This window comes from Poecilia latipinna, unplaced genomic scaffold (assembly GCF_001443285.1).
Source record: "Poecilia latipinna isolate Pla-1442-1.1 unplaced genomic scaffold, P_latipinna-1.0 Scaffold2598, whole genome shotgun sequence".
In the NCBI taxonomy this organism is placed as follows: domain Eukaryota; kingdom Metazoa; phylum Chordata; class Actinopteri; order Cyprinodontiformes; family Poeciliidae; genus Poecilia; species Poecilia latipinna.
Genome location: NW_015115214.1, coordinates 20,172 through 80,699, shown reverse-complemented (window position 1 = coordinate 80,699; position 60,528 = coordinate 20,172). Strand labels below are relative to the sequence as shown.

At 38.6% G+C, this 60,528-nt stretch overlaps 1 protein-coding gene and 1 long non-coding RNA gene across 2 annotated transcripts; both read right to left on the bottom strand.

Annotated features, from left to right (window-relative positions):
- Nucleotides 1-10,101: 10,101 nt before the first annotated feature.
- On the bottom strand, nucleotides 10,102-18,774 carry LOC106938458 (uncharacterized). The gene is made up of 2 exons (XR_001422630.1): nucleotides 18,326-18,774; nucleotides 10,102-10,803 (listed from the first exon to the last, which is right to left on the bottom strand). It is a non-coding gene; the product is annotated as an uncharacterized LOC106938458 (long non-coding RNA).
- Nucleotides 18,775-22,167: 3,393 nt separating this feature from the next.
- On the bottom strand, nucleotides 22,168-30,654 carry LOC106938459 (pituitary tumor-transforming gene 1 protein-interacting protein). The gene is made up of 7 exons (XM_015020516.1): nucleotides 30,402-30,654; nucleotides 29,468-29,514; nucleotides 28,673-28,781; nucleotides 27,336-27,441; nucleotides 26,092-26,157; nucleotides 23,824-23,870; nucleotides 22,168-22,442 (listed from the first exon to the last, which is right to left on the bottom strand). The coding sequence occupies exons 1-7, from the start codon at nucleotides 30,520-30,522 to the stop codon at nucleotides 22,393-22,395; spliced, it is 546 nt and encodes a 181-aa protein (XP_014876002.1). The 5' UTR covers nucleotides 30,523-30,654; the 3' UTR covers nucleotides 22,168-22,392.
- Nucleotides 30,655-60,528: the final 29,874 nt, after the last annotated feature.

Below are 60,528 nucleotides of genomic sequence, written 5' to 3'. Positions count from 1 at the left end.
TCTTCTAAGAGAGGAGATCATCTTTGTGGCGATATGGAGCAATTTTTAAGAGATTATAAGATTAAACTTTTAAAGTCTGATAAAACTGCTTGACTCTGTAGTTTTTATGTCCGTTAAAAGGTTTGGAATTACCTTGTCACACAGTTACAAAAGTTCATTTAAAAGCCCAGGATGAACACCGTAGCTTATCTGTAGAATATTTTTGTCTCCCTGTCAGTTACAGTCTGCAGTCAATAAATCCAATTCAATGTTCCCATGCGCTTATTCCATTTGTGGCCATCTAAAAACATCATGCTTCCTCTAAAGACCTCCTCAGTCTGTGGCTGGGGAGAAACTGCTCCAGCAAATCTTTCACAAACACAAAAAGGTACGCACAAACACACACACCATGACCAAGCCATGAACCCTTTCTGTAATAGCTATGGTGAAAGCAGCATCAAAACTATTCAGACAATATTCAGACAAGGAGACGAGTTATGTCTCTCCAAAGGTTAAAAATTAGGTCTTTATTCCTTTTTTCTCTCACATAAAGACCATTTTTTAAAGGTAACATTTAGCCTGGCATTTAACGTTGACATCAATTCTCATGGTCCAGCACAAGTCTGGCAAGAATGGGAGTATAATGACCAAAGCTGACCCAAACTAATCAATACTGATCTTTTTACCTGTGTTCACTGTATGATGGGTTTTATTAGACAGCAATAAATTATGGGGTGACATCATATTCATCAAAGTTTGAATTGGTAGAGAAACATGAAATTATGAACATAAATTGTAAACAAAATCCTGTATTTTCTCAATTTGACGATAATGGCAGAAAACTGAAACCTTTAGAAGTCGGTTGCTCCCTGACAAAGAAAGACAAGTTTCCAGTTCAAAGCCAACATGAATCTGATGGTGTCAGTAAGCTTTACAAGTAATCAAAAAAAAAAAAAGTCACACATAGATGTTTTAAACAACCACTGTGACCTTTTGTATCACTGTACGTGACTGGAACCAGTGCAGTAGTTCAGCCTGTTGGGAGTTACAGACAGCCGCTTCCTGCTGGAAATGATAAAACATGGATTAGTAACTGCAACAGCTTTAAACTGGACATGTTTAGTTTTTGTGACGTACTGTAACTGCTCAAAAATACTATATCTGAAAAGGAAATTAAATGTTGTCGTAACTCATGTCATCCAAGTCGTTGTGGAGGGGGATGTGGGTGGGAATGATCTCTGGTACCACTCAGAATATGAAGAGACCTCTGACTAAATGCTGTTGCTGTATGTCTGTCATGACTGTCATGGCATGCTAACTGTTCAATTTCCAGCAGCAGACACGATATTCTGGATGACACCGTGGAAGCTCTGCTAATCCACCTCAGTTGCTTTTGTTGCTCCACTTTAAATCTATGTCTGGTTGTTTGAATAGAGAGGCGGGCAGAGAGATGTTGGAGGAGGGGATATGATTCGTGCCTGTTACAATCAGTGGAAGAGATGGTTTGAACTTCCTTCTTCTCTCTCTGCTGAAACTGAAGATATTTCTGAAAAGACTGAATCAAACAGAAAATGCAGTTCATGGAATGTACATATTTAAAGTTCAATCTTATCTCACAGAGGATACCTCCTACTAGGTATGTATGCCATTATTCTACTACCCCCAAAGTGAGTTAACTTTACTTCACAACCCTTAGTGCTCTTAAGACTATGTCCCTCATATTCATCATGAGGGACAACCTATAAGCCTGCATGAGAGCAGATAATATATTCAACTGTAATTCTCCCTCTAATGCTGGAGACACCATTAATATAATCTATTCCCTTTGTGAAATGAAAAACACGTGCCTGAAGGAAAACAATAGGATTTTATGACTTATCAGGAGATACAGGCATGAATTTAAAGCCACAGGATTCTCCAACAAAAAAAAATCATTGTGTCAATTTATCAAAGACTACAGTATGAAAGCATGATAATACTGCACTTGCTTATTTAAAGCTGTCAAGTTCCTTGGGTGTGTAGAGCATTCCTCTATCTTAGTGCCAGCAGGAGTTTAGATGGTTAGTCTTACTTCACCTGAAATCTGCAAGGGTAATGAGCAATCTGCATGACTGCCAGCCGAGCCTCCAAAAACCCACGACACAACTGCCAGGCTGCTTAACAGCTATACCCTGTTCCATTAACCGTCACATGACTGTCTCCAGAAATCATCTCCTGCCATCATTATTTTGTGTGCCGCCCAGTCAGGGTCCATTTCCTGCCTGCACACATTAACAACATTGAACCTGGGAGCATATGGAGGAGCACTACAGCCTTCAACATGATGGATGCCAGATCACATCCATAGCCATCGTCCCTGCATGCTTTGCGACGGACGCCTACCAGGCTGGTTCCTCATCTTTATTTCCATTTTAATACCTCAGCAGTATTTAACCCATTAGGTTTCCTTCGGGGACGATTAGTGGAGGGTTAATTAAAGATGTGATTAGTCGTCTAGCAATGTATAATGGGAAGCTATCCCTGCTCCAGTGCTAACCCATGGGTCTTCATATTGACCGTAAAGACTGAAAGAAGTATTTCTAATATACACAGATACGCTAATCCTCACATTGCAGGGAATGGGAGGATGAAACTAAAGCCAAAATTAAATTAGTTGTCAATATGAACTCTACTCCATCGGAAAGGTGAGAGCCGAATGAGTGCATTTAAGGATAAAGGTCGTCCAGCTCTGCTGTCATCCTCAGACAGAGAAATCCTCTGAGCCAGCCCTCGAAGGCCAGCGCTCACAGATAAGCCAGCAGCTGTCACAAATCAGACTGACGGAGCCAAATAAACATGGCCAACGGCAACAACTTGAACTGTGACAGTCAGTCAGGCTTAGCCACTATGGTGGGAGTCATATGGAGACGCACACATGTGCAGCACTCACAGTTAATGAGTTCACTGAAGCTAAAAGGCTTTTAGCTAAGTTTGGGTCCATGGCACAGATAGCAGTTTGTCATATTTATACTAATCCCAGCATCCCAAAACATTCCAGTCCTCGGTGATTGGCTGTAGAAGAGAATGGTTTCTCAGCCATCGATGGACATCTCAGGGTTTTGATTTAACAGAAAATTTTATTTGGTTAAAAAACCCCAACAAGACTCAAATTAGCTCAGATGGACGAAAGTCTGACACAAGATGTGAGGGGACAAAAGGCCCCAAACTCCATGACTTTCTGTGATATAAGATATGTCAAGCATGTAAACATGGTACCAAGAGAGGCACTCTAACCATAGCTGTCAAGCACTCTTGTCACTTCTAAACAGTATTTTTGTAAAAATGAACCCAAAAAGGCAGTGGTGTCCAATTATGCGGTGGTTTTTAAGTGAACCTCTGACTCTTGTCACGTCTGGCTGAGAACATTTCTGCAAATATGAATGCAGAAGTTAGACAAAAACATAGTGGGTACGCATACAGTGATGAAAAAAAATACTAGAATTGGTGAATCTGATGTAATTTTATTATAAAGATTCAATAGCCAGTGTGTTTGCACTGCAATATCCTTATGTATGATTAAGCATGTTGAAAATTCACATTGAGGAGAAAAATCACTGAACTGACAGAAACAACAAACACCAGACAAAGTAAAGAACTCCACTAGCAAGTTTTAAGCAATCTGAAATTGATTTTAAATAATCCATATTTTATTTTGTTGATACAATAAAATATTTGAAAATTAAATTGAGTTTAATTTATTATCGGCTAATCTCTAATAGGTTCAGACTCTAATGTTGCTCAATTTTGCTATGCTGTTGTCTGTTTTGTTGCAATGTGACTTTCCAAAAGATTACTAAGCAGCTCTTGAAAACCCAAAGCTACAGTGACTAACAACAAAGCTAAGATTGCTTGCTCAGTAAATTTATGAATTATATCTCAAAATAGCCCATATGACACATGCTAAATCAACAGTTTTATTATGAAACCTCCTAACTTTAGGCCATTTGAGCATTTCTACTGTGCACACTGTGTGTTGACCAAGATAACCTGACTAAACATAAAAAGAGCTTTTAGATCACCACATTAATTAAACATTAAACACCCATCTAAACCAGCCTGGCCATTAATATAATCCATTGTTTTGTTTTTCTACTCTCCAGCTATCCATCACATACAGTCACTCATAACATTAACAATCTTTTACTTGTCCTCACTTGGCCTGGCTGTGAGACCTTCCTGGGTAAAGTCCAGTAACTTTATGTTATTTTCTATAGATAACCTAAGGTTATCGGCCCTGTCTTCAATGTTTGACCCTGTTTGACCCCCCCTCTCTCCTAAACCAAGCGTGTGTGCATTTTTATCCTATGCTTTCTCATGATTCAACCATGAGAATAATTGATGGCAATAATGGTCTCCTTAAGGGAGTTCCAAGGCCAAAGCCACTGCTGACCAAACAGGACATGAACACCAGTCTCATATTTACCAAAAACACATGATGATGATCCCTAAGACTTTTGGGAAAATATTCTGTGGACTGATGAGACAAAAGTGGGACATTTTGTGTTTCATTGTGTGCATCCTGTTACATCTGAACAAACAAAATTTCAGAACAAGAGCATGATACCAACATCCTAATATGGTGGTGTGATAAATTATGAACACCATTCATTCCATCTGTCAGACACTGACTTTCTCACCACAGGCCTGATTGAAGGCATCCAGCCTTCTATCAGGTGAATGATGAAAAAGTATCATGTTTGACACAGGGTCAAACATGCAGCTTAGACAGTTGTTTATTTACAATAAGATGAAGACTGTAAAGCAAACCAGCAGAAAAAAAAAAAAGCTTCTTCCTGTTTTTAATCAAAGTTGGGTATCACCTGACGGCTATAGCTAACTTGTGTTATCATGGAGGCAGACAATGAAACATGGTGTAAAGAAATTAGACCCTGCTTGCTGTGATTACTGTCACACACTCCATGTTTGCTTGTAACCTATAAAACTTCCCAGGACTGTAATAGAGAAGTCAGTCTCTGTTGCTTAGCAGACTGACGTCAAACAGCCGATAGAAATATTTCCATCTCAGAGAAACAGTCAAGTTTTGATAACAGCTTTGGATCAAACCTAAAGTGACAACACAGCAGACTGTAGAGGCTCCCTGTCATTCAGTACTGTGGGGACCCAACAATACCATCACATCAAAGGGCCCAGTCAGAGAGATGTCCCTGAGCCATCACTGTCAGCATGCAACCCAGATAAAAAAAAAAAAATAATAATAATAAAAAACAGGCCTATGTTAATTTCTTGAGGCTGCACAGTGGTGTAATTGATAGAACTGTTGTCTTGCAGCAAGAAGGTCCTGGGTTCAAAACCCAGACTGGGTGCTTTCTTTGCATGGGCTCATCCCTGGTTCCAAAAACACAAAAGATAGGTTAACAGGGGTTTTGAAACTGCGTATTAGTGTGTGTGTGTGTGTGTAAAGCTGATTGTCGTGTGTGTTTCTGTTCCTCTGTGATGCAATGGCAACCTGCTGTACCCCGTACCCCTGGGCCCCTGCATTAACCTGTGAGGATAAGCAGGTTCGGTGTTCAATGGTGGATGAATTTTCATTTTTTGACAGAACAAGTGACATATTCAAATTAGTCTCATATTAAAATGCAAGTGTTTAAAGTAGAGTGATCAGTGATCATTTTAGTGAAAGGTGAGGTGATGATCAGCTATGGAAACTCTTGTTCTCATTCCTGCTGTCGCTGTTTGGCTGTACTGCCTATCTAAATAAGAGAGATTCTTGGTAATGTGGATTCCACTGTGGGTAATAATGCAAAATAAGGTATATTTGGTGACTGAACTATTTTAATTCACCATATTGGACTTTCTAAGTATTTCAGAGGCGTCTGAAGTATTTATGGGCCAGCTATTTTCCAAATAGGCTCCACTGCAGTGACTTTATTTTTGAAATGGCTTCACATTGAGCTTTCTCGCCACATTCAGGCCCACAGAGTGGGACACACTGACCTCCCTTTGTCTCAAAGTCATCCTTAAACTCTTCCCTTTCAATAGTAATCACAATCCTCTTAGCCCATCTGATCTCTCACTATCATTCTAGATGACCTCAGAACCCCGCTTGATGAAACTCAAAAACCTGAGCTGCAGGGCTGATAAAAACCGGACCCCAAATGTTTACAACAGGGCGAGCAGCACAGGACCGTAATGTTCCACAGCAAGGTGAGCGGCTCCTGGGTGGGGGTCACAAACACTGTTATCACGACTGAGGGGGAAGCTCTAATCAACACCACAAAGTGTTGAGCGCTGCAGGTTAAACTGCCTCCAAACCACCTCCACCCCTCTCACACTTTGATCAAAGCGCTTTTATCTCTGTTGATTCAAGGGCTGATAAGTTGGAGAGCTTCCTCTCTGTTGATTCCCCTCTCTCACCCAATACCTTATTGGATTCATGTCAAGGATTCCATCCATACAGCACATTAAAGCTTGCGGATCTTCTGAACATGAAGCAGATAGTGCTTTAATCAACAGCCTTTTCTTTGTCATTTCAGAGGCCCCTACCAGCACTCTGCAATTATTGCTATTTTCAAAGCTGTCAAACTAAACAACTGAAGTTGATCCAGAAAGGAATAAATTAAATGTCCATCTATGTATGCATATGTTCTGATGGGAAATACTGCAGGCAGGAATTTGCAGGGATTTCTAACATATGGAGCTTCTTTCCTATTATATCAATATAAATGCTGCTTTTGTCAAACAACTTTATTGAACAAACAGCGTCATAAAGACTTAAGCATTTCAGTTTCAGTGGAATGTTTTAGATCGCTGGATATAATGTTCTAGAATGTCCTAGTCAAGCTGCAGAGCCAAATCTTTTTATAAATCCATGGCAAGACTGAAAATCTATTTTTACAGATGCTCTGTGTCTAATCTGACTGAGATTGAGCTGATTTACCGCAGAAAATCAGAGATGTGCCGTTTGTCTCCACATCATACAGTAGCAGCATCTCTGTCACTTAGTTGCCCAAAACATAGAGATTAATACTCACCTAAAGTCAAGTTTTAAGACCAAACTTAAAAGTCTTGTGCTAAGATACCATTGAATAAATGGTTGTTTAAATAATGTTTATCTACATTTGTATGGGAAATGATGAAAAAGTCTGGTTTTATATAACCCTAATGCAAATGCAGAAGGAACATTAGGATTCCACACTCATGCAGGGACACAAACAAATAAGAGCAGCAAGAATCTTGATGCAGAAGAGCTGGTTTTTAGTTTTATTTGTTTGTTTTTTTTAGTAGAACACTCTCCAGAATTCATAGGAACAGATGATACAGTTTTGATTCTAATGGATTCTCTGAGAACCTGAGGTAATTAAAGAACAAAAATTGCTACATCAATTTTTGATAATGACAGTACACAAGAAATTATGTAGCTCCCTTTAGAATGAGAATCTAATTGGAGCAAGACAAAGGCAGAATGGAGAGGGACGTCAGAGAAACAGAGACACAAAGGAAAAAGGTCCAAAGATGACTGGTGAGAAAATCATTTACCGTAAAATATTCTGTAAGCTAACAAGAAAACTGCCAATGTGAAATTATTTGCATACACTTAGTGACAGGTCATAAAAACAGACATCTAGAGGGGGAACCTGGCCCAGCACGGGTTTTTATTCCCTTCAGTCGGTTTTTGATGAGCGTAGCACTTTCCAGCTTTCTAAGAAATCTTTGCATTTCAGTAAAATAGAGACAGAACTTTTGCTTCAGGAAAATCTCTTTAGTGATAGAGACTCAAGATGCAGACTGGTGTAGTTACCAAGGAGTTGCACAGATTAGTTACTGTTCCTCAGGAATGAGGAGAAACAGTGGGTTCTGCTCAGCTATCAGGACTTGGTTGATCTGAAGGAAGTCACTACTTCATCAATATCCTCCAGATAAATGTTTTATTACATATTTTTTATACATATAAAATTAGAAATGTATTTTTCACTTGTTCTACAAGGACATCTACTGAATAGAAATTGTAGTAGGTTGTGTTTGTTCTGTCTGTTAAATGTGGATGACCTGCAGTCAGATCGAATGATCATGAGTCCAACAGGAAGTGGAGGTAAACCAGAGCTGCTGTCCGTCTGGCTCCCATGCCATTAAATCCAAACATCTTCATGTATTGTGGCTGTGGTCTGTCATATTACAGAACAGGAAGACAGCTTTCCCCCCTTGGATTCTTCACATTCTTCTTCAGCAGCGAGTCCCATTTATGGCAAATGGTCAAGCTAATTCCCATGCTACCAACTTCTACAAAAGGTCTGTTTCACTGCAGAAGTGCCTTCATGACCAGCAACACAGAATGCACAGTCCAAATCATTTTGGGGAATTGTCCAATAATATGTGAATATTCATGTCTGCCAAGAAATATAAAGACATCGGTGGGAAGGGAAGAAATTAGGAAGCAGCATGGTCCAATCACTCGTTCCAGTTTGAGTTCATTTCACTCAAGTTTTTAATTCAGCTTATCCGAAGTAATTCCACCAACATTTAAAGAATTGGACTCATATTTCAGTAATCCAGATTTACTGTGATTCAGATTGGAAAAAATAAATAAATACATCTCTTTGACCTTAATGTAAATGTAACAGTTACTGGTGATGACAAGGTTCAGCAGTCCTCCTCCACTTCCTTCCTATTCATTTTCCACCCATGCAGACATTTTGTATTCATGTTATTAAGCCATGTTGTCAGCTTTTGTTAGAAGTTCAGCATGTTCATGAACTGTGGACATAAACTGTAATAACGATGCTGTTATCCAAAGTGTTTAAATTGTGTCATTGTCTAAAAACTTCGTGCTGCTCTCAGTCTGAGTTCACAGAGCGATGGTGAATCATGTTGAGCAGATTTTAACCAGCATCCGATGGAGATTTTTTTGCATGTGTGAGGTCTGTTTACATAACAAACACAACAAGAAAACGATATAAATTTGTTATTTGTAAATGCAGCCCAGCATGCAAGTACATACAATGATATTCATAAAATCAGCTAATTATCAAAAAAAAATATATCTATTCCAGTAACTCCATCAATTGGTGAAGCATTATGTAGGTTAATTACAGACAGGCTGGTGTTTTCAAGTCTTTTTTTGTTGGTTATGAGGATTTTCTGATTATGGCTAATAAAACCTGGGATATAAAAAAATTATATCAAACCAAAAAAATATGTATAGGGATATGTGAACTTACTGAAAAATATGATTCATGTCTGATTAAAGATTATTTTCGAAAAGGTATTTTTAATCTGTCTCACCGTGTGATCATGTTTCTTTTAGGGGAAAAAATATAGTAACTCATGCAGATGTAATAACCGTCTCAAATTCAGATGAAACAAAATGCATAATCAGTCCAAGTCAGGCAAAGAGTAAAAACACAAAGGAAGGCAAAACTAGAAAGAGTTCCTGAGGATGAAACCCCGAAGCAGTTCTGTGTCAGTTTGTTGCTCGATGGCTCCAGGTTTCAGCTGAATAGTTTTACATCTGCATGTAAAACTTTATTTGTTCTGCCTAACAGAACAAATAAAGCAACCACACAGCAGCAACACAATGCATGCAACCTCAACACAAAGACTGCTGCCGTCTTATCACTTATTCATCAGGCAGCGTCCCTGCAGACCATGAACTGGAAGAGTTCCAAAGTGGAGAAGCCATGTGTCTGCTGAGGAGCAGGGGCAGCGCTTCAGGAAGCCGTCTGCAGCAACGCAGCAATGCTGCGCTGCACCTAAACCCAAGCCAGGCATGATTACCTTGGAAGCACAAACATGGCGTCCCAGCAGTCTGAGAGCCATTGACTGCCTCATCAAGCAGCTGACTATCACACTGGAGCTGAGGCAGAAATGGGAGAAATCAATTCAGGTCTGCAATGTCAGACCAGCTCAGGCCTGCTGGCTCGATAAGAATCAGGGAAAACTGAGACTGACGCGATTTTCCTTATTTTCACACAAAATAGAAGAATTGAACTGTATTATTATAAAACAACACACACACCAAGCAGCTTTTAGATTTGTTTTACCATCAGGAAAAATGAAAACGCAGCAAAAAAAAAAAAAAATGTTTATTAAATGTTTATAAAAAGTTTTGCCATTAGGATGAGGTGATTTTTTTTTTTTTTTTGGCCATATCAATATTGGTTTGATCAACTAGATGTTTCCACTGGCGCAAACCATGAAAAGTAGTAGGAGGATTATGGCACAGCATGTTTGTTAATGACTCATGACAAATTTTTTCATGTGTGATTTTAATTGTGTTAATTGTATTTAACGGAAACAACACAATTGCTAAATTGTGTTTGCATTTTAGTTTAGCGGAATAATGACAAAGTTTTGTGCACATTTGTAAAGGAAATACAGCTAATATGAACAAGAGAGAAGATCCTGAGCTAATTGAATTGTTTGAAACACAACAAGCAGGGAAAACTCAGGCGTTCCCATGAAGGAAAATAATACAATACATTTCCATCTGAGTCCTGAGAGCAGAGCCAGTCTGGTTTGGTGTCTCACTTGGCAGGCCAAAGCAGTCCTGTGATGGTGACTGACCCAGGGGGATGTCTCTGAGATGAGAGCTGAATATATTACACACCATATGCACCAAGTTCCCACAGGATCCACAGGAAACTGAAAAAAATCAACCGCACTGCAGTCCTTCATGACAACATCTGGCCAACGAGACCTTGAAAAATCATTTCAGGCAAACACATCGCTACAGCCCAGCCCTGAAACGGGGCCAGGGATGGCACTCGCTCCCCAAAATCCTACGATTTCAACCTACCTCATCAAAGCCGCTGTCTTCCTTCTTGAAAGCTGCAAGGAGAAACAGAAAACACAAATTAAATGCTAACTGGACTGACAGCAGAATCAGCTTAAAAAGCATAAAAAGGGTATAAACACACATTAGCAAAACATCACATTCCCATGTGTCGTTCCTAACAACAAAACTGACTGCTATATCACAAGTGTGTTATATCTGAAACTTGTAATCTACATTCAGGGTAAGAAATTACACAAAAGCTTTGTTCCCTCTATGTGACATTAAATCAGACAAAACATTTCCTGTTTTAGGTCAGTTAGAAATACTAACATTGCTTCTATTTCTGACTGCTGGAATAATGATTTTTATGTAATGAACAGGTTCATGTTTTATTTTAGAAGTTGATATACATTTCCTTGTGTTGATTTGAGCGAGTTGCGAAGAGATTTTGATAAATGAAGACAATACCAGTATGCCAAACATATTCCACCTCTTTCATTCCACCAGTTCAAGCCTGAATAAAGCCGAAGTTTGCCGTGTTAACAAATGACCCAACATTTCAACACAAGAACATGTGATTTTTGTTTCTAGTAATCTTTATTTGTTAGTAGCTGGACAAGAAAGGGAAGATGTCCAGAAAACAGGGGACAGGATTCTAACCTAGGATTAGGTTAGAATCTGTGTTGAGGACTCCAGCTTCTGAACATGCTGAACCGCTGATCCACAAGACACCCATAACCGACATCTTTTGTATGAATATGCATCGCGTCTTATCAACTCCAGAAGACCCCAAAGAGTTTCACACTACATTCAGTCATTCATCCATTCACACGTTGATGGTGGTAAGCTACTGGATAGTAGCCACAGCTGCCCTGGGGGAGTCTGACAGAAGTGAGGCTACCATGCTCCAGACCCACCAGGCCCTCTGACCAACACCAGCAGGCAGAGCGGGTGACGTGTCTTTCTTCCCCAAAGACACAACGACAGAGGTGGATGGAATTGAACCTGCAACCCACTGATTATTTAGCTGCTGGCTGAAGAACACCTGCTAGTGTTTCTGCTGTCCTCATGAGAAGTCAGCATATGAGTTGTATCTTCTGACTTCTATCCTCTTCATTTTAATTCTGTTGAATTAGAAGTCTCAAATCATATGCTAACTTCAGTGTGGTGATTTCCATCTGAAGCAGATGTGAGGTGATGCTACAGCAGCTTTAGATGAGTTTACCTGATTTCCATCAGCTCTGTAAGACGTGAATGTAAATTAACATCTTTAGCAAGATCTTTGATGAAGATTATTGTTTGGCTTCTTTGAACCATTCACATAGACTACCAATCATGGAAAAGGAAACATAATGAATTAGTTTTCTATAGAAGCTTCTATCTCTAAAATCTTTTAGACCAAATTTTCAATAAAAGCACAATTAAAAATGGTCATTACCGTTTGGTCACTGGGAAAATATGAGTTTCCTTAAAAATGCAATAGCTGATGATACATGAATTTGTCTGATGCTGATAGGAGACAGAATGTGGTGAAGCTGCAGTTTGAGTAATCTGGTCCTGATCAATCCAGCTGTCTACAGCATTGGAACAATGGCTCCCATGGTGATATGTTTCCCTCTATCCTACAGAAACAGGACAGAGTAGTGACTGACTGCTCACTGAAACCAAACCTCTCTTTAACTTTGAACAACTCTTTTTGTTGCAGCCACCACAGCACTGGCTCCAGGCAACAGACTGGATCTGAAGTTGCACCATCTCTTCCAGGCAAACCCTCAAAGCTTCCAGGATTCACACAGTGTGTGCCCATCTTTGGAATTTTACTCACAATACCCTCAATGCAAAACTTAAATATGATCTCCTGCCACAGAACCAGCAGCTACAGAAGGCAGAAAATGATACAGGACAATATTTCTTCACAAAGCACGATGGCAGTTCTGGTACCAAATCATCAGGTCAGAATCGAGTTTCAATCAATCAATCAAGTTTATTTACTTTTTAAATGGTTTACTCAAATATAAAAAAACTCAAATGTGTCCAATGCCTTAATTACTGAATGACATTTATAAAATTATGTTCTGTAATAATTAGTCATATACTGTAAGGATAAAATAGAACAGTTTGTGTTTCTTGATACTGTTGGACTCCAGTGATCATTATGCAGAGAATCACTGAGGTGGTTTTTCTTCAGATCCCCAGTTTGCCAGTTTAGCAGAAGCATGAGAGTTTGTACATCCTTATTCACATCTCAGCATCCTGAAGGTGGAGCCTCACTCTGATCCTGTGGTCACTGAGCAGCTGCTGGGGTTAATAGCCTTGCTCAAGGACACAATGCCGGCAGTAAAGAGGGAAGAAAAAACAACTCTGTTAAATCTTCAATGTTCTGACTGATTACAGTGTGTTGGTTTAATCTTCATCAAAGCTTTATTATTTATGTTTCCCAGCCAGATAGCTGAGTATCATAATCCATTAAATAAGGCCAGTGAATAAATGAGGTGTTGCTCTGAAACACAATCTGATTCAGTCTGTGAGTTTATTAGCAGTGCTAACAGTACCAGGTAGGTCTGAATAGATTTTTTTTAAATAAATAAAATCTTCATTTAAAATTAATCTTTGCTTTATAATAAAAGCTGTTTGATTATCTGAATCATTTAAGAATAAGTAATGGTGCATTCACACCGCTTTCATTGAACTCCAGTCCGTTTGGCTAGAAAGTCTGATTTGTTTGGGGAGGAGTGAATGTGGACCAGAGAAAGTGAACTCTGGTCCACCTACCAACCTCGGTCTCGGCTTGGACGAGTCAAACTCTGGTAAGGTTTGAATGCTTATGTGAATGCCAAGAAGACTGGAGACTGCTTCAAAGGCAGGAAGCTGACTACAGGACAAGGCATTCTGGGTAAATACAACTAAAACAAACTTGCAAGTCTAGCGCTAGCAGGAGAAGTGACTTCAGGTTTTCTGCTAAAGACAAAAGAGAATTCCTGCAAACTCTAAAATCTGACTCCATTACATTTTTGTTTACATTTCCTGAAGAAAGAAGTTGTGTTCAGTGCCTTCTTCGCAGATTTGTATGTTGTTTTCTTCAGCTTTTTCAAAGCATTTTGTTCATTTGACACAGTGAAGTGTGAAAGAGAACCACAGCAGCTGAATATGAACAAATGCTGTAAATTAGATCCACAACCGACCCGAATCTGCTGGACTATCAGGGATGAAAAAACACCCCGAAAATCAAAAACAGAAGAAATCTGAAAATGCTTTTCCTCGACACTGCAACTCAAACACCTAAACTCTGTACACAACACCTCTCCTGGTGACCCAAAGTGGCAGAACCGGACACTCAGAGGACATTCAGCTGTTCCTGTGAGGGCCAGGGAGACTGATGCTCCCTGCCGGGAGAACAAGTACAATCAGCACTGGAGAGAATCAGAGAAACTGGTTTTATTTGTTAACTAAAGGCAAAGATGCAATAACACAGAAAAAAACTGCACCAGCTGATATATTATTAATATTAATGTGTGCTATTTAGTCTATTACTATAGATGGGCTGGACTGCAGCTGGCCCAGAACCTCCTTTTGCCAGGATTCCAGCTGACAGCTCAGAAAGTGAGATAAAATCATCTCCCTGTCAGGGAACCTCCAAACATCCTTGATGCTTAAAACAACATTCTCCCCTTTCCCTTCATTAAGTAGATGTGAGGCTGCTGCAGTTAAAACATCCACCTCGTATTTTGCTGTACGGAGCTTTGGTTCAGTGATCTGTACCGGCCGGTCCACTGGGACCAGTCGGATCAGCCATGCAACAAAGACATAAACAATACGGCTCGCATTCTTTGTTAAAGCATCCGTGGAGAGGAGGAACCGGCCGATCGATGCTCAGATGTGTTGATCTAGATGGGAGGAAAGATAGCCAATAAGAGCCGTGCATCAGCACACAGGAAAAGTCAATGCCAATCTTTCTTTCTCTCGCAACATTGACCCCGACTCACTCCTGTTCATTTCTGATCTTAGAGGCTGTATATGTCCTCTAGGAAGACAGTCTTATCTTTGTAAGGAAATATCAGATCTGATGCTCCTTCTTTCAGGATCCTTCAGGCTGCAGCGTTGATATTAAATGACCTCCAAGTTTGTCTCTGTCCTCCTCCCAGTTTAAGGAGAATGACTGCTTTCAGAGAGGAAAGACGAGTATGAGGGCCCAGTGTGTGACTGCTTAACAAAACACACAACAGACCAAGAACAAACAAATTAAGAGCAAACCCTCATAAATATTGTACCAGCTCCTCCGTCAACTCAGCAAAATCAAGGAGAGGAGAAAAATAAAAACATTTGCTGCTCTTAATCTGCAGCATGTTCCGATTTATCCACAGAAACACCAGCCTTGTCCCAGTCACCAGACAAACTGATTCAGTCCTGATCCATGGTAGTGGAGTCCTTTTGTTTCTGCCCCCCGTCTCCTTGTGCTTTACTGCCCAGCTTCCTCTCAGGGGCAGTTTTCTCTCACATGAAGTAGTGACCTTTGCCCTTTTGGGCCCCTGTGATTTGTTGAAGATCTGTTCCCTGCGGGCAAGACTTCTGCTATTTGCACATATGTCAATGAACAATGCTGTATTATTTCAATCAATAAAACCCTGTGGGTATGATTATTACCTACTTAAAGGTTATGTTCAAAAGTTACTTTAAATCTGATAAAAAAGCCTCAGCATAATGGATATTCTAAATTATTTAATATTTAAAAAAAAAAAAAAATCCTCCTTATTACATCATCGTTTCCAGAAAAAAAAAAGTCTTCAGTCATACAAACAAAAACACAAAAAATGCTGAAGTAACTATGTTAGCCCTGTCTGGAGTGATGTAAGGAAGTTACAGAAAAATGCTAAAGACAAAGAAGAAAGACTGATGCATACACAAAAAATATGGCTGGAATATCGAACTTGTTTTTGTTCATAATCTTTGGTTATCTACAGAAAATTCCATCAAATTAAAACCGATCACAGAGAGATGGGTTGGGTTCATTTACTGTGGAAACTTTGCAAAGCAGCCATTCAAAAAAACAGAAAAACTGTAACAGGGTTGACAGCAAAACTCCAAATGTTCACCAACATTAACATTTTGGCCAATGTCGGTATCTGATACTAATGATGTTGTTATGACTGATAACCCATATTATGTATGGTGATATAGTATAAATATTTTACTGCCCTTTTGACACATTGAAAAAAAACAACCATTGCTGGCTTCATCACTGCTTCTCTGCTTCACTAGACTCCCAACAATCCTTTGCTGCATCACTATCAAAGTCACATAACCAAACAAACAGCAACAAGATGGAAATAAATATCGGTTATTAATATCGGCTCAGTTTTATTTATCGAGCCAATACCAATATATCATGCATTCCCACTTCTTACATTACTGCATTGCTGTGTTTTCTTTGACTATGGTCAGTGCCACCTGGTAATGATCAGTTATGGGCATTCACTAACTGGAAAATTATTGGGTTTTTGAGTTTCCGACCAGCCGGTTATTCTGAGGTACCAAGCAAGCTGAAAATGATCCATTTTCAGACACCAGAAGGAGAGAAACCTTACTTCTTTTGTTTTTAGTGCATAAAAATGCTGAACAAAGCAAACAGCTTTTACTGCATTTAGTAAAAGCGAGGTTGTAGAACACTAGATTCAACATATTTTTACTCTATTAAAAATATCTGATTTTAATAATCTCGTAGTTTTCTGATCATGCAAGGTATATTACAGTAAATCAGAACATTGTTACATTAAATACACACAGCAGCTGTTTCTATTTGGATCTGTGAAAGAGTATATCTTTGAGGAGACGTGGATCTCCACTAATGTGTGAGAAAATCATTGACCCATTTAAAAAATGGAAGGTGGTTTAAAGAAGGATTGGAAGGGATTTGCATATTTCACCCCAAATTAAATCATTGAAGGAATTTCAAAGTGTCATCAGACAAACCCAACCTGGACCCCTGATGTCCATTAGGGGTCCATTAGTCTGTTCTGCAACAAGAACCGCCACCAATCAGCTACAAGACAAGATCTACAGTAGTTTGAGTTCTTTTAATCTTTCAGTTTCTTACAATAGTTTAAAATAAGATATGGCTGTCAGTGAAAAAAAGAACACAGCAAAAACATGTAAACTGCAGAAAAATCAGAAATACTAACTTGTTTACTTTCGGCTCCCTGATCCTAAGCAATACTTTTTAGGGCTGAGATGATTAATTGGGATGAATCAATTATTGAACTAATTTAGTACATTTATATTCAAGCCAAAACTGTATTAATATATAAATTTTTAATCAAGATAAAAAAACTTCTTTATCTGTAAATCAGGCAGTTTTAACTTCTATTGGTTCAAATTTTGTAAAAGGAAAAAAAAGGGGGGAAAAAGTCCCATTATGCCCCTTTTGCTGTACAATAATTAATCTGTTGATCCAAAATCCTTTATTTCAAATGATCAATGAATAACACATTATTAAATTTTACCCAATAAAATGTTTATTTAATTATTTAAAACAGATATTGGGTTATTTGTTTATTTTCATCTTTTAATTTAAGGCTTATCTGCAAGAAGGAGCCCATTTTTTTTAAATTGATTAACTGAATAATCATCAGAATAATCCATAGAATAACTGATCACTAAAATAATTGTTAGTTTAATATATTATTACAATTGTGATGTATTGACAAAACAAGCACTAAATACCAACAAATCAAAATCCTATCATTTTGAAAAGCAACAAAGGCAACCAGTTCATTAATAACATCAATAATAATAATTATTATTATAATAATAGAAGATTCAGACTGAATTGTTTTAAAAACAAATGTTTAAATAGTTTTTAAAAATGGTAGCTCAACCAATGTACCAAATAAATAGCAAATAAATATATCATTGTTCCAAAACTTTCATCTCTTTGAGTGAATATGAGATTTTTATTCTCCAATTTTAAAAAAGAGAATATCCTGGGTTCAGGTCCACTTTTCTGCTGTTCTGCTGTGAAGTAATTCTTAAAAAACTTGGAACTCTCTTTCATACATGACATCAACTAAAACTGTCATTTTTGGGGGGTTTGTCAACAGAATCAACAACCTGACAGAAAGAAACATATTCCTGTTGGAAAGAAGTTTTTGAAAAGAAAAATGCTATTTCAATGTCTCTGGAAACACTGAACCTGCAACTGTCTTTATTATGTTTATTATTACTGATCAATGAAGTGGTATTAAGCATGAGTAACTGCCTGGGCTCAGACTTGCTGGTTTACTGCAGAACCAGACTGGACTCTCGGATGATCACTTTCTCACATGTGGCTTTTCTGTTCCCCAAAGCGACTCCCGGAAGTGGGTTAAACAGATTAGAGTAAAATGTAAAATCTGAATAATGTCATGGGGATCTTTAGAGCGGTTCTAGGACTAGAAACCATGGAGACTGTGTTAAAAGCTAAGCTGAGAGCAGAGATCCCCTCTGCTGTTGCTTCTGGAGGATTTCACAACCAACTCTGGTTCTGGCCCAAAAAGTGCTGATGGAAAAACCAGTGGAGGGGGGAAAAGTCCCGTTACTCACCGATACTTCTGAAACTCTCCGACAAAGTTCTCCTCAACTTTTTCATCTTGCCTATCTTCTCAGCGGGCTGGGAGGCCGGCATCAGGTCGCACATTTCGGGACCAAGGCAGCGGGGCGGCTGCGGTTTGGAGCGGGGAAACGGTTGCTGATGTTCGGCTGTGCAAAAGCAGCTGCGGCGCGATGCGGTGCTCTGCAAAACGGAGCCTTAGCGGCACAGAACCTCTCTCATCAACTAGTGAGGCTGAGGCTTTTCTTTTCTCAAATATACAACTACATTTCGAAGAAAAAGAAGAAGAAAAAGAGACAAAGAGAAAAAGTCTCCAGAGTCTGGAGGCTCCAAAGCGCTTGTTCTGGGTTGAGCTCCTGGAAAAGCCTCCGCTCCAGATTTCACTTCTTTCCCTTCTCTCTGGGTCCCAGCCGCTGCCAGCTTCGCCGCAATCTAGATGTCATTTTTTTTTTTTTTTTTTTTTGGGAGGGGGGCGAATGAGGGGGGGGGGAGACACTCTCTCCCTCTCTCTCTCTCCCTCCCTCTCTCTTTCTAGGACCCCGCCCTGGATGCGGGGATTGGAGGAGTCCCGCGAAGATGCGGACTTCGGTTCGTCCCGGGAACCGCCCGTCAGAGAGCGGCGCCGCCCCGTAATGTGTTGCAGGAGGAGGACTGGTCCAGGTTACTGCCCTTTGGACCGGGTCATTTTACACACAGTCTAACACATCCCAGCTTGTTTTTATTGCTTCTTAAGATTATTCTGCATTTTCTCCTCTGTCCACCGCTGCTGAAGCAAATCATGCCCACAATAACATCATGTTTCCCTGTCAGGACTTCCAGTGGAGTGGATGGGTTAAAAAGAGCGGAGCGAGCAGTCCAGAGCCCGCATCAAATAATTTAAGCCCAGTGCAGGAGTTCCTTTCATGGCTTTGTGTGTGAGCTCTCATCTCCAATCTGATCGTAGTGTGTGTGTGTGTGTGTGTGTGTGTGTGTGTGTGTGTGTGTGTGTGTGTGTGTGTGTGTGCGCTGCAGTCACCACGGCAGCGGTGCAGCTCAGCTGGATGTGCATCCCATGTCTCAGTGAAAGCATGTGAGGAATGCAGGCGGCTTTTTAATGACTTCCACTGCAGCTCGGGGAGAATGGAGACAAATGTGTCCCTTTATTAGTCTGAATTGCTCCTTTATTAGTTGTGTGGCTGTTAATGAGGCGACTACAGGATGTACAGTAACAGCACAACTGCATTCTGAAACATAATGAAGGCCCAACTCTATGCCTTTGTTGGTGTTTCTTTATCATTGTAGTTTGTGGTTAGTTGAGTTAGTCTTAAGTAAATATATCAAGGTCCCATGGCTGCAAAGCCAGTCTGAATGATGAGCTCTCCACCACCGTGCTTGACAGTTGTTGAGGTGATGTTTGAGTCAATATGCAATTAGTTTTTCTTCCAGACTTATTGCGTTATGAACAAACATCTCTTTCTTTGGCCATGTGTATTCATGTTCCAGAAGCTTGCAAACCTCAGTGGTGCTGGTAGGTTTTGTTCTTAAGACGTTGTCTCCTGGCAACCCTTCCAACTCACTTCAATTCAGTTCTGTTTACTTGTATAATGCCTATTCACAACAAATGTCATTTGGAGCCACTTTACAAGACAGAAGGCTAAATTCAGTCACAGATACATTCCATTTTATCCTACTTATCAAACAGTGATGTAATGAGAACACCAGGCAGGGAATAATGCACAGGAATTGTTCAACTTTATACAAAATATTTCTTTATTTATACTACTTAAAATCTTTTAAAGAGGAACCACAAAAAACGGACATCCAAGACAAACAGGAAAGAAAACCCACACATGCAGAAATCATTACTGATATAAATTTGTTATAAAAGTATTATTGATTGCACTTTAAAAATTAGGTAACTTTATGTTATTAAAGGTAAAGTTTAAACAGTAATGATTTATTGGTTAATGTCAAGTTGTCATAACAAAGACATTTTGAATAATGTCAACTTTGTATTAAAAGTGTCATAATTTACCAAATGACGCTTTATGACAACAGTCATAAATATTCATGAAGGCTTATTCATGTTCATGACAGGTGTTATGTCATCTTTATGAAAGTGTCATGACAGTCTTATTCACCCCCCTTCAAATAAAGTGTTACCAGCTCAGTTTATTATTTAAATTAGTCTAAAAAGTTTTCTGTCTAAGGAAACCCAGCAGATTGCATGGAGTCATTGACTTGCAGCATTCTCTCCTCCTGGATGACAACATAGCAACAGTAGACAATCACTTGTGTTGTCACTGACTTTACATCCACTGGCTGCTATTTCATCTGTGGATTAGGCATCAAATTTCAACTCTTGCATTGCTTGAACCAAGATGTTTTGGACCAATTCAGCTGTGGTTCCATAAAGCTAGCTGGTTAAAGTCATACCCAGGAGTTAGAGCTGTTTCACCAGGTGGGATAGTACTGTGCCCTCCTTCCCACAGCCCCTCTGTGTTCCAGTCACTATGGTAGTTCAATGTCTGCCCAGCAGGTTGGGAGTACCAGGGGATCTGGATACAGGAAACCCCCTTGGTTGGATGGACACATCAACCAAGGGGGACACATCAGGTCCTGGCTTCAGGACGCTCTCTTAAAGACAGAAGCACTCTGTGGTGCACTGTGGTTCGAACTGTGACTCCAACTGTATAACACACGGTCTCTCCCTTCTTGGTTCTGGGTCGGGGGTTTTAGTGGGCTGATGCTCTTTGTTCTACTGCAGACCTACCTCCATCCCAGGCTTGTAGCCATCCTGTGGGGATACCTGCTGTTTGTCTGCCAGGAGCTGAGGTCGAGCTCACAAAGTCACACAAACACACAATAGAAATGGCTGAAGATCAAACAAATACAAGTTTCATTAATGCTGTCTGGATTTAAGGGGGCAGTATCATGTCTTTTCCAAGAGCACATTGGTATTTTATAGAATAATCAAGTATCTATGTTACCTTTAGTTGTTATAAAAATGTCATATCTTCCAAATATGACTTACAAAAAATTTGACATTGTAATTTAACGCCTTGGAATTGTTTACTCTGTCTATTTGAAAACTCCTCCTCTTTCTGAAACTGAAAGTGTTCAGGTGCCAAATCCTGCTGAAAAATCCTCTCAAGGCTCCAGTCCTCCCTGTGAAACCGTCATTCTGTTGGGCTCCCCTTGGTTATGTTACATAATATTTAGACACTAAAAATGTTTTAAGAATTTGGTGTTAATATTCTAATTTTCCAAATAATACAAGCTTATCATATTGCACTATGTCTTATAAATCTATTTGATGAGCTTATATTTCTAAATGTAAATGACAAACAATATTGCACTTTTCAGAGCTGTACCTGGAATCAGTCATGATAACTGAAACGTGAATCAATAATGAGATTTTTCATATCTCACTGCAAGCTTTAGAATTCATGCCAACATTTTTCAGAAGCAGATTTGATCTGGATGATGCTAATGGATGTACTGAGAAGTGGCAGTAGAAGGTTAGCAGTGTCAGACTTCTACTGTGCTAACTAGTCACAAAAAGAAAAAAAACAAACTCAAAACACTTTTTTTGTTTACACAGCCTTTCTTTATGTGAACACGCCAATGATGATAATTGTGTAATTTATAAATTTCCTTCATGTACAAAGTGCAAAAAGACTAATGTGAAAGTAGGATATCTAAAAAGAGAAAACATTTCTGAACACATGAAATTAGGAAAAAAAAAATTAAAAACAGGCTTCACATTCATCCAAGATTAAACAGAATCCTCCCAGACCCAGCCAGCCAGCCAGCCAGCCAGCCAGTCAGTCAGTCAGTCAGTCAGTCAGTCAGTCAGTCAGTCAGTCAGTCAGTCAGTCAGTCAGTCAGTCAGTCAGTCAGTCAGTCAGTCAGTCAGTCATATTTGTGTTTGTTGGACAAGAGGAAGTGGAGGCTGGGCCTGGATCTGGGGGAGTGTGTCCAGCTGTGGTCTGCAAAGTTAGCATCAGGAGACAAAAAGGCAGAGATTTAAGCTAAAAGTGAAAACATGAGAGCAGCTCAGTCCTCCAGCTCAGCTGCTTCACTCGTTCTCAAACTTGCTGTATGGGTGGTCCGAGTCCCCCATGAGGCCTGCACAGAGACAGCAGAACAACACCAGAGGTCAAGTCAGATCAACTTCTGATACATGTTCCTACCTCATCTCTGAGGAAGGCTTCATCAGTGTCGACACAGGGAACGGAGTTTTACTGGACACAGCTCTGCTGGACTGCAGCCATAAATATATTTACAATACAATATTTAACTGTTTTATCAGGTTAAATTATTACTACTAGAACTGATCCTTTGGATCTCAGACATTTTAGGTTTAATATGGAACAGCAGTCATCAAACAATGTATTTTTGTAAGTGGACCAGTAATGGTGCACTCCACACTTTTCAGATTGTAAATCACTTGGGAAGAAATTGCTGAACACCTGAAACCTTCATAATGTTCCAATACTTTGTCAAAAAAAAAGGATTAAATAAAACATATTGAAGCTTGTGACTGTCATGTGACCAAACGTGAGTGGACTGTTCACTGGGCGAATGCTGCATTAGCTGAGCCACTTTACACGCACGCACGCAGGTACAAACCTACGTTCTGCATCAGTCTGACAATTCCTGTAATAATCTGTAGAAATTGAGACTGAACTGTTAGGACACAGGAAGTGTCCTCCTCTCCAGACTGACTTCTAGTGATGAAGGCAGGAGGCCAGACAGCCTGGACATCAGTCACTCTCCTGTCTTAGTGCACACACAGACACCCAGCTCTCACTGAGGACCAACGTTTTTACACCCATCTAATTTAAACAGATCAATATATTGACCTGATGTATATAATTCATGTGATCTCATCTTTAAACTGTATTTAGGTTACACAGAGCCTTTTCTAATGAACATACACTCAAATGTCATTTCCCATAATCACCACAGATTCTATATGATTACAAATACATGCACATGTTTAGAGGGGCCCAAAGAGACCCCCGTTCCCAGCTGCCAGGGAGACCCATCGTTATCATCCGTTATATTTCAAAATTCCTGGTTGCTTTGGATCACACCATAGTTTCAAAATGGACTCACTACAGAGACAGCAACTTCAGGAATCTCAGACTCTAACCCAACATTTTGGTGGGGGGAGAATAAAGGCAAATACCAATGATACTGAGCAAATGTAGTTAGTAAACTGGAAACTTTTGAATTTGAGTAAAGCTACAAAAAAAGTCTAAAAAATGTTATCTCCAAGTTTTCTGGCATTTAACAATTAGAAAAGATTTTGGTAATTTGAACTACACTAAGACAAGTAATATTTGGTCTGATTTAACTTCAGACGTCAAAGAAAAATTGTGTTTGTGTCTCTATATTCAGTGTATGTAAATATTTGGTTTCATCTGTGGCTACCATGAAAATGACAGAGCTCTCTGTTCTTTGTTAGTGGGGAAATGTGAAACATTAAAACATTAATACGTACCATACTTTCTCCGGATCTCATCGTGTCTTGACTGTCTCTCCACCTTCCTGTAGGAGACAACCAAAGAAAACAGAAAGGTCATCCTGATTGTCAGGACAGATTCAACCAATCATGTCTGACTAAAATCTAAACTGGTCTCTACTGCATCTGTTTGTACTGACTGGGCTAAAGCCTGGAGGAATAAACTGCTGCCACATCTGTACACTCAGTAAAGGATTGAAATAATGTTTTCTAGAAACTTGGTGCATTGACAGGCAGACAGATAGACCGACTTGTACGGAAGTGAGCCCTGGTACTTCTGCCACAAAACATGGCTTCCTTCAACAAGCTGGAAGTGAAAGCAGAGGTAGAGGGAAGAACACAATAAAAGTCTGATCCAGACCTCAGCTGCAGCTTGTGAAACTGAGAAGTTCCTTCCTTATGCTAAAGGCTGAGAGTCTTACAAGTTTGCAGTCTCAGGATGATCAATGGTTAACAGTTAACACAAATTCTCTAGAAAAATGGGTCAAAACAGCCCTGATTGTTGGAAGTATTTCCTATAAAATGAAGTTTATAAAAGTGAACTCTGTTTGGGATTTATTTCAATTCAGTTCAAAAATATTTTCTTTTTATCCCAAAGGGACACTAAATGCTCCCACCATGAGTGGTGTAATTCCAGAGTTTGCAATTTGCCTATAAATTGATTAAAGAAAATCAAACCTGCCTGGCATGTGCACCAGTCAGTTTTCAGTCCTGAACCTATCATTTTCTCCTTCACAGGTTTGCTTTTAGTTATCTGAACCCAACTGAAGCAGCATCCTATGAGGTCGTCAATGTTTTTTAAACAGCTGCTGTGGTTTTAGAAAAGGGATGGAAGGAAACTGAAGAACATCAAGAACAACCTCAAGCTTCCTCAGTTTCTTCAGTCAGAGGCTTCTTCGGTACAACTGTAATACAGACTGTTACAGGAGAGTCTTCCTAGCCACAGTCAGCAGCATCTAGGACTCTCTGAAGAAACTTGCCTGAGTTACAATAATATTTCATTTCCCTCTGGGATTAATAAAGTTTTTCTCAAACAGGAAGAGGAGCAGACTGGAGCTGGACCAGCCAAACATCTGAGGTGGTCTGGTGTTCCACACATCACTGGGCTTTAGTTTTAGACTATTTTTTATTACAGAAACTGAATTTCAATGAGAACGTATCTGAAGGTTCTGCCACTTGTTAGCTTTGAAGAAAAACTGACAGAAGGAAGCAATAGTGAGTTGATCAGCAGCATCAGAGCTCTACATGGAAGTGGCTGCAGCTTGAGGGAGTCCAGGAAGCAGCAGTCCTTCTTCAGAGCATGACCTCCATCTCCACAGGTCATCCAGAGATGTGATCAGCTGTCTCTTTAAAGACCAGGACCTGATCCACAATAGAGATGTTGGTCTCCCAGGGCAACAAAACTTTGTTTAATAATTAGTCACTGTGGGCAGATATACTAAGACTTGAGTTGTTGAGAAGTATGATAGATTTTTGCTCTTGTTCTTGCAGTCCAGAGTAGAACTAACTCCTCTGTTCCTCAGAGTGTCTGCTCTAACAGAGGACAGCCCTGGACAGGAAGTAGTCCTCTGGTTCTGAGCACATGACCAGCAGCTGCTGCTGACACTAAACAATCCAACTGGAGAACATTGAACTCCTCTGGGGCTGGTAGGAGCCAGACACCAGCTGCTGGTTCCTGAACATAATACAAAGAAGATGATGCTGCGTCTACATGAGATCTGAACACGACTAAAGCTCCACATCGTTTTTAAAGCTTAAATATGAAAAAAAAAAAACCCTAAGTGTGGAGCTCTCAGTTTTACCTGTAGCTGGTTGAAATAATATTGTACTGACAAACACACTCTTATTGAGATTCATCAGCTCCTTAACAGACTCTCTGCTTTGCCACTGGAAACCTTTTAGTCATGTAAGGCAGCAGTTATAACCCACATAAAACTTCTACAATAATGGCTTTGTGCTTGAAGATATTCTTGGGAATTCAAAACTTATTCCATAAACAAAAAGGAGGGAGGGAGTGAGCAAAGGAAGGAAGAGAGGAAGGAAGGGTGGAAGGAAAGATGGAAGAAAGAGAAGGAGAGACCACACTAAGCTCTCTGTAAGTTTTGAACTGAGATATCATTAAAGTTTCTGTTGAAAAGCACTGATCTGACCCAGCATCAGTCCTGACGGGACCAGGACAGCTGTCACATGAAGCCTGTTCTGATGTGCTCCGGATGTTTCTACGGAGGCCTGGAGGGAAGTTCTTACCGTTCCTCAGCGCGCTGTCTGATCTCCTCTCTCCTTCTGGCAAATCTCTCCTCATCTCTGTCAGGCCTTCAGATAAAAGAAACATGAGAATCACTGCACATCACAGCTCAATAAATAACAAAAAGCCTTCAGTTTACTGGAGCTATATGGGTAGTTTCACTCGCTTTATTCTAATGCAAAACAACAAGGAGGTTCCAAACTTCATTATTACATCGTTACAGATGCTGAACACATTGAAATATAAAAGTAAAATCTAAGTGAAGCAGAAGTGAGACAGTGGAGTTCCAGGAAGGTTTGATTCCCGCCAACAGTTCTGTCAGTGACCAACAGGCCAGCAAACGGCTGACTGACTGATGGGATGGTTTTATTTTCACTGCAGCACAATGACTGAACACCACACACACAAACTTAAAAGCCAAATTCAGTTTAGTTCCTGCAGATTCATGAATGCCTCAACCTTGTGAGACTGAATGTAGGAGCTTCTTTGTTGTCACGATACCAAAACATTAATCTCCATCCTGACTCCATGAAAAATACTTGTCTTTGATGCTCATTTTTGGGGAGTTGAGAGGAAGGAGAGGCAGAAAGTTCTTTCTAGCAGAAATTGGAAAAATATAGTTAATTACTGTATCATCATACTTCTGTTTCCTTAATTAAAGCAACGAAAAAGTAGCAAACAATCCATCAGCATCTGCAAAAAAACATGTAAGCAGGAATGTTTAGCACAGGAGCAGAGAAGAAGATAGTATTTGGGGCAAAGTGTTCGAAACTGACCCACAGTCTCACATGGTTGACAGTAAAACTGCATCAATGAGCTGGTGTTGGTGAATCATCAATTAGAAACTTCAAAAAACAACCACACAGATATTCATCTTTATGAAATGATCAACATTTAAATACCTACATGATCCTATTATAAGATCTTTACCTTGTTCTGGTGTGATAATGTCTTCACTATCCTGCTATATCAAAACATACAGGCTTAAAATGACAATCGCTTTCTGTTGAAATAATTGTACAGATAATTGTGTACTTGGGTTAGTTTATTGAGACTAAATTTTAATTATTGATTATATCTCCAGCTAAAATCTCAAGCTTATTTTACGTGCTGAAAAAACAAGAAACGTCACAAGTTGGACTTGTTGAAGTGACCAGTTTGCTTGTTCTGTTGATGTTTTGATGCAATAAGGCTTGAATCTTGATTTGTTGTGATGTTACATTATGATGCAGTCATGTGACCTCACCTTGAACGTCGGCTCCTGCAGCAGCAGCAGCAGCAGCAGACGCTGATGCTGATCAGGATGGTTCCGGCCACCACTGCCAGGGCGATGATCAGCGCTTCAAAGTTCACTGAAACACAAACACAAATAAGCTAGCATAAAACATTTTCCTGTTCAAAAGCTCCTTAAGGTTCAGCAAGAGATTAAACATCCTGCAGCACACTCAACACGTTTAGCTCCAACTCCATCTGCTGGTTTATCCATAACACCGCAGGTTTTTCCCACTAAAGTGAAACTCTAAGTTTCAGTTTCCAGTGAAACGCAGAGTTCAGAAGATCCTCTGATCAGGTGGAGACTATAATTACTTCATATTGTCCCCTGACCCCGCAGCCTAACCAGTGGCTGAACACAAGACTACAGAAAACACAAAGTCAACATTAGAGTGAAATAAATCGCGCCATTGTGGAATGTCATGGTTCACATTAAGTCCTAAAAGTGAGTCAGAAGTAAACAAGTTTTTTTTTTTTAGTTTTTTTCAAGAAATAATTACATTTGATTTATACAATAGGATGACAGTAAATTTATTTAGATCTGTTTTTCTCACTAATAAGTTGGTTACCATGTCCAAAGATCAATATCCCATATAAGAAAATGTAGACATCTTTTTGTAAAAGTTTCATGTTTTTCTTTATACTAAAATAAAATTCGGAATAAAATGGGTGCACTTTAAAAATGACAACAGATTTTCTGTCGTATACATTGATAAAAAATCAGGAGATGTTTTTTTTTTTTCAAAAGCTCGGGTAATATTTGTGGCTCTAAATGTCTTACTTATAGGGACTGAGGGAAAACATGTCTGTATTGGAAAGGTTTTAAACACTTAACTGATGAAGTTTCTCTCTTCAGTTCAGTGAACATGGGGAACCCCCAATCTGCACTCAGTTTCAACTTACAGCTATTAAACAGCTGCGTTGGACTTTTAAAAAGAAATAAAGAGGAAGCATGTAGATTGCAGTTAGGGAAAGATATAGAGCCAACAGATATGTCAGAGACAGTGAAACAATTCACAGTTAGAGGAAGAGAAAGTTCTGACTAAAACATGTCACTCAACTGCTGAGGCCCGGAAACAAAAACAAAGAAGGGAAGCCTTGAATTTGCCTGTTTTAAACAGGCATGTCAATTTAGAAAGCATTAAAGGTTCCATATGTTAGGGTGGGTTTTGTTTGGTTTAAATCACACCAATAAGCAATTCCACCTTAAATTTAATCAAACTATAAGAGCAACTCCCTCTTCCCCGAGAAGGCAGTCCGAGTTTCTCTGAAAGTCAAAAGCAAACAGAGAGAGCAACAAGACCAACTCACACCAGCACACGCCCCACCGGGCCTGGGACAGCGGGCACAGCGATGCTGGGGGCAACAGCCAGGTCACGGGGTAATCTGTGCAGTTGTTGGTGGCAAAACACCAGAGACACTGTGGAAACAACATGAAAACATCAGACCCAGAAGTTTTATTTATTACAGTTCACTCACTGCCTGCTGAGTTATGATAAAACAATAAGGACCTGTTAACCAGCGGGAGGATATTCTGGGTTATTACAGTTTGATCAGAGCTCTTTATTTACGTAATTGGAGTCAAATACCCCCTCAAAAATAAAAACAATAGAAAAATAAAGTAACAGAATTACATTTCAAGTAAATACTAATCTCTCTAATATATAAAACATAGAAGAAATAATGTTCTATGTTATCTTCTATAAACATAAGAGAAAAAGTCAGATACACCAGAGACGAGTGGAACATGACACACCAGAGTGGTGCAAACAAATATACTGACAAAAGCTCTTCATCAGGAAATGTTACTATGACAACATGCTGAATATTTGACTAAGCAAAGACTAAGACATAAACAGAAAACTACATGTCTTATTGAAATATTGTTTAAAAAAAATTCAGCATCATTATTAGTTTTGTAAACTGAACTTTCAATAAATCTAGAAAACATATTTAAAATATTTCACGCTAACGAAACCATCAAAGATAAGATATTATTTTAAGAGAAAGATCAAAGGTCAGTAAAACCATCATTTATGACACAAGTGGAAAAATTATGCAGGCAAAGGTCTGGATTTACAGCAGCTATAAAGTCTTTTCACCCACCTTAGCATGAGGAACGCAGCTGTCACAGTTCTTGTTGATGGAACATGCTGAAAAGAGATGAAAAATAAACTTGATGAGAAAAATATAATTTACAGCAAATATTCAGTATGAATGCTCAAAAGTGAAGGGATAAGCTGAAATGTGCTAAAAAAGCCAAAAGGAAGAAATAAATGTATGTTAAAACAATAAAATTAAAACAGTAAATTGCAATTTACATTGCTAACACAGTATTAATCTAATCAAAAGAAATAATTCGATCTGCAGTACAGAAGAATATTTCTGACAAAGACTTTGACCCAGTTGGTTCCATATTGGCATGAGCTGATTTTATTGTTCCAGCGTCAGAAATGACAACAACAAGGTTAATTATTATGATTCATTTATCTTAATCTCTGCGTTAATATTTTTCGTGACCTTTATAGCTTCAGAAGTGGAAGGGATGAAGACTGCATTATAAATTCATAAACACAGTTATTGGAAAATCCCACAATGTGGGACAAAGGACAGATTTCGCCACATCTGGAGGCAGGCATTTTTTCATCAAAAAATGACTTTCACAAAGAAATACTAAAATGTTTAACTATTTAGTTACAACCCGGAGTGAAGAGTAATCCTTCAAAGAGCACAAGGTCACTGAATCACCTAAAAGCTTCTGGAAGAAAAACAGCAAGTAATAGAGCTAAAACACCAAACGAAGTTTTAGACCAAACAAAAGAAAGCCTTTTTGAGGTCAGAAACAGACGACCAATGTGTACGCACACACGCACGCGCGCACACATACACCATTAAGCTATGGCGTAGCTTCAAAATCCAGCTAAATATCTAACGTTCATTTGCTCTGAAACGTCAGCAAACTGAAGTTAAGTTTTCATAAACATGCAATAAAAATTCAGCACGTAAAAGTTAACTTTAGAAAGAAAATGTCGGAGCTTACGGGGTGGTGGCGGTGCAGTTGTTTGGCATTTGCTCTGGCTAACAAAGCTAACAAGCAGCAGCCCAACAACAGACAACACAGAAAAGGTCATAGTAACTCTGCCCGGTAGTAACATGGACATAATGAACGGAATAACCAGACGACTGGACACGGGAGCCGCGTTTAAAACACTTGATTATCCGCTGGTTGACAGTGAAAGTCTGCTGCTCGTCTCTGCCGTTTCTGTTTACTTGGACTACGTCACTTCCTGAATTGACGACACTGAAGTTAGCTTCCGAATCTGGGTAAGAGCAAAGGGACATTTCACCGCTTTTCAGCAGATAACTGCAGTTCATTTGGTTTGGTAAACACCTTTCTATATAAAGACTGATTCTTCTTTAGATCCATCCTGAAAACTTGCAACACTGACTAGTCAGAGCTAGATTTATTTAACACAACTTACACACTGTTCGGGTTTCTATGACCTTGTTTAATGTTGTTTGATATAAAATACATAGAAATAGCAATTATTATGTTTCTAAAATAGCTGTTTTAGATTGGAAGCTATGCTTTTAGAAAGTTCTGTAAAATAGTTCAGCCAGTGTTTGACCAGTTCAATAAATTTAGCATTTTCAAGTAGAGAGTATTCAAAGAGGTCTAAATTCTCTTAAAGCGCATAGAATAATTCCTGAATAGGAAGCCTTGAATCAGAGTCCAACTTCAGCACCGTGTAGAGGGTTGTTGCGTTCAGCCTCCCTATACGGGAGAAGGTATGTTTAATCGAGTATTCGAGTATCCGTCTTGCTTTTTTTTCCCATAATTTTGACATTCAGGAATAATAATTCAGGATTCTTATTCTCAGGGAAGAATCTTAAAAATTTGGAAACTGAGACAGATGCAAACAAACATAGTGACGGTGGATTGTAATTTTGTAATTCAGATATAAGCTATTTTTACATCTTTTTCACTAAACTTTATTCAATATTTTTATATATGTGATTTCTGTGTTACAGATGAACAGACCTGATTTTCATTAGAAGATGGTTTTACATTTGGCCTGTTTGAGTTGACTCGAGTGTGTTTTCTTTTACACAGAGTTTAAACAAAGTTTTTTTTTTTTTTTTCTTGACAGTGTTTTCTGTCCGTTTGCTGTTACATATGCAAAATGCATGTTTTTCGGAGCTCAAAAGTATGTTATTCAAATAATTTAAGTGATTCAAAGATTTTATCAAAGAATTTAAGTTATTCAGCATTTTACTACTAAAAGTGTTTAGCATAATTTCACTGCTGCAAAAATTTGAAAAGTTTTAAAACACATTGAAATATTAAATAATGTAGTGGTTATAGGTCTGAGAACAAATAGAAACCATACAGCTGCGCTTGTAAACTCACAGGTAAATTAATAAGGACATGAAAATGAATATCATTCATATATATTTATCTTAATATTAGTTGACATATATTATCACATTTACTTATTAAGCTGCAGCAGAGCCACGAAACTATGTAGATCTTTTACACAGTTAAGATAAAAGTAATATTTCAAACTTACTGCAAAAATGCTCAGAGTAGAATTAAACTCTGGTGGGAAGTCAGAAGCAGGTTGCAAACAAGCCAGCAGCAAAAGGGTTGTGTTGGAACATACCAAGTGGTGGAGAAAGTACTCAAACAATGTACTAAAGTAAAAGTACAAATAAATAGACAAATATGTACACTAAAGTACCACATTACCATTGTTTCTTGAGTAAAAGCAAGAAAATACTGGCTTTTAAAAGTACTTAAAATATTAAATGTAAAAGTACTTGCTGAATGTACTTAATATCATTAAGTGCACCTAAAATTTTAATAAATCAGTAATGCGCCATTTAAATGAAAAATGCTGCAGATGTTTTTTTTTTTTTATTGTGTTTACTTTGTGACAGTTTAGATTTAAAGTTGTGATTCTATGCATCAGAATTTCAGGGACGACTTGCGTCACTCTAGCAGACCGTAACTACAGTCATTTTCAATAAATTAATCAAGTGAAAACATTAATTGACTAGAAGGTGGCAGTGTTTATGCATCCACTATCAATCTGTCAGCAGGGAGTTTTTATTTTATTTTGTATTATGTTTAAGTATGTAAAGTCTGTCACTTCGGCAAATTTTCACAAGAAAATGGAGATACCTCTGCAGACGAACAACTATACCGTAATTTATATGAGAAGTGGTGTATTTTGTGAATCTGAGGCAGTAAAATGCCTCTGATTTGAGCTCTATTGAGCTTTTAAAACTAAACAAGAGTAGAATTGAAATATGATTTATCCTTTAGAGGGGAAATTTATATGTTGCTGCAGCTGAATGACACACAAGTTGAAGTGAGCAGATTTACACAAAAGTAAAAAATATAAAAACAGAAAATGAAAAAAGAGACTGTACAGTGAGGAAAAATTTACAACAAAAAGAAAAGAAGTACCTGTATTAAAAATAACATACTATTTTCCAATAAATTTCCAACTGAGTAAGCACATAATAAATAGTAAATGTTCATACATATCTGTACATAGAAAACAGAATATTACAACAAATTAAAAAACTATGCAAATAAGAGCAGGCATGTGAACACTTACAGAGTTTCTTGGGAGCAGTGATGGTTCTAGAATCTGACAGCTGCTGGGAGGAAGGATCTGCTGTAACACTCCTTTGTCCACGCGTGCAGCAGTGTGTCGCTGAAGGAGCTCTGCAGGTCAGCAGCAGCTACACTCATGGGATGGGAGACATTGTCCATCAGTGATATTGTGTTTGCTCAAGAATAACTGTAACAGAAAATGAACTAAACACAGAAAGATGAAAGAGGATGAAGCTGCTAACTGATGTCTGATAAAGAAGCTTTGGTTCGCACAAATGTAGACACTGGCACAAGTAAATATAGAACAGTGGAAGGATTTGTAACTGAAGGGTAGAGACTCATCATACAGGCTCCTTTGTTAGAGCTAAATATAATAGAAGTTCATATTGGAAAACTTTGTGGAGACGGCCAAAGAAAGGTGTCTTCTGATGTATTGCTCTATCTGTTGTACACAGAATCTCGATTCAGCTGTTTACTTTTATCTTCTCTTATTCTCATCTCCAGCAAAGGTAAAAAACACTGATCTGTTGGGATCAGCTGTTGGGAGTGGATCTTTTCCCCCACTTTGTGGTCATGCCATGGTGAGTGTGTTCTGACTCCACACTCATTCTGGGATGGAGGGAGAAGTTATGAATGTAAAACACCTTTTAGAAGGGACATTTTTCAAGGAACCATCACAACGAAATGAAAGAATTCAGAGCATTCATCTGTTTTCTGTATGAGCTTGAATGTTGTTCTAATTGAAGGAGGGGGACAAAAGGTGTTTGGGGTGGGGTGAGTGGTAAGTGAGAATGAAGAATCTCTGGTACCAGTCAGTCTTGCAGTGAATTTGAAGACGCCTTTGACTGAGGACTATTGCTGCACAAACATTTCACAGCTGTCGGAAACAGCTCAGTTTACTTCTAAACATGCTGTGTAGTGTTTGCCATAGGTGCCATATACTATCCCCTAGAGTTTAGCAGAGACGACCCGAGCAGAGTATAAACATTGTGCCGGCTTTATTCTGCTCTGAATGCGTCGGGCAGAACCAAACTTAACCCAGCTTCCCTGTCCCTGCTGCAGAAAAGCTCCTGATAACATGATGCTACCATGTTTCCGTTAGGGTATGGTATTCTCAGTATGCAGGCAGTTGAGAACATGAGCACCTTCTTCCAACAGAGCTATACAGTGGCAGCTTCACCATAATGCTAAATGTGATGCTAAAAGCTTCATATCATTACTAGAATAGCAAACCACCAGCTACTCTGTGCGAAGTGAAAATTATCCATATAATTCCATCTGGAAAATTTTCATTCTAACCAGTCCTTCTCCAGTAACTATCTTACAGAATGAGATAACGACGGTCATTTATTTGTTAGAAAGCAGGTTTTCTCTGCTGGACATAGGAAGCACCAGCTTCCCTCCATGAATTTGTACAACTTTTTAACATTTTCACAGTTCTGCTGTCCAAACATGGAGATTCATTTAGACTGGAATCCAGTTGGTTAATCCTCTTGTTAACTTCTAGGATGTGCAGTATTGGTCTTCCATATTTATGCAGCAGTGCATACTAAAATGCAATGTAAAACAGTTATGTAGCATCTGCAACTGTTCTGCATCCATCTGTCTTCACATGCATTAAAACACAAACATAATCCCAGAGAAGTCTTACTTAGGAACGCTATGTCAAGCTAAATCCCTAACTGATTTGTTAATCCAGTTTTCTTGAGAATGGTTATCTTAAAAAAAATAAACTAAAATAAAATCAGCCAAATTCATAAGAAACTAAGAAAAAAAAACTTTACTTCCTTATACTGGTCACAAGGTGGCATAAGAAGCCTGCAAAAGTAAAGCAGACTTTTGCAATCATGCAGAAAAACAATCATCTGGAAACAAAGGGGCCATGTTAGCACCAGTACAATAATTTAATCTCTTAAAATTCTGCTTTACTCTTTTTCTTTCTTTTCCTTATTATTATTATTATTATTTTTTTTTAGAAATCTTTGCTCAGGTTGACCTGTAGAACGATGCAGAGAGAACAAAACCTACACTGAATACTGGGTTCATGTGGATATGCTGCAAAGGGGTGAAATAATTTCCCTTTGCAACCAAAATTGCTAAGCTAATGGCACCCATAATTACAAGGAATAGAGATTTATCGCTATTCCTTTGCTGATCTTTGAACCACCATTTTTAATAGACTGTCGTTTTCCTCCTTTTCTTTGTAATTTCCAGGCTATCAATGAGACATTTACACTCATGGTGGGATTTTTAATAATAAAGTCTTTACTGTTATTTCTTCATCTGTTTAAAGTCAAAGTCCTGCTGTGTGCAGTTTCCTTGCAGTCTGCCTCTGGATTCTCTAGAGCTGCATCATACACCCTCTCTCCTAGTTCCCACTTTAATTAATTTTCCTTATTACAGCCCTCTGTAGGGTGCCTTGTCTCATTTTAAAGTCTGTTTAAACCCGTTTTAATATCTTTCAGCTCTGCTAAAGTGTGCAGCGTTCAGGAAGGACAGGCCTTCTTCACAATGGCATAGACACATGCAGGAAATCCTTTTCTGTTACCTTGAGGTAAAGACAAGAAGTTCTTCTTCTTCAGTTTGAAGCCATATCAGAGGCATAAAGTCAAGCAGAGGAGAAGGAGGCAGGTACAAATTTGTTTGTCTACATCCTGTCTGTTCTGTGCAAGATGAAGATTCAGACATTAGTCTGTCCCTCATTCAGTGACAATGAGGAATAGCTGCAATGTTACGTCCTGTTAATCCCAAGTTTTGAGTCCAAGTCTGATCTTTCTTCAACCACTCTTCTTTCAGATTCTTGTTTTCAAAGCTTCAAGAATTTCAGGATGTAAAGAAGGAAGGACAAGTGATCCGGTCCAGCTTTTGTGATTCCTTGAAATATAAAAAACAAATCTGACTGAGAATACATCTTACTTACAGTGCTGTAAAAAGTTTGGACCCTTTCTTCTGTTTCTGCATGTTTTTATTAACCTGAAATGATTCAGTTAGCATGAGACAATGAATGTCTGAATAAATCCAGAACGTTATGCTCAGTGATGGTTTCATTTAAGTTTCAGTGGTGCATAGTAGCATTCAGCTTCTACACCCCACAAATCTGGAACAAACTTCTGGAAAATTGTAAAAATGCTGAAACACTGAGTTCCTTTAAACATAGACTGAAAACCCACCTGTTTAAAATGGTTTTGACCCATAATAAATGAAACACTAACCAACACTTTGATGTGTAATGATAGCATTTAGCAAAATATAATGTTTCACTTGTCACTTTGTATTTTTGTTCTTTTATGATGCAAAGCCTTTTTGCTGAAATGTGCTATGCAAATAAACTTTGTTGATTTACTAAGGGAGAAACGTCTCTAAACCAACCTGGTGTATTCTGAACACACAGTAAGCAGGAACAGACAACAGGCTGAGCTGACTGAGTGCTGTGCTCCTCACTGCCCCATGCAGCTAACAGATACTTTACACTCAGTTTGTTCACATCAGTTAATTCAGTCTTGTTAAGGACAAGAATCCCTTTCAGCTACTTTCCATCCCAAATCATTCCACTAACAGATTATTTAGTGACAAAATCACTATGAAATCACTATCACTAATCACTACTAGATCAGAATGGAAAATATACTAAACATTCAGAAGAGGTCTATGGCGGTGAGAGTGAATTGAACTGAATTCTTCTTCAAGATTTTCCAGTAGGGAGCAGAATTCATGAATCCATTGATAATGACAAGTCTTTCAGGTAAAGCAGCAAAGAAGCTGCAGATCATCACACCACCACCACTGTGTTTCACTGTAGGTACCATCTATTTTTGAAATACTGTGTTAGTGCAACTCCACTGGTAACCTTCCACTGTCTGATAGATTCTTCTCTTGTCTTGTCAGTTCCCAGAATATTTTCCTGGGAGTCTTCAGGGTAATAAAGATGATTTTTTTTTGGTTGAAACTGAAGATGGGAATTTGCGTCTCTGTGACCCTCCAAAGAAACATTATTTATTTGGATCCCCATTAGTTTCCACCGAAGTGGTTACTAATCTTCCAAGTAATAAAACACAAAAATATTTATACAGCATATGAGACCATTTCCTCATTAACATAGACTATGCACAAAATTAGTCAGACATCACATCTTACAAATTATACACATAAAAAGAATAAGATTTAATAAAAAATAAGATTTCAGTCCTCTTTTTTAAAAAAAGTGTGTGTTTTAAATTTTATGTGTTTAGGTTATTTATTCCATTCCTGTGTAGACAACAACTTTGTTTTTGGACAAATTAGTTTGTCCAAAAACACGGGAGTGGATGGATGGATGGATGGATGGATGGATGGATGGATGGATGGATGGATGGATGGATGGATGGATGGATGGATGGATGGATGGATGGAATACAAAGAGTACTTTGTATTTCCACATGCCATCTTCTCTGACATATTCATTTGCTCATCTGGAACCTGCAAATCTGACAAAAAAAATCTGAAGAGGGGCAAACATTTTTCTACAGTGCAGCACCTTAACAACAGTGAACCTCTCTGCAGTAGAACTGGTCCGCATATGAAATGTTGCCTTGCAGAGGCTAATACACAGCCACATAAAGGCACACAGAGTTGATTATGGCTTATTTTAGACCTCAGGAGTCTGCAGCAAACTTCCATATTTCCAGTCATCAGCATGCTCACCACGTGACACCTCCCCCACCTTTTTCTCAATCTTTCTCCCTCTCCTCCGCCTCCTTCTTTTTCCCCCTCTCTCCCGCTGTGTGTCTCCCTCTTTCCCCTTCTCCTCTGGCTCAGTGGTGTGTTTCCAAGAGATAAGACCCTTGCTCATTTCACACATGAGGAGAGTGCAGTTGGAAAAGGCTCTATATGTATGCGTGTGTGTGCGTGGATATACCTGTGTTTGTGGCCGTGTGCGTGTATGTGTGTGTGTGTGTATGACGTGGACGCTTATGTATGTGTTGAAAGTTGGAAAAAAAGAGAGCAAGTACGGACTCACTCAAAGTTTTCTCCACTTGAAGCTGCCTCCTAACTCTCACTGATTCGTCTATCCTGCAGAGCAGTCTGACAGGAGCAGAAAGCAACAGCCGCTTCCCTGTTAAAGTCCCTGTTTTCACTCCAGTGAGCTTTAAAAATACAGATCAAAGTCGAGGCTACCATTTTTGTTGTGCTGCCGAATGCAAATAAAGTCAAGATTCAAAAGGTTTTGCAAAACCACTCTGTGTTTCTGGGTAACAAACTGGTAGAGGATCAACACCAGAGGGGCGTCAGCCAGGAAGCAAAGTCGGCAAGGTTAAAAAACAGAAACAGGAAAACAAGATTAAAAGCATCGAGGATTGCTTGAGGCTCAGTGAGGTCAGGTGAATGCACAGAGTTGCTAAATGCTGCCAAGTGCCAATAAGCCAAAAAAAAAATAAAAAATAAAAAATAAAAAAATAAAAATAACAAAAAGCAAAACAGAAGCTAACATAATTGGGTTCTGCTTAAATGAATCCCTCAGGTCGTTGCATGCCACCCACAAATATTGCAATGATGTTGCATATGTGTTGATATGCTGAAAGAAAATGAGAATCTGTTTTGGTTTCTACAGAGAGAGTCAAGTTGACACTAAACAGGGAGGTTAACTTAGTGACATTCATTCTGGATGTTAGTAACGGATATGCAAACCTGCAGCATTTCATTCATGAGCGTCACAACATCCAAATATATGATGCTGTGCATATGTATGGACTTAAGCACAGTTCCTTAATATACATTTCCATATGCAGATACATGTAATGCCTATACGACAAGGTCAAATATACAGAATGTGAAATTAAGGGACGCCGTTATGTATTCTTCAGGCACATAGTGCCATTTATCAGCACAGTCAAATGTATGTGTTACTTTAATGATATACTTTATATCTTAAACATAATAATTTAACACTTTATTACTAATAACACAGGTCTGATTTGGAATTGGGCCTGTGTCTCTTTAAGAAGGTCCTGTTCCTGTTCGGAAACCATCCATTGTGGTGGTTTCAACTGTTCTGAGGAGTGTTGGACTGAGAAGGTGCTCCTATGATGAGCTCAGCAGACACTCAGTTCCACCAGGTGTTTGCTGCTGCCACTAGTCTTGAGGAGTTGAGAGAGGGCGGTGTGCTCTGTGAGGTGGAAGCTCAGCTGCAGACTGCAGCTCTGAACACGAGCTTTGTGAGAGAAAGCGTTTAAGCATCCTCCAAATGGTTACTGTGGGAGATTCAAGGATTGATCAAACATGCATGAAATAATCAAAGCAACACTCCAGGTATGTTTGTAACATTATGACATGATGTAAAGCTCAAAGGAGTCGATTTTATAAAGTAACCCCCAACTCCTCTCTAACGAAGGTGTATAAAAACAAAAACTACTAAAGTAATACAGAAATGCAGACATGCATGTCAGCATATTTGGCATCTTTTAATTAAAAACGGAATGTAAACACAGGAAGCTACAGTGAGGTAATATTTTTAAACTGCAGGTATGTGAAGAGCAAAGATTATTTTTCCTAATCACTTCCTGAGCTAAATGTTTCAGGAATAAGAACACCACTTCTCAACAATTATTTTCTACAAAGCAAAACAAACAAACAAACAAACAAACAAACAAACAAACAAACAAACAAACAAACAAACAAACAAACAAACAAACAAACAAACAAACAAACAAACAAACAAACAAACAAACACCAAAACTTGCCTGCAATAGGTGTGAGTGTAAGCCATTTGTCACATTTGTGTTCTTTGTTCTCAGGAGGAATTGGGGTTTTGATTCAGAACCACTCAGAGTGCTTCTGTGAAATAAAATGACCCAAATGATTTATCTTTTTAAGCTTTGTTTATTTTCTCTGCTCTAGAAAAACAACATCTGCCTGACGTAACATGTTTTAAACTCGGTCATTTACACTGCTTTCTTTAACCTTTCTGTCTACTGCAGCAGGGTCTATGCAATGCAGCTGAGTAATAACTTCACAGTTTTCTTTGTCCCTGCTTCTGGCTTCTATGGCTACAGTTTGGCAGGAGAACAGGTGTTCATGATGGCGCTCATTTGCACAATCTGTTTGGCTCCTGAAGAGCAGAGAGGAGGCATCACTTCTGGGGAACTTTTGGACATATTAGAAAAACCCACCTGGCTCGTTCAGCAGAGAGCATACTAAGGCCTGGGTCAGACTCTGGTGTGTCGGGCATCAGACACTGACCTGGAGATGTAGTCTTCAAAAACATTTGACCGGATCCAGAACATTATAATGAATGAGACAGTCCATTGTGTCGTTGTGCACACCAACACCTCCGATTTGACCTTCTAAGTCATCAAAGAACTGCTTTTCCACAGGACACTTCAAAATGTCCTGCCAGACCAGCTGTCCACCAACATGGCGTCCTGGGACGCCCCAAATATTAGAAAAATGCAGTGTGACCTTGTATAACATTAGCTCACAAAGCTTTATCTGAGTGTGTACCTGAATAGTTTAATTCTGCAAATTTAGGAATGTAAGAAGCTGAAATTAATTAATTCATGATGTAAATGCCTTACTTGCCAATAATGTGTCAAACCTTTGGTGTGAGCCTGTTGTCTTTTTTAATGAATAAATTGGATGTTATTTACATAAATAATGGTGTGACAACAGCCTCAGTTATATATTCTGATATTTTGGTTCTGATTTTTTTCTTTTTCATTAGTGGTAGGCAGATATGGTTAACATAGGTATCTGCTATGGTTCTAAACAAAACCAAAACATCACAAATATTAAATAATCTCACATTCAGACAGTCAAGCTGCTACAATAATTCAGCAGGAAATATCTTGACATGTTTAAAAGTTGGATTTAAAACAGTTGTCTTGATTCAATAATCAAGACAACTGTAAGGGTGCTGAAATACTGAGTTCCTATAATTCAAGGATAAAAGCAAATGTCTCCAAAGTTTCCTTTGATTCCATGTAACTGTAACATTGATCAATATATTTGATGTATTTGAAGATTATTTGATGATGGCATTTGATAAAATGTAATTGCTTGTTTCATAATAGGCTAAGATATTATGTTTCTACAGTGTAAAATAATATGAAGTGCCTTGTTGCCTAAATGTGCAGTATAAGTAAATTTGAATTGACAGAAAACATTTTTGGGTCATTTGCAGAAGATACTTGTCTGCATTGATGTGTCATTTGGCTAAATTAAATTCTGATAAGTCACACCAAACCACTTCACCTCGTCTCACCCCCACTGGTGAACGAAAGCTTCAACCAGTAGTCACTTGGAATTAGATGCCTTTGATCACAGAACTTTGACTCGTGGCAGTGTAGAAAGCTGAAATTGAATTCACTACTTCCCATAGGAAGAAAGCTACAAGTGCCATTAAGCCAGAGTTGCTTTAAAAACCTTAAACATGCATGCCAGTTTGACATCCAGTGTTTGCAAGACAGGCAGACATGTTTAAAAGTTGGATTTAAAATTTTGAAATCAACAGTACAGTAACCAAGCTTAGTTAAGTCAGTTAGGTCCTCGAACACTTAGAATATAAAACAAAGCTTAATTCAGCGTATGAGTCAGACTTGAAGGACCCTTCCAGCAGGTAGAGCTGTCACTGGTGGGTGGACACTGGGTCTGACTAAAGATCTCACACTTAGTTAAGATGAAGTCTTCTTATTCATTGCCATGGCAAAATATAGCAATCCAATGCGGTGCTATTTTAGGAAGTGTCAACATAGTGCCTTATTCCTCTAAGCTTTGGTATCTTAGCAATCAGACACCCACAGTGAGTTATATTCAAACTATATGGTTAATATCAAATAACACTTTTGTGCAGTTCAGTGCCAAATGTAAATGCCACCGTGTCTCCTCTGAGGATTCTGTCATTTATGGAGCGTATGCAATGATATCGCAGACCTTCAGTAGGAGGCTTTATGTAAATCCCACTCACTGCTTTTCTGAAGCTTTTACTGCATTTTCTGGGATTTATTCCATTAATTTAACTGTTCTTGTTTAAACAATCCATTTGAAGTTCCAATATATATAAAGTGCTACAATCAGCATGCAGAAATTGTGTGAATTACTCAGAACTTAATATGTGTTATAATATTTCATATCTTTCAACTTGAAGGACCAGATCTTATGAAACCACATCATTTTTGTTGCCATTCTATCATGTGACACCAACATATTTCTCATCAGAGCTTTGGCTTTTTTGATAGTTATGTTAGTTTTACATGTGGTCTTCTCATGGAATATATTTTTCTAATAAAGTGAAGTTTGTGTTAGTTGAGTCAATCAAATATGGAGTTGTAAACTTACATCACCACTCAAAAGTGTATAATGGGTTTATTAATCAGAACAAAAGACATACATCAGTTTAACATCTATAGATCATTTAAAAATCTTGGTAAAAATCTACTGATGAGTTTTTGACTTGTTTTTTTAGTGGTTTCATTTATTTTTACACTGAAAAAACTCCAAGCAAGTAAAACACATGAGAGCGTTCAGTCTATTTATCTAACATATGAACCAAATGTCAATACAGCAAGAAGGTGCTAAATTAGTAGTTTTCTGGCTACTATCTTAGTTTAAATTACCTGAGTTGTATATCATATGGATTTCATAAAGACGTATGCACAACTTTAAGCTTCACAAAAAGACTGCTGGCTAGTTTGATGAAGTCTTTAAGTGAAGGAAAATAGCAGTATGCTAACATTGACTATGTTAAACCAAAGACTTGTCATATGTTAACAACCTTTGGGATTATTGTCGTCATCAATTAGTATTTTTATATCAACTGACATATACAATATGTGTACTTCAGAATGCATAGGATTCACCAAGGATTTTTACTAACGAACCAAATAAGCTCTTTAGGCATGCATCTAAGTTTCCTTTTTACTCTGATAATATTAACCAGTTTCTAGAAAACTTTTATGTCCCCAAAGCCAGAGCCTCAACTGCAGCAGAAATTGATGCAGCTGGAAGAGGTTTTACTTTCAATAAAATCTTTATAATTTGCTGGTTCTGATAGGTTCATCCATGGCATTCATTAGAGGATCCATATTGCCTCCTTCCTACCTGAATCATTTTTTGCCAAAAGTGATTTTGGTAAGAAAAAAAAAAAAATCACTTTTGGTTAAAATAATGACTTATGACTTAGGTCATTATCTTAGGAAGATAACAATGAGGAACTGGCTCTACTACTGTTTTTTAAAGGATCCATTGAAAGATGGCTCTCTCTCCCTTAGAAACTCAGTCAGTCTTCCATTTCATTACTGTTTAAAGAAAGAAAGGATCCTGCTTGCTGTAGCTCCTATAGAGCTGTAAGTCTTTTTAATGTAGGTGTTAAGGTTTTGTTTAAGCTGTTAGTGCCTCCCTTATTATTGGCAACCCTTCCTTTTTCTCTGTCACATATAGGGAACCGTGTTGTAAAACCAGGGTTGTCATCGTAAAAAACATTTACTGTTTCTGCTTCCTCCAGTGGTATTCCTAGCAATGCTAAATGTTGTCTATGGAGCAAGGAATGTGAGCTGATGAAGTGTGGTGTACGATAGCATAATCATCACAAAAACCTTTTAGCTCCTCTGAAGTGTGGACCTTTGTCTGTAAGCAGGATGGTTGGGATACCCTGTCTGCTAAACTGGTCTGTCAGTGATAGTATGACTGCACTCATCTTAAAGTTCATCCAATCAGTTTTAAGTCTTTATTGAAACTGCAGTTACTTGGGAGAAACCATCATCTCTGACTATTTGCATTTGTCTCTGAGACACTTAATACTCAGGAATTTCTATGGCTTTAGCAAGTGTCAGATCCTCACCTCTATAAAGGAGTCTTACATGCACTCTATTTTTAAGGACTCCTGAAATTATGGCTTTGACTATCATGTCATCTACATCAGCATACTCAGTTCATTATCAACAGCGTTAAATCCTTTACAAAATAGTCAAAACTCTCATGTGATCGATATCAGCCCCTTGCAAAGATGACAGTTAATTTGTCTTTCAACTGTTCACTTAAAGGTGCAGTATGTAAGTATGAAAAAAAAAAAATATATGTGTGTGTGTGTGTGTGTGTGTGTGTGTGTGTGTATTTTATATATTTGTTAAAACTATCACCAAGTTGTGACAGCATGTTATGAGACAGATCATCTATGAAAAGATTGAGCTATACATTACAACATAGAAACCAAAACAGAGTGCAATATGTAACTGAAAGTAACAACTATAATAAGACCAGTTGGGGGAACAGACGTCTTGTTTTGTATCAGCAGTGAAGCATCTAGACATGATGCATGAGGGAAGATTCTTCTTCACTATCCTGACCAACAATAATCACACAACACAAATAAAGGTATGGATCAAATTGACCAATAATCCAGGTACAATACAATACAAAAACATTCTCTAATGTCTCAAGGGAAACACGAAGAAACATGATTTAACTTTATGTTTAAACAGATTCGCAAAACAGCAAATCAGCAGAAGAAAAGCTGTGAAACACAAACACGTTAAGCACTAATTAAACAGTGGAGATGTATGGGTTGAAAACCTGTAATTTTCCACTCTTTACAAATGGAAGGGGCTGGACTCATTACAGTCGTCTCTCAGATAAGCTTCAGGCTGCTTGTAAGAATGATATATTTTAGCATTCAATTAATTCCATTTCATAGAATGCATACATTATGAATTGGACAGAATATTTATAGCAACCTTCCAATTACATTCCTTCTTCTCCAGGCTGACATTGTAATTGAACTATTACAGACTTCACACTGAAGACTTAAGAGATGTATGAGACTGTGATGGTAGGTATGCACGTTTCCGTCGTTAGCTGACAACAATTAAGTTTTGCGGACAACACCGCCAAAAATAATTGTCATTTATTATTATTTTGATCTTATATATTTTGCAATATGACTAAACCACAAAATAGTAGGTGCCTGCAGTTATCATGTTAGCAACTTGAAACACTTTGAGTTTCTTGAATGTTTAATTAAGGCTTCAAAAACACTCATATACAGGACCTGTCTTAAGATAACCATCCCCAAGACACCATGGGTAATATGAGATACCATTGATATAGGCAGATTAATCCAAATAAAAATTGCAGACAGGATATCAACTGAGCATGGTAAGTCAAAGTAATTTTCATCTTTTCTTGTTAGCTGTGTTTACTGTAGTCATTTTACCAAGACCTGCATGGTTCCTTGAATCTGTTGGCATTTCTCAATACTTGTCTTCATGATTTTTATGATTTTGCAATTCAGTGACTTGATCTGGTAAATGAATGAACACTGTTATTCTGTTACACTGTTACACTGTTCTCTTATTTGAACACTGTTCAAATAAGAGAACCTAACAGAATGGTCTCTTTGGCAGAAACTGAGCAGTGATTACACGACTCGATGGCTGGCAGTGCAGCTGAGAAATCAGTTTACCACAGACCTGCTGCTAACTAAGTGGTTAATAACTTAGGTTAAGAACGCTGCCTTATTTAGAACTTCAGAAGGATGCAGTTACACCAATGACAATGACTTGGTTCATTTATTTATTAATCGATGGTGACATTGGGTGGGGATTATTGGAACTTCTGTACTGACTGGGTAGAAGCTTAAACTGTGAAAGTCAATATTAAAATTATCAATTACCTCTGATCCAGCACTTAATTGGTTTGAATCATTCTCAAGAACCATGGTGCTGGTTTTGTTGGACCCCAACGCAGCCTTTGACACTGTTGACCATGACATATTACTGAAATGACTGGAGAGTTGGGTAGGACCTTCTGGTCGAGAATTAAATTTTTTCAAATCTTACATAAAGAACAGGAATGTCTTTGTTTCAGTAGGTAACTTCTCATCAAAGCACACAAAAGTCACATATGAAGTCCTGGAATGATGTAAGAATTGTGTCTCAGTGAGATCTAAAGAAACTCATCCATATGTTTATCTTTAGTCACATTAATTACTGCAGCAGTGTCTTCTCAGGTCTGCCTAAAACATCAATCCTCCAGCAGCAGCTGATCCAGAACGCTGCTGCTGGTGTTCTGACTAAAACCAGAAAGATAGAGCAGATCACCCCAGTTCTAAAGTCAATACACTGGCTCTCTGTAACTCAGAGAATAGACTGTTGCTAGTTTATAAATCACTGAATGGCTTAGCACCGCAATACATCAAAGATCTGCTGTTATCAACCTTCCAGACCTCTCAGGTCTTCTGGCTCTGGTCTGCTCTGCATCCCAGAGTCAAAACCAAGCATAGAGAAGAAGCATTCAGCTTCTATTCACCAGAAATCTGGAACAAACTTCCAGAAAACTGCAAAACAGCTGAAAAACTGTGTTCCTTTAAACCAAGATTAAAAACCCAGCTGTTGGAACTTCCTTGAACTGGGGCATAAATCAGTATACCTGATGTATGTTTGCTTCATGATTGTGATGATGGCATTTGCTTGTTTCAAAAATGGTCACTGTATTATGTTTTTATGGTGCAAGTTACTTTAAACTGCCTTGTTGTTGAAATATGCTAATGGACAAATAAACTTGACTTAACTTGACCGTTGGCAGAGTTGTAAATGTGATGATGTGGTGTTAATGTCTTTGACAAGCAGCAGAGCAACACAAACTCCAGATCTTGTACATTTACTGTGTATCTTCTGTGGCTGACAGAAAATAATTAAATAGAAAATAAATTACATTAAATGAAGTCCATAAATCATGTTGTTACTTTGTCAGTGATTTACAAAAGCAACACGCCAACAATCAATTGCTTAATTATCTGAAAATGACCTGGTTAATAATGTTTTCCCAGGGTTGATCAGTTGACCTGTTACTAAGATGTTTCTCACAATATATCTAATAATTAAACTGCTCAAACTGCTTTGCATCACTCAGCATGGCGATGCCTCACAAAAATAAAACAACAAAAATATGAGCACATGTAATTTGATTGCTTATGGTGTGTCATATTACACACAAAGGCTGTGCACATGGTTAATAGTTCTTCTAAAAAACGACTGTGGAAGGTCCTCTGGCCTTTCCTGTTTCAGTATTTATTTAAATGTTTTTGTTTTTTTTACACAGTATATTTATTTATAGTTTCATTTTTTTCTGTGGCATTGCATTAAGATGTTTGCTATTAAGGGTGCACATGTTTAGTAAACACCTTTATGTATATTTGGATCGCTAATTATCTTTGTTTATCAAGGACAGGCTAGACTGGTTGTGAGGCAAAGGAGCAATCCATCAAGCTGCTGCACCAAGGGGCTTCTACCTCTCTCTCACAATACTGCAACTGTTAAACATTTTTAGTGTTCGGTTGTTTTTGTTCTCACATTTGTGTGTCATAATGTGTTGTTTAAGGTAGCTGTTTAAGTTTTTCCATTGATTGTCTTGGCCTCCCCGTCTCCCCACCTCGTTTTGTGCAGGTTAGCCTTTGTGTTTTCATTGTGAGGTCAGTTCTTGTTTGTTATCCTGAGGCTGGTTTGCCTTTGTTGTTGTGTTATTTTGGGCCCATATTTCTTGATTCTTGGGATTTGCTTTTGATGTCTTTTTGTTAATTTTTGCTTGAAAAATAAGTGGAAAATATTTTTTTATACCTTCGTCTTTGTACCTTACTGGTTGGACCATGACAAAGACATAATAAAACCCCTACAAAATAAAATATATTTACCTAAATGTTTCTTTTTGTTTGTTTTATTTATTTATTTTACAATAACATGAATTCATGCAGTTTGCCATTTACAGTTAGCCCCACAATAAACCTTATTTCTTAGACTGGAGGCAACTGAAAATCAAATTATTTTCTATAAGCATCTACATCTACATCATCTACTGCTGCTGCTGTATTTCAAAATGGATTGAATAGATTTATTGTACCTTGAAATGACATTTGTTGTGAATTGGGGCTATGTAAACTGAACTGAATTGAAATACTTAAGCATTTCAGATTATGTGCTGGATGACTGAGAATCTACATCAGTAAACCCAAACAATATGTTTTATAGAAATAAAGGTATTGAAATCTATGTGAATTAAAGGGTCTCTACAAAACAGTTATTTCTGCTTCTGCTTCCACAGTGTGACTCATCTCTGCTGCTGTGGCTTCTTATTGTGAGAGACTTTTCAATTATCTGTTATCTGTAATTTGCGTTTTAAACTGCACAGCTTCCTTTTTATTTATTTTTCTTGTTTCTTTAATCTAACAGCTATTGATTTTACTTAAGTAATTTCTCTTCAGCTGTCCAAAATGGCAACAAACAAGGAAAACTACCTTTGATGGGCCAAAATAACCATGACTTTTGTCCTGAAAATATTGAGTTTGATCATTTTGCCTTGTTATAGGAGTCAAATAAGTAGATCCCAATTTAAATGAATGTCAAAGTTCATCTTTCAGAACCAATCATGGTTCTTTTCTGTCATCAAGGTGGTTTAGCCAAGGCTTCCCTGTTCTTCTGGACAGAATCCTAGAGTGTGCCACACATTCATCTATGCTGGGCCACATGCTTGTTTTTTTCTGCTCCCTTTGCACTTTTATTTATATATATATATATATATATATATATTTTTTTTTTACCTTTTCTAGAAATTAAAGGTAGCTAGATGCAGGTAGTGTGGGACTACTAGCGCCTACTTTTTAATATTTTGTGTAATAAAACAAGAGAAAAACAAATACAAAGTAACATTCACATGCTGTTATAGACCGCATGAATGTGTCTGAACAGCTTAATAAGATCATATATGACTGTATTGACAGTCAATAAATGACAGATGTGACTGTCATAACTGTTAATACAGACTCCAGGCTCAGACCACCTCTGACTAACTGACTTTAAGATTTGTCGCTCTCTTATCTTTCCACAATGCTGCTGTTGCTCCTGATAGAGGGCATTGTGATGGGAGCCTGGTATTCAGCTCAGATCCTCTCTTCATGCTGGATGGATGCGACGTCTATGACAGCAAAACTGCTTCCACAAGGCTTGTGAAGCTGCTCTACAGCACCTCAGCTGTCTATACTCAGAACTCTCTCTGACCCCTTGGGACACTACAGTTTTTTATAGGTTAACAATATGTACATGCACATATTGTGTGGGCATGCTCGCATCCCCCCTCCCACCCTGCACACACACACACACACACACACACACACACCCCCACACACACACACACACACACACACACACACACACACACACACACACACACACACACACACACACACACACACACACACACACAAAGATCTCTGTGACAGTCGATGTCTTGACAGAGATTCTGTCCAACACAGTGACAGGAGACTGCAGTCCTTTGACAGTAGGGTCGGGGTGATATAAATGTGTGCAATCAAGCATAAGTTCCATTCATGCTGGACTTTAAAACAACATGAATGTTGTGGGTAAAAGCCATGTTTTACCCACCTGTTCTGCCCTGACTCAGACAGTGGTTTAGGGCCACAGCAATAACCTGAAAGTGCACCTTATATATTAGATCAGTGTTTCCCAATCCTGGTCTTCAGGGCACACTGCCCTGTATGTTTTAGATGTTTCCTTGTTTCAGCCCAGGTGATTTCAATTGACTGCTGAACTGCAATCAGCTGAATCAGGTGTATTGAAGCAAGGTAACGTCTAAAATGGTCAGGGCACTGGACCTTGACGACCAGGGTTGGGAACCACTGCATTTGATGATCTATTGTGGAAAACCTTTAAATGTTAATAACCACCAACCTGTTCATGGTGAATTCTGTCTGTTGGCAAATGATCGCTGGAGATAGGCACCAGCCCACCAAAAACATAGGGGATCAAACAAAATGTGCAACAGCCTGGAGAAAACTTTTTAAAAAATCCTGTTGCCTGGGGGCCAGCAAGACAGTTTCACACAGTTTTCACTCCTGAGATGCTCTCCTTATCTCAAATACCAGAGAAAAGATTTTGTACCACCACCAGACTTCTCATTTCACATCTTTTCCATCTTAATGGGATTGCTCTAGAAATAGTCTCAGACCGTGATCATTGGAGCACAGTCTGAATTCTCATCTAGTTTTGTTAGTGACAGCAGTAGGACAGTTTGTCCTGTAACTAGTGGGTAGATGGTTGTGTCTTTGGCCAAGACACTTCACCCCCCTTCCCTGCTGGTGGTGGTTAGTAGGACGGATGGCAGCCTCGCTTCTGTCAGACTGCTGTGGCTACAATCCTGAAGCTTGCTATATGTGTCAAAGGGAATGAGTGATTTCACTGCAAAGTGTCTGAGTGTCCAGAAAAGTGCTTTATAAACCTGATGTCATTTCATTTAAAAGTTTTCACCTTCATTCTAACATGCAGCGTGAGAAGATTCAGGAGGTGGAGGATTCATCCACGTATGAAAGATAAAAGTTGTAATGTGAGCACAGTTAATACCAGTTTTTAAGGTTAAGCTCCATTGTATAGTTATAGTTCAGCTCGTTATATAGTATTTCTAGTGCTGTAAAATGATTGTAGTTTCATTACATCATTGCTATAAGATAATTCTGTAAAACATCTAACAAAATGAGAATGCTCTATAGAAAAGAGAGTAATAGTTGACTACTTCAGTAGTTGATGTATTTTAATAATTTAGATAAAGTTATCATGAATTCCCCTTAGAATTTAATAATGAGCCCTAAAACATGCTTAAATGATACTGTCCTTTATTAGATCATCATGTTTCCTCTGTGTGTGAACACTGCCAATCACATCCCAACCACATGCACATCTTCCAATCCCAGTCAGGCATAAGTCAGTGTGATCCCGCCCCTCAGGGGGTCCAAATGCCCACAGGAAAAAAAAAAAAAAATTAAACTGCCCGTTTATTAATTTGTTTTTTAATTGAATTTCTCCTGCTATTTCTTTGCTTAGTTAATCCCTGCGCTGGCCTCTAGGCAGATGATTGGCGTGTAATTACCGGCTGTTGCCGTGTGCGCTTCCTTGTGCTTCTCTTCTCTGAAGGCTAAGGCAGTAAAATCTTTGGCCCATCTCTCCTCTCCATATCGGCCCCATTATTCCCTGCTATCCACAGGCTCTTTCTGCCATCCCTGAATCTAACCAACATCTAAAGAAACATCTGTCACATTTTTTTTTAAAGTGGAAGATTTTTTTATAGGATTAAAAGAAAAAGAAAGATAAGATATAATATATATATTTTTTTATTTTATAATCTTTTTATTGTGCTTACTGTCTTGAAATTGGCATCAGAGCAGCAGCTGAGTTAAACTCCTCTTTTCTTTGACAACACATGTTAATAAAACAGCCAGCAGATAACAGTAATTACCTCTTAGTGGCTTCTGCTCCTCACTAGGGAACACACGGCGAGACTGAGGTCTGCCTCTCCATGAGTCTGTACGTCCAAAAGATTAATTTGGTTTTTAATTAGAGCACACCCTGAGTGATGCACCAAATGTGCTCTTCCCTCCGTCTCCCCCCATCCCGTTCCTTCTTTCTTCTCTGTCATATTAGCATAAGTAATTAGAGACTCCTGTTTGCATGCGTGGTCCCGCAGTTTAAATTGAACATGTTGATCTCTTTTGATTCTTCCATAGTTTGAGGCTGCCTGACATGTACAATTAAGATAACATAGTAGAGGGTATGGGGGGGTAGTGGGGTGGTGAGTGTGGTGGTGAGGGGTGGAAAACCTCCAGCAGCCACTCCAAAAGTGTTATCTCTCATTATGTTGAACACTCTCCAAAGCTCTGCAGAGATTTAAGAGGTATAGAGTGCATGCTAGAGCTGGAGGGCTGGCTGCAGCACTTCAGCATCAATGTCCTGCTGATGGTCGGCTCCAGGCCTTTGATTGACTTTGATTAAAAAAAAAAAACTGAAAAATGAAGCATCTGTAAGATTATTTATCTGATTAAAGAGGGAGTGAACAGACAGCAGCTTTAGAAGGGCTTGAGTTGTTGCATAACTTTTTATAGCAATTGAATTTGTTCAGATACAGTAGATCAGCCTAATGGGCAAAAGGCATTACAACTGTTGTCCATTAGGGTTTGGTGAATTTCTTATTTTATTTATTCTTTCATAACCTTTATTTTCACATCAGTCTCACTGAGACATTAGGTCTTAATTAAAGACCTAATGTCTTGTTTAAACCATCATACAAAATAAAATACAGTTTGATGCCAACTAACATTATCTAGTAATGAAGTACATAATAGATCATGCATAATACATCAGAAGTGACTAAGATGGGATATGAGTGTAAATAAGAGGAACAGTTTTAAAGAAGATCTCATTGCTGCTGGTACACCTTAATTTCCTCACTCTAGGATAATAAGGAATATTTCCATTATATTCTGAAGACTGTAAAATATCAGTCAGGAGGAGGTAATGAAGCACATCTGGCATTATGAGCAGGTCACGAGATTCAGTCTATTCTTACAAATCATTTGTGTCTTATTTGTCACTCTGTTTTATTTTTTTTCTAATAAATATCCAAAGTTCTGCCACATAAAAAATGAAATAGAGGCTTCTTTATGTTGGAAACTTCAGATAAATTTGAGGTTTATTTAAATGTATTTATTCAAAACTGAACATGGACAGTGTGGTGATAGGTAGCTTTTGGTTTTGACATTTTTTGTACTCCTTAGTATTTTTGGGGGCGTTGGGGGGGGGGGGGGGGGTTGTCATTTTGCCTTGTTTCATTTCCACTTCAGTTCTTCCTTAGTGATTCTAGTTTATTTCTTGTTACCAGTTATTCTTTGTCACTCCAGTTTAATTATGTTTCTTTACTCTGGTTATTCTTTAGTGTAAGATTTATTTCCTGTTCCCCTGTGTATTCTCCCTCGCCCCCTGTGCCACTTTCTCCCTCTCCCTCCTCAGTCTGTCTCCTGCTCCCTCAACCTGTTAGTTCATCATCAACCCAGGTCTTTTGTTCAGCATTCAACCTCTAGTATGTAAGCACTTCATTCTTGCTCCTTACTCACTGGATCCTCTTGTCTCTTCCTCGTTCCCCCTTGTGTTCTCCTTGTGTCCCCTTGCTGGTTTCCTTCTTGTGTATTTTTGTTTTTTGTTCTAACTCCCTGTTTCGCCATCGATTTTTGTAAGTTTTTGTTCTTATATGTACATTAAATTCATCATCATCTACTCAACGCCTCCATCATCTGCATTTGGTCCACCTACAAAGACATCATGACAATAGGTTTATTTTTATAAATGTTCTGACCCAGAGGCTCGTATTCCAGAAATTGTGGGTTCAATTGCAGCTTTCCCCTGCCATATGTCAACATACCTCAGTGCTAAATGTTGTCTACATGCCGCATATTAGAGTATGAACGGTGAGGTTTTAGAGTAAGGTGGTCAGTGTGATTTGAGAAGGGCTGGAAAAATTCATTCTGTTTATCACTTGGAGAGTCCAGACAATGTACAAATCTTTACAGACCACATATGTTATAAAACAGCTGAATAAATAACAACACCTCTGCAGTTTGAGACTGCAGTAGTAAGCCAGAAGAAAAGAAAAACCCTCTAAATCTTTTGCTAACCTGTTCAGACCAAACTCTAATGTTCCATTTGAATTAAACTTGTTCCCCATTAGTTTTTTTTTTTTTTAGAAGTACCACAACAGCAGCGCTTTATTTAGTGAAAGTGCCAGCCGAATGTGTTTGTGTGTGTGTATGCATGTGTGTGTATGTGTGCCCCACCTTTGCTGATCACTGCTGATCGATCGAGGGCGGTGAGAGAAAGGACGGGACCAGTGGTGCCTTTTGTGAGCTTAGCAGCGGTAGGCGTTCGGCATAAAAGTGAAAAAGGGGGAGAGGGGCCATTAAACAGCGACCAGAGGAGTGTCTGCATGTAATGGCTATTGAACAGGCTCGCTCAAAACGAGAGGTAATCAAAGACGAGTGCAATTACACACTCCTCTGTGCTTTTCCAAAGCCAGGCCATTGTGCTCCGAGCTCTCCATATGTAATGACACAGGTAAAGAATCAAGTGGAGCTGAGGGCGAAAAGTGGTCAAGCAGGGATGTAATTATGCACCAATTACAGGATGGTGCTTGCAGTTTAGCCTCACAACAACAATGAATGCAAGGAAAAAATAAAAACGTTAAATAAAAATGAAATCAGAAGATAAATGTGATGTTGAAAAATGATAAAAAAGAATTCCATCATTGTCAGTCTTTGAGTTATTATTACTAATACACTTGCTCACATTCTATTGAAGCAGTCTTGATATTGACAAGGCCAAGAAATGAAAACAATTTCATCTCCTCACAAATCCCAGGGCAATGTTCAGAAAGAGTAAACATGCTGGATTAAAGTCTGGCTTCATGACTGTCTAGAAGAGATGATGAAAAAGTTTTTCCATCACTTGGAAGTTTCTGTAATTGATCACCCTGCAATCAGTAACTTTTAGCACTTCAGTCACAGCATGGAGTCAAGGGGTAGCTCATGTTTTCCTAACAGACTTTACACGGTGTACAAAGTAAGAGGGGCACCACCTCAGAACCAACCAGCTCACACAAGTCAGAAAATGTTTTAGAATGTCAGTCAATCAAAATTGATTCAAATAAAAGTCATAAAATCAACATACAGTCAATAGTTGAGAAACAAACATTACATTTTGCCATCATCAAAATCATCATTGCACATCAAATATGTTTATTATTGTTCTAAAGCAACTCTAACCAGGTGATTTTTTTAGTCTTAATTTTAGTCAGTGTTTCAGCTGTTTTGCAGTTTTCTGGGCATTTCTTCCAGATTTATGGTGCAAAGAAGCTGAATGCAGACCGACCTGGTAGTTGATGAGAAAAAATAGATCCCATTATTTTTTCATTATGTTTGTTTCCTTCTTCACAGCAGGGACAATACTTCCTGCTCTGACTACTGGGTCAGTAACTGGCTCTGTCTCTGGGCCAGGGTGGGCCCAAAACCCTCAATATTCCTTGGGTAGATGCTGCTGATATCCTCCCCCCTTCTCTTTGCTATGCTACAGCTGGTTCAACACAACAGAGCCTACCATAAATGTTCAGGCTAGTCAGCATGGCCACTGATGGTGGTGCATACATAGTTTCCCTGAAACGGTAAGTTGTTTATCTTTCATTAGCACATTGAGCTGCATTGACTGACCCTCCTCCTGGCTCTGATTGGTTGTTTTCAACCAGAAGGGCTGCATTCCCGTAGATGGCAAACATTACACACTGCAGTTTTAAATATAACATTTAAAAGAAATCTCCATGTCACATGTCTTGAAGGCTTAATTACAACAACATATTTTTTTCCATAATTTCGTCTTCTATACGTTAGTGCCTGAAGATAAACAACTGTTACCTAAGAAAAAAGTTGGTGCAAATGGATTCCATCAGCAGAATTATGTGGCTGGATGGATCTTGCAGGCACAAATGGTGCATTTGTTAGTACCCCAAGTGATGATACTTTCTATACCCCCTTTAGAAAATTCGCACTGAACTATAATGTGTTGCTCAAACCATTTGCTTTAATTTTGCTCTGGATTCACAAAGTGCTAAGCTAAATTGTGCTAAAATAAATTATTTCTTAACATGGGACTGCAATAAATGAGAAATTTATTCTAAGGGTTTTTACTCATCCTTACCAGGGGCACCAATAAAATGATCAGAATCACATACACAAACAAATATGTTACTTCTTATTGCTTCTTATTACAAACTAAATAAAGAAAATATCAAACTAAATAAATAATTTTTAAAACCCGGATCTTGATACAAAGAAGCTGTGTGATGATTTGCTCACATTCAGTTTTTTTCTTCATCAACCAAGTGATGGTGACTACAGAGACCCATTAGGCCGGAAAAACTAAAGACATGCAGGAACCCAGTCACAGAAAAGATTTACCACAGATCTGTCCTGTAAATTCACAGCAGTGACATCCAAGATGGCCAGAACTGATTGAATGTTCTAAATTGAGGTTAGTTTTATTGCTTACAAGGATGTACACACCCTGAAAAGTGCAAAGTGAACCTCTGGACAAAATTGATGTAAAATTTGAAAGATTAAAGGATCATTTGTTCTGCATCTCAAATAATCAGAAAGTACATGATCAATGTTAACAAACCTATACAGAATTTGCAGTGCGTTTAACTGTTGTGTGATACTCTGAAAAAGTCACAACTCTCTTGACAGCATGATAAAGCTCCTCTACGGTCTGCAGCGGTAATCCTTTCCATAAAGAGTTAGCAGTGGGCAACAAGAGAAGAACAGAGTAGTCTTAGGCATGTAGAAAAAGGGCATTTTCTTCAACTAGTGTGTTTCGGCAATGGCGAGCTTTCTTATCACAGAATGTCAGAGGGAGCGCAAGGAGCTCAGCTAATCCAAAACAGCTCTTCTCAGCTAATCTCAAATGAGATGGAAATCCAGACGATTCACTGGGCCAAAAAAACATGCTGCCTCCGTCATGTAAGCGCTCGCCTTCAGGGGGTGGGAGCTCAAATCATTTGCAAATATACCAAATATACTAAGCAGCAGCAAATATACCAAATATACTAAGCAGCAAGGAAATAAAACAAAAACATAAAATATATACTCAAATAAGTTAACAGCTGTAAGGCAGTATGATATAGTGGGAGTTACTACAATCAACTTCTATTGTAGAATTTTTGATGAAGATATTTTCTCCAAGCGTTTTTGTTTTCAGGAGAAACTATTGTTGTGCATTCAGACTGTCCATGGACTGAACACAATTAAGCTTTAACCTGTAATGAGTGCCTGGGGCATTGCTAACCCTCTTTGAAAGCCATTGAAATTTGTGTTTGTGAAATTAATTAAAAACGTCAAGAAGCCAAAGCACTCTGGTCTTCACCTGTTTGTTGGTTACCAAAAAACTATTGGTAATCAATAGCTTGAACACAGTGGTGTGATCATATGTTTATAGAGACCTCCTGCAGTAATGAACAGCAGAACAGAGTAACAGAGTATCACTGGATCACCATGCGTGGTGTGCATTTCTTTTCAGTCCCTCTGACGTAGAGTGTTTTTACAATGGATAGTCCAGTAAACTCGGTTCAACTGAGGACCAACGTTGCAACTTTCTTCCATTTTCAGCTGCTGTGGTTGTCTTCCGATCTGCACTGTCAAACAAACCAAACCTTTTGAAAAACTTTTTCACCCCCTTGTGGTGGCGCTGTTGAAGTTAGTGGACCCAAAACGCAGACAGGTGCTTGGAGTGTAGATCATAGTGAATGTTATTTAATGAAAACTTACAAAAATCACAGGGAATGCATGTAACTAGAACAGAACAAAAACAGGAACAAATTGCAACCAGAATATTGATGGGGAAATAACCAGAATAAGGTGGGATGGGATTCTCCACGCAGTGAGCAGGAGAAGGGTTTAAACTCTGTGAGGGTATTTAACCCTCATAAAAGACCTGTTACAAAAGTAACCCGTTTCAGATTTTGTATCACCATGACATGAGCGGAACATCCTTCTTCATGAAATATAAACAACAATAGAAAGGTGTGAGATTTTAGTGGTTGTGGGATTTCTCTTTTGTCTTTGACAAAAGACCACAATCCATTTATCTCCACCTCCAGACTCACTCATTTGATTTGGTTGCATTTCCATAGAATACTCCCTGCTACAGTTCACTTCCTGAAATTGGACAGGTCTCTGGTCTGCAGGTGTTTCTTGTCATCTAAATCACTTTGGGGAAAAAAATAACTTGCACTAATATTTTAGGAAAGTAATGATATGCATTCAAACTGAGACCAGGTTTTTTGGTTCACATTCACATTTACCCAAACCAACCACAATTTCTAGGCAAACAAGCAAAAGTTTGATTAAAGCAGACTGAACAGAGCTGGTGTGAAAGAACCCTCAGTACACCTCACAACCACCTTTTGTTGTAATTACAGCAGGTCTTTGGGTTATGTATCATAACCTTTTTGTCACATTAGATCAGTTAAATAAATCTAACAAATTTAACTCACAGCCTTGTTAAAAAGTCCAATTTAAGAGCAGAATTGACGGCATTTTATAAAAACTAAATAAAAATATAAATAAAATAAAAAGTTAAAGTCTTTTAAAGTCAATGTAGTCAAATGACACATATGTAGAACTAGTGCTTTAGTCCCAAAAAATGTTTTAAAAATAAACTTAATCAAGAAATATAACCTTGACCAAGAATAGGAGTCATGCTAAATAAAAGGTGTTATCTAAATTTTCCTTTACCATTAAGTTTTAAGTAAACCAATGTCTAGAAAACAACCTGCTTTAACTAAAGCATTGACTATTCTGAATTTATAGCAAATTCTTAAAAACACACTATATCTCTATTTCTATTAAAATAAATCTATCAAACATGATTTCTTCAGAATATTTTTATCAAAATACAGTATGCAGTGCTTAGCTGGAGATACTCGGTGCTTGTGGAAGAGATTCAGTTAATTCTGTTAAACAAAACAACTAATTTAAAATATAAACTTCGTGAAACTCCTGTAGATTTTCCATAAATCTAAAAATGTCTGATCAAGGTCTGATCATCTGATGAGAAAGGTGTATTTCTCATCAAATACACCTTTGTTGACAGTTTGCCTTTATACAGTCCCATCAACACCTTTTAAATACGTACATTGCAAAGTGTATTTTAGATGCTCTGTGGCTAATCAAAGTTCAGGCTGTAGATCACAGCAGAAGAACTGCACACCCACTGGCAGCCTCTCAGTTCCTGTTTCATAGTAAAATCTCCAGTCAGTGGTGCAAATAGTGGGTATGCAACGCATAAGGGCACTGCACCAGAGGGGGCGTCAAAACCCTGTCTGGAGGGGGCGGCGCGCCGATGGTGTGTTCGCATCCACTTCAGTGCCCTTATGCTCCTTCACCTCGTGCCCATAACGGGGTAAATGTAGTGAGTTTTACCTTTCATGTACCTTCGTGTCAAGGGGTAGAGCGAGCGTATGTTGTCTACACATCCACCTGAGTAATGTAGCGCGTGTGCTCCTTCACCTTCACGTACCTTCCTTCGGGTGTGTGTGTGTGTGGGGGGGCAATTTATGTGTTTGCATCCACCTGAATAATATGTAGTTGCTACCCTGTCTCCAGTGATAAACCCAACATGCTCAGGTGAGTTGGCCGTACCTGTACCTTCATGTCAGGCAACGTGTACAGTGATCCCTCGTTTCTCTCTGGGGTTGCATTCCGAAAATAAGTGAAATCCGCAAAGTAGTTACCTTTAGTTTTTACAATTATAATACAGCATAATTAAATACTCTACATTGAAACCAAAGAACAAAACCTATTTTCAGGTCAGCGGATGTGCGTGCACATCAATCGGGCCTTAATGTGATCTGAGTCATTCATTCAAGCGTCTCCTCCAACCTGCCCCGTGAGATTCACAGCTGTATCTACAGCAGAGCGATGGATCTCGTCAAGCGAGCCTCCGGTCGGGTTTTGCGCTGCCTCTGGCCATAGTTTTTTCCAGCAGGCATTCAAAGTTTCAGTTTTCATCTCCTGAATGGCCAAGCTGTATTACTTTTACTGTATTTAAATACCGTAACGTTATTGACACACAGGTAGAGAAGGAACTTGGAGACTGTTTAGCCATTCAGGACGCAGAACACAATGCACTGTGAAAAAAACTGCACAAAAAAGCGAGGGATCACTGTACTGTCAGAATTTTGTACTTCAATTTCTTTGTGTGCAGCAACATCAGCGTCCGTTAGAGCAAAAAAATAAAATAAAAAATAAAATAAAATAATATTTTTTTTTGCATTCGCAGTTAGCCTGGCATCAAACCAGAATTTCCCCCAGTGTATTATAAGCCTGGCGGGCCACCAAGATTTACTTGTGCTAAGCATTGCTTATTTATTTAAGTTTTTCTTTTAAATGTTTACATTTTTAAGACTTTATAGTTTGTGTTAAGATATTAGTCTTCCAGTCTTCCAGTAGCACATAATTATCAAGTGATATTTTCAAACTTCCTGTCAACTTTAAACATTAAACTCAAAAACACAGATGGCCACTGGATGAATGACTGCCCTAGCACCCAATCACCAGGCTTACCAAGTTTTCTGGGGGAAACCATGTCAAACGTATCTTTTGATTTGCATTTGTCTAGGAATCCATTTTTGGAAGCCACAATTAATTTAAGTAGAGTGTATTTTAAATAATGATTCTTTGTGAAGTTGATGTTATCTGATTCTCAGGAGACATCATTTCATAAGTATAGTCAGGCAGTTTCCAGTCACACTAAAACAATCAGCCCTTTGCTCTAAGCTTTACTTTGTCCAGAGAGTTTGGGCTCTCAGCTATTGAGAAATGATTATTTCCTGGAGAGGTGGACTCTGTTGACGTTTTAAATGTTAGCCAAATGCTAATGTTTGTCTGTGACATATGTAATGTGCCAGTTTGATGCTATGAAACTTACAGAAACAGTATGCACTGCAAGCAACCATCCTCCCCTGCCAAGAGAGAAGTCCATCCATCTATTACCATGCACGCTTATCCCAGGTGGGGTTGTGAGAGGGGCTGGTGCCTATCTCCAGTGGCCAACAGGCGAGAGGCGGGTCTGAAACCAAGTCAAGACCAAGACCGAGGGAAGTTGAGACCGAGTCAAGACCAAGACCGAGGGAAGTTGAG

Bases quoted from the DNA above. Each gene is read 5' to 3' on its own strand.
- LOC106938459 (XM_015020516.1), bottom strand. From the start codon at position 30,522: ATGTCCATGTTACTACCGGGCAGAGTTACTATGACCTTTTCTGTGTTG. The intron at 29,515-30,401 runs GTAAGCTCCGAC...ATCTCTTTTCAG, and splicing joins AACTGCACCGCCACCACCCC to CATGTTCCATCAACAAGAAC. The intron at 27,442-28,672 runs GTGAGTTGGTCT...TTTGTGTTTCAG, and splicing joins CCGGTGGGGCGTGTGCTGGT to TGAACTTTGAAGCGCTGATC.